The sequence below is a fragment of the Canis lupus genome, chromosome 6, assembly GCF_011100685.1.
Source record: "Canis lupus familiaris isolate Mischka breed German Shepherd chromosome 6, alternate assembly UU_Cfam_GSD_1.0, whole genome shotgun sequence".
Classification (NCBI taxonomy): Eukaryota; Metazoa; Chordata; class Mammalia; order Carnivora; family Canidae; genus Canis; species Canis lupus.
In genome coordinates, this window is record NC_049227.1 from 6146865 (window position 1) to 6207812 (window position 60948).

At 48.3% G+C, this 60948-nt stretch overlaps 2 protein-coding genes and 1 long non-coding RNA gene across 5 annotated transcripts; 1 reads left to right on the forward strand and 2 right to left on the reverse strand.

Annotated features, from left to right (window-relative positions):
• Window positions 1-31915: 31915 nt before the first annotated feature.
• Window positions 31916-55593, reverse strand: LIMK1 (LIM domain kinase 1). 2 transcript variants are annotated; one of them, XM_038539084.1, is made up of 16 exons: window positions 55488-55593; window positions 53752-53848; window positions 46657-46795; window positions 46279-46388; window positions 44889-45095; window positions 42721-42826; window positions 42438-42604; window positions 41241-41424; window positions 40314-40400; window positions 39861-39992; window positions 38480-38539; window positions 38152-38217; window positions 36577-36733; window positions 35052-35107; window positions 34643-34800; window positions 31916-34547 (listed from the first exon to the last, which is right to left on the reverse strand). In XM_038539084.1, the coding sequence occupies exons 1-16, from the start codon at window positions 55540-55542 to the stop codon at window positions 34385-34387; spliced, it is 1944 nt and encodes a 647-aa protein (XP_038395012.1). In that variant the 5' UTR covers window positions 55543-55593; the 3' UTR covers window positions 31916-34384. The 2 variants fall into 2 exon arrangements, with proteins under 2 accessions (XP_038395012.1, XP_038395013.1); XM_038539085.1 differs by lacking the exons at window positions 53752-53848; window positions 55488-55593 and adding an exon at window positions 50284-50449.
• On the forward strand, window positions 34865-37577 carry LOC111096192. Of its 2 annotated transcripts, none has more exons than XR_005360532.1 (2): window positions 34865-35846; window positions 36347-37577. It is a non-coding gene; the product is annotated as an uncharacterized LOC111096192 (long non-coding RNA). The 2 variants fall into 2 exon arrangements; XR_005360531.1 differs by having other exon boundaries at window positions 34871-35846; window positions 36354-37577.
• Window positions 55594-59586: 3993 nt separating the features above from the next.
• On the reverse strand, window positions 59587-59786 carry LOC100686364 (60S ribosomal protein L39-like). Its single transcript, XM_038538844.1, has one exon. It carries the CDS (start codon window positions 59750-59752, stop codon window positions 59597-59599), a length of 156 nt encoding a protein of 51 aa, XP_038394772.1. The 5' UTR covers window positions 59753-59786; the 3' UTR covers window positions 59587-59596.
• Window positions 59787-60948: the final 1162 nt, after the last annotated feature.

The window sequence follows — 60948 nt, forward strand, 5'->3', positions numbered from 1 at the left end:
AGTTGTGTAAAAGGGATGAGAAACCATTTCATGTGTGGGAATGACGTCATCTCTGAGATTATGAGATGGAAAGAAGCAAGGCACAGAGGAGTGTGTGTCCCTCAAAACTTATGTGCTGGGGACAGAATATGTCTCCATCTGCTGGGGATGGTTGTATAAGAAAGGGGAGGTCCCTTTTGAATTTTCTACCACATTTCTTTTTTTTGTTTTAATTAAATTAAATTAAATTAAATTAAATTAAATTAAATTAAATTAAATTATTTGACAGAGAGAGAGAGAGCAAGCATAAGCAGGAGGAGCAGCAGAGGGAGAGGGAGAAGCAGATTCCCCACCAAGCAGGGAGCTGTATGTGGGACCCCATCCCAGGACACTGGGATTATGACCTGAGCCAAAGATACTTAACTGACTGAGCTGCCCAGGCGCCCTTCTACCACATTTCTTTTTTTTTTTTTTTTTTTAATTTTTATTTATTTATGATAGTCACACAGAGAGAGAGAGAGAGGCAGAGACACAGGCAGAGGGAGAAGCAGGCTCCATGCACCGGGAGCCTGATGTGGGATTCGATCCTGGGTCTCCAGGATCGCGCCCTGGGCCAAAGGCAGGCGCCAAACCGCTGCGCCACCCAGGGATCCCTTTTTTTTTTTTTTTTTTTTTCCACATTTCTTATTCAAGAGAGTAAGTGCTATTCAGGTTTAGCCTCAGGACGCAGTATACGTCCAGACACTGGCTGGTCCCTGCTTCCTGGGATCCTTGTAAGAGCAGGTGGGCACTGCTGTCCTCTCACCTGAGCCAGAGAAGGCCAGCACTTGCCTGCAGGTCCCCAAAGCGGGGTGATGGTGGCCGGGGGTGGGGGGGCTTAGACTGGACTGTCCCTCTCCTGTGATAGAGATTTTCAGAAATGTCTGGATCCCAGACTCCTCAGCACAGTGGTTTTCACATGTGTCTCTTGGTGCCTTAGAATCCCAGGGAGGGGTCACAACGGCAGCCACACATTGGCTTTAAACATCATGATTCTCTTCTGCAAACTCAGTTCTGTAAAGCTATTGTCGGAAAAATAGTTCTAATTGCCTCTGTCCTTACCCAGAAGTTTTTAATAGCATCTTGAGTGATACAGTCCTTTTTACGACACTGTCTCAGGTGTCCCAAGACTGTCCGCATCCACTATCAACATTTGCAGTTGTTGTGACAACTAAAAACACTCGTTAAAGGATGCAGCTGGAGTGAGTGAAGGGTTGTGTGGTACTCTTAACCAAAGCAAGAGACTTTGCATCTGTATACCTGGTGATCCTCCAGCCCCTGCTGGAATGCTCCCAGTGATGAGGAGCTCACCACCTCACAAGGCAGCCCCTACCACACTCAGCAGCTCAGGCCTCTGTCCACAGCTTTTCCTGTTCCCCTGGAATGTCCACCTCTTGGTTCCACATAACAGTCTAAACATGAGGATACATCGGACCCCTTTTCCCTGTGTATACCACCCGTGAGATATTCCTGTCGGAAAGTTTAATGTAAGCCCACTCAACCCTGTGTATTGTACTTCTCTTCCTGTTTACACGAAATGCAGGGGATAGAGGAAGGAGTTAAAGAATGCCTCAGAGAAACAACAGATCCAGAAGGTGGGACTACATATAAGATAATTGGCCTGGTTGCTTTTAAAAAGTCAGAGAGAGGGATTCCTGGGTGGTGCAGCGGTTTGGCGCCTGCCTTTGGCCCAGGGCGCGATCCTGGAGACCCGGGATCGAATCCCATGTCGGGCTCCCGGTGCATGGAGCCTGCTTCTCCCTCTGCCTGTGTCTCTGCCTCTCTCTCTCTCACTGTGTGCCTATCATAAATAAATAAAAGTTTAAAAAAAATTAAAAAAAAAAGTCAGAGAGAGTGTGACTCAGTCGGTTAAGTGTGCCTTTGGGTCAAGTCATGATCCCAGGGTCCTGGGATCGAGTCCTGCATTGGGCTCCCTGCTCAGTGGGGAGTCTGCTTCTCCATCTGCCCCATGCCCTGCTCTTGTGCTCTACACTCTTTCTCTATCTCCATCTCAAATAGATAAATAAAATCTTAAAAAAAAAGTCATGGAGAAAAGGATTGGTGGGGGCTGTGTTTCAGAGTAACGGAGAATAAAAATACCTAACAGGCAAAGTAGCCCCAGATCTTTGACTGGTTTCTTTTGTGACCAATGAAACAAAAACAGCTATAAAATACTTTTCTGAGACAATTGGGGAAACTTAACTAGGCACTAGAAATTAGATAATGCTGGGAGTTAACTGTTAATTCTCGAGTCTGATAATGGGGTTGTGGGTTTTATTTTGTAAGATTTTATTTTGTAAAGTAATCTCTGCAACAACATAGGGCTCGAACTCACAACCCTGAGATCAAGCATCACGTGCTCTACTAACTGAGCCCTGGGATTGTGGTTTTGGAGAGGATGGAGTTTTAGGTGATACATGTTGAAGTATTCACTGTGGTCAGGAAGTGAAATGTTATGATCTTTGGAAATTTTGACTGGCTCAGCAAAACCAACCAATCAGCCCTATATACACCCAGGCAAATGTTAACAATCGTTGAATATAGATGGTGGGCATAAGGGGCTCATGAACGCATTATTTCAACTTTTCTTAATGTTTGCAATTTATCATAATACGAAGTTTGGGAAAAATCTCAACGACAGCCCATTGGGACAGTGTTTTATACTCAGTGTATTTACTTTTGTGTATAGCCACTTGTAAACTAAGGAGAACCAAAAACCCAGTTGATATGCAGAATGACCCTAGGAGAGCGGGGTCTGCTTGGGATTTCTGGGATCTGGGAGGGTTTCAGAAGCACTGGGGTGAGGCCTGAGAGGTGGCCTGGGTGGAATGAGGAAGGGCCTTGAGTGTTGAGGAGGCTGATTTTGTCTACAGGGGCTTGAGCAAGCCACCGAACGGTCCAGACAACCCTGGCATATCAGTGGGAGCAGAGAGGGCAGTGATGGGCTGGAGAAAAGAGCTTTAGTCTCAAGTGCCTTGAGGGGCAAGGAAGCCTGGTTGAGGTCTGTGATCTCCCCTGGTGAGAGGGAAGATCCACCACTTAGGGACAGCTGATATTCCCTCCAAGGGGGACAAAAATGCATGTGGGTCCAGGGAACTTCTCAAGAGCATCCAGAATTCTTTCTTTATATGAGAAATCTAGTTTATAGTGTTGGTGCATTTAAAAGCAGAAGCAAAGCAAAACACTGTTGGAAGCAGACAAATCAAGACAGAAGCTCTGATCAGGTTCAGGGGCCGCCATCCCTGGGTGAGTGAGGAGGTGTGACAGGCGGAGGGTGGTGCCGGGGCTGACCTCAGGGCAATGGAGAGGCCTGACTGCAGAAGCACCTAGAGGTAGACTCCATCTAGGAGACTTAATGAGTAACCAGATTCAGGAAAGGGAGGGTGGAGTCCAGGGCGACTCCCAAGTGTCCTGTGTGAGCCACTGATGGACACTCTGAAGGTGGAATCACAGAAGAAGAGCAGGATGCTGGGGGAAGGGAAGTCCGTGTCTGGCCTGGAGACCTGGAGGGTGAGCTTGAAGTCCTGAGGTAGGCAGCCCTGCCAGAGGAGGAACCCTCCAGGGAGAGTCTGAGGGTCAGGAAAGAGTCTGAGAGTCTGAGGACAGAGTGGGGGAGGTGGGAGGGAGTGGAGGAGAGCCAAGGCTTTAAGGGGCAAAAGAGGCCATAGGGGTCCTGATTGTCACTCAGGGTGTTCCTAATCCTCAATTCTGCGCCACACCCTCAACAGATAAACAGGTGGGGCCTGATACAGCTCCCTGGGCTTATTCATCATGCACTTGCAGGACCAAATCCACAAGATGGAATCTAGGCCAACCCACAGAGTTCCCACTTGACTTCCATCAAGATGGTCAGAGACATGGGCCAAGGCAGGAATGCAGGCTGTCCACACCCTGGGATGAGTGTGATCTGAGCCTGCCCAGCCTATGGGGCATAGAGAGCAACTCCTTCCTGTTTCAGGGGAAGGGAAAAATGGCCTTTTTATTGAGCAGTTACTGTGTGCTGGGGGCTGTCAGGTACTATCTAGTTTGATCACATATCAGACGCACACAATGGGCATTTTGCTGACCACAAAGAGTTGGCAAATAAATAGTCATGCATTTGAGCATTCATTCATTCAACATACATTATCCAATCTGTCCTAGTGGCCATAAAGCTGCATTCCTTGGGCATTGGGGATACAAAAATCTAAGACACTAGGAATTGAATCAAGAATTAAATTGTGTGTTGCTTTCAAATTACATAGGAACAATCCCCATCAACACCTCATTTCTGGCCCCAGCTCCACCCAGATCTTGGCATTCTCCCTAGCAGGCTGTATCAGAATTTTGGCAGGACAAGTGGGGCTATGAAGCTTATTCTTCTGAAGAACCTCCCCATATGTCTTTGAGTTGGCAGGCTAAGATACCCAGAAAACCCTGCTAGTGAAATTCTTTGAAATGTTTCATAAAATTTTAAAATTTTATTTTAAATACACAGCTGAGCTCCCATGACAGAAATCCCAGGAGTCTAGGAACAAAGAAGGGACTAAACAGGGTAGATGATAGCCAATGAGTTGATAATGTTGATAATCCCCTTAAGTGTCAATGAAGGTCAGTAGCCAGGAGTGATGGGAGATGAGACCCCACACTAGGGTTGCCAGAAAAAAGGGCAGGATAATACAGGATGCCCACTTGCGTATGTGTGTGTATGTGTGTGTAGACAGATATATGCATTACATACATAAACACACATACACATACATTTTGGGGGGCTAAATATGGCAGCCCTGACCCAACCTAAAATGGAAATTATAGGGGCTCCTGGGTGGTTCAGTTGGTTGAGCATCTGACTTGTGATCTCAGCTCAGGTCTTGATCTTAGGGGTTCCACACCTAGCAAGCCCCCTAAAATGGAAATTGTATCCAAGAACCCTATTAAATTGACTCTTGAAAGGCCACTGTCAGTGAAAGGACTAACTAGAGATAATGTGCTTACCAGGGGGTAATAAGCAAGTTTGTTCACCTCAGTGTGAGAATTCAAAGCTCTTGACCTGGTTTCACATGTGTGGGATTCTAGCTCATTCCACAGGAGTGGTTCAGTAGCTTGCAAGCCAAGAAATCAACAGAAATAAAGATACTCCTAAAAAAAAAAAAAAAAAAAAAAAAAAGATACTCCTGAAGAAGGAAAAAAAAAGTAAGGATTAGGGGTGAATGGGAGCCCAGAAGGTGTGCCCCTAGACTGTAAAGGATTCTCAAAATAAAATGAAAAAAAAAAACAAACCCCACAAATGATGAGTTTACACTTAAATGTCAAATAAAATAATACAAATCAGAGAGGGAGAAGAGCCTCTTTTTTTTTTTTTTTTCTTTATTTTATATAAGAGACTTAACTCTCGGAAACGTACTGAGGGTTGCTGGAGAGGAGGGAGGTGGGTGAATGGGGTAACTGGGTGATGGCCATTAAGGAGGACATGTGATGTAATGAACCCTGGGTATTATGTAAGACTGATGAATCACTGAACTCTACCTCTGAAACTAATAATATACTATATATTAATGAATTGATTTTTTAAAAAAGATTTTATTTATTTATGCATGAGAGAGAGAGAGAGAGAGAGAGAGGCAGAGACACAGGCAGAGGGAGAAGCAGGCTCCATGCAGGGAGCCGGACATGGGACTCGATCCCGGCCCCCAGGATCCCACCCTGGGCTGATGGCAGCGCTAAACTGCTGAGCCACCAGGGCTCCCAATGAATCGATTATAAATTTAAAAATTAAAGAACTGTCAAAGCCCTTGAAGAGATAAATTTCCACACGTGAGACTCAGAGGTACAACAATTAGGACAATCTGAAACCCCCCTCACCCCCTAAACTCAAGATTACACAACAGCATGAAAGGGAGACTAAAATTCAGTATGTTTATAATGATTAAAGACATAAAATTAGGGGTATGTGGGTGGTTCAGTTGTTTGAATGTCTAACTCTTGGTTTCAGCTTAGGTCATGATCTGAGGATTCTGAGATAGAGCCCCATGTCGGGCTCTGAGATGAGTGGGGAGTCTGGTTGAGGATTCTCTCTCCTTTTCTTTCCTTCTCCCTCTGCTGCTCCCCTTGCTCATGCACATGCTCTCTCTAACAAGTCATTAAAAAAAATGACATAAAATAAGAAACCCAAACCCTAAGAAAACAAACACCATAAAACTCCATGGATTTGATAAAGAACCAAACAGGGTATCTACAAACGACAAATGTGGTCATCAAAACAAATACCCCAGTGAAACCCTTGACACATGGATTGACCAGCAGACTGAACACTGTGGAAGAGAGGATTAGTGAGGTGCAATATGAGATTTCAGTGAGTGCAGAGAGCTGAAATGATGAAAGAAATATTAAAAAGAAGTTAGGAGACACAGAATATTCAGCATCTATCTAATAGTTTCCAGAGAGTGTAGTTCAGAGAACGAAGGTGGAGGTAGTATATCTGATAGAACGACTAACGTTTTCTGGAATTGTCGAGGCCTGATTTCTCAAGAAATGAGGAAACACTGTGACTCCTAAACATAATGAACGATAGGTCTGTGTCGATTTCTGCGGTAGCAATATGCAGAAAAAAGTATAAAAAAAGATTTTCCCTCTCACGGATCCTTTCTGCAAGAATTGTTAATGATATCTCCCTCTGCCTGTGTCTCTGCCTCTCTCTCTCTCATGAATAAATAAATAAAATCTTGTTTTAAAAGATTTATTTATTTATTTATTTATTTATTTATTTATTTATTTATTTATGATAGACATAGAGAGACAGAGAGAGGCAGAGACACAGGCAGAGGGAGAAGCAGGCTCCATGCTGGGAGCCCGATGTAGGACTTGATCCCAGGACTCCAGGATCACGGCCTGGGCCAAAGGCAGGCGCTAAACTGCTGAGGCACCCAGGGATCCCCAATAAATAAAATCTTAAAAAAAAAAAAAAAATAGGGCAGCCCAGGTGGCTCAGCGGTTTAGCGCCACCTTCAGCCCAGGGCGTGATCCTGGGGTCCCCGGATCGAGTCCCATGTCGGGCTCCCTGCGTGGAGCCTGCTTCTCCCTCTGCCTGGTCTCTGCTCCTCTCTCTCTCTCTCTCTCTGTGTTTCTCATGAATAAATAAATAAAATCTTCAAAAAAAAGAATTCTTAATGATGTACTCGAGGAAGATGAAACTTGTATTTAGAGTATTGTAAGGATTGAGGAACAAGAAGGGCTAGTGGCCCAGGCAAGGGTCACTTCTTGGCAAGGTCTTGGCTCAAAAGAGCAATGGTAAAAACTGGCAGAATTATAAAAAAATAATCATTTCAGTATCCTGAACGTTAACCAGAGGCAGACAGCAAATTGAAAAGCATTTACTTGACAAAAACTTGAGAATCTCAGTAATAATGGTGGTATTGGTGACATTTAATCTTCAGGTGACTCCTGTTTCCCTCCCCCCACCCCCGAAGGCCAGGACACGGTGGCCATGAAAACTGGCAGCCTCACTGCCGCTGGAGGGGCTGACCTGATTTGGAGCTCTGCAAAAACAAAATGAAACCAAACAAAACTCATGGTGAGAGGCAGTGTTGAAAATAATATCAATTAGTGGCAAACAATTGGGGGAAGGCCAATGTCATGGCCGCCTAAGGCTTCAATGCCGTTTGGGGCAAGAAAGTGACCAGCTGCAGTTTTGAGAAGGAGATCTAGGACACAAGATGGCCACAGGGGAACTTGAGAAGCTCCAGCATAAAATCAAGAGTTGGACGCTCAACCGACCGACTTCAGCCCAGGTACCTCAAGACAGATCTCATGTAATCCTTCCCACAGGGGAGTTTCTAGCTCACATTTGGGTAAAATGAGGCTCAGAGAGGTCAAGTAGCTTGCTCTTCATCACATAGCTAATACATGGTGGAGCTGACATGCCAACTCTGGTGTGTGTGACATGCAGAGAAACAGGAGAGTAGCCCAAACACAGGAGAAAAGCAGTAACTAGAAACTGCTGGAAGGGGCCCAGGTGCTGGACTTAGTAGATAAAGATTTTAAATCAGCTATCAAATGTTCAAAGAACTAGAGGAACACATATTTAAATAATTAAATGGAGTAAATAATTAAAGGAAGTATGACAGTCACTCATCAAGTAGAGAATATCAAAAAAGAGATGAATTTTGGTTTTTCAGAACTGTGGGAGAAAAAAAACTCTGTTGTTTTAATTTTTTTTAAAGATTTTATTTATTTATTCATAGAGATGCAGAGAGAGAGAGGCAGAGACACAGGCAGAGGGAGAAGCAGGCTCCATGCAGAGAGCCCGAGGCGGGACTCGATCCAGGGTCTCCAGATCACACCCTAGGCTACAGGTGGCACTAAACCGCTGTGCCACCGGGGCTGCCCAACTCTGTTGTTTTAAGCCACCAAGTGTGCAATCACTTGTTATAGCAGCCACTGGAAGCTAATACAGATACTAAACATAAAAACTGAAGCCTGGTAGCATCTGGATGGCTCAGTCGGTTAAGTGTCCAGCTCTTAATTTTGGCTCAGGTCATGATCTCAGGGTTGTGAGGCATAGGGCCTGCTTAAGATTCTCTCTCTTCCTCTCCCTTTACCCCTCCCCACTTTCTATCAAAACAACACAACACAAAAAACAACTGTAGGTTGTGGCTGTTAGGAATGCTTTAAAAATATACAGCCATAAATGTATTTGAAAATAGGATTTATTTAAAATAAGAAACTGGGAACTAATAATCTTAGAGACTTAGTAAAAGAGAATCAGAGTGAATGCAGAGAAAATAGATAGGAATAACCAAAATCAGAGCAGAAATTAAAGAACCTCCAAACATAAACAATAAGGCAGGAACAAGGGAACAAGAAGGGCAAGTGGCCTTGTTCCTGCCTTATTATCTATCAAAATAAACCTGTGGCAAAAAATAAGGAAAATAAGAGGCACAAATGAACACTTCTAGAAATGATAAAGAGGACAGAGACCCACCTGCCACCCAGGTGCCCCTGTCTTTCTCCCTCTCAAATGAATAAATAAAATTAAAAAGAAAAAACACACAAAAAACACATGAGGCACCTGACTGGCTCAGTCGGAAAAGCATGTGACTCTTGATCTTAGGATCCTGAGTTCAAGCCCCACGTTGAATGTAGATTACTAAAGAAAAAACAAAGTTAAAAAAAAAAAAAGCAATGAAATGCCACTTCATATCCACACAAGGATGGCTATAATTTAAAAGACAGACAATAACAAGCATTGGTGAGAAAAAATAGACTCCTCATACACTGCTGCTTGGAATGTGAAATGGTGCATCTGCCTTGGAAAAAGTTTGGTAGTTCCTCAGAATGAATTGTAAACATGTCTATGTAAACTCTTGTACACAAATGTTCATGGCAATATTATTCGTAATAGCCAAAAAATGGAAATAACCCAGCCATCAACCAGTGAAGGGATAAACAGGTGGTATATGGCGTCCCTAAAAAATGTTTTTTTAATCCGTTCATTCATTCATTCATTCATTCATTCATTCATTCGAGACATAGAGAGAGGGGCAGAGACACCGGCAGAGGGAGAAACAGGCTCAGTGCAGGGAGCCCGATGTGGGACTCGATCCCCAGACTCCAGTATTACACCCTGAGCCAAAGGCAGGCACTCAACTGCTAAGCCACCCAGGTGTCCCCTTAAAAATGTTTTTAATAAAATACTAATTCTTGGGGCACCTGGGTGGCTCAGAGGTTGGCTGTCTGTGGCTCAAGTTATGATCTTGGGATCCTGGGATCGAGCGCCACAACAGGCTCCCTGTGGGGTGCCTGCTTCTCCCTCTGCCTGTATCTGTGCCTCTCTCTATGTCTCTCATGAGTAAATAAATCTTAAAAAAAGAGAGAGAGAGAGACAAAGCACAAACAGGGGGGAGGGGCAGAGGGAGAGGGAGAAGCAGACTTCCCTTTAAGCAGAGAGCCCAACACAGGGTTCAATCCCAGGACCTGGAGATCATGATCCGACTGGAAGGCAGACACCCAACCATCTAAGCCACCCAGGCGCCCCTGTTTTTTTTTTTTAATTCAATGTCTACCTTAAACGATAAATGCCAAAAGATCTGTTATTATGTTTAATATGTGACTAGGTTAACACAGCAACAACAAATCAATAAAAGATATAATACATTTCTCTTTATCCCACTGCCTACTGCCGCCATCGTGGCTTATGCCACCATTGTGTTTCTCGTGGATCATCATAAATCTCCTAATTGATTTCCCTGCCTGAAGTTTCACTCTGCCAGTTTCCAACACGTTTTCCACTTAACAGTCAAGAGTGGTTTTTCTTTTTTTTTTTTTTTTTTTTAAGAGTGGTTTTTCTAACTGACACATTTGCTTATGTCATCGTCCTGCTTAAAACCCTTCAGCAGTTCACAAGGGCTCCTCATTCCTCTCAGGCACACTCAGTTCCTTATCAAGGCCCACCCAGTGTTTTAGGATGCAGACTTCTCTCTTGTCTCCTCTCTTACACTTTTTCTGCTGCCAGACGAAATGACCCATCTTCGAAGGACAAGTCCTCTTCTCTCTTGTATCTAGGTCTTTGCCCCTCTCCCTAAAGAACAACCTTCCTCTTTCGTTTCATCCACCTGACTCCTATGCATCTTTTAGGTATTTCCTCTGCTGAATCTGGGTTAGGGGTTCCTCTATCATTCATGGTCCTCTGGGCTTATCCCACCAGAGCGATTGCCTATTTACCCATTGGTCCTTTTCAAAAATATTTTATTTATTTAGTTTGAGAGAGAGAAAGTGAACAGGGAGAGGGGCAGAGAGGGAAAGAGAGAGAGGGAGAGAGAATCTGAAGCAAGCTCTGCTGAGCGTGAAGCCCACATGAGGCTTGATCTCAGGACCCAGAGATCATGACCTGAGCCTAAACCAAGAATCATATGGTTAATCGACTGAGCCACTCAGGTGCCGCCCCCCATCTGTCCTTTTCAATGGGAGATGGAAATACAGTTTAAAGAGAGGGTTTGTTTCTAGTTCACTGCCTTGTTCTTGAACAGCATTTTAAATCTTTCTAAAATGACAACACTCATGGGATGCCTGGGTGGCTCCACGGTTAAGCGTCTGCCTTTGGCTCAGGGAGTGATCCCGGGTTCCCAGGATCGAGTCCTGCATCAAGCTCTCTGCATGGAGCCTGCTTCTCCCTCTGCCTGTGTCTCTGCCTCTCTCTGTGTGTCTCTCATGAATAAATAAATAAAATCTTTTAAAGAATAATAAAATGACAACATTCACAACAGCTTTATAGATAAATTCTGTTAGACATTCAAGGAATTACACAAAAGCGTAATACATGCTCTTCCGAGAAATAGAGAAAGAGAAAAAGGAACAGTATGCACAGACTCTATAAGGTTAGTATAAGGTCAATGCAAAACAAAGCAAGGGCCATAGGATAAAGGCAGAGGGCCATCTTCTTCCAAATTATGGGTGTAGGTATAAAAAACATCTCTGTCAAAAGAATCCAATGATATGCATAAAAATGAATATGTTAGAGCAAGACATGGCTTGTTTCAAAACTACAAGTTTTTTATTTATTTATTTATTTATTTATTTATTTATTTATTTATTTATTATTTATTTATTTATTTATTTATTTATTTATTTATTTATTTATTTAGAATGCAAGGTTTTGGGACTGCCTGTGTGGCTCAGTCCATTATGCACCTGCCTTCAGTTCATGTCAAGATCCCAGGGTCCTGGGATTGAGCTCTGCATTGGGTTCCCTGCTCAGTGGGGAGCCTGCTTCTCCTTCTCCCTCTGCTGCTCCCCCTGCTTGTGCTCTCTGTCAAGTAAATAAATAGAATCTTAAAAAAAAAAGACTACTAGGTTTTTAACATTGAAAAAATATTAATCTAATTCATCACATCATCATTTTAAAGAAGAAACACCAGGGGTGTCTGGCTAGCTCAGTGGGTGGAGCAGGTGACTCTTGATCTTGGGGTTGTGAGCTCAAGCCCCACACTGGGTGTAGAGATTGCTTAAAAATACAATTAAAAAATAAACCTTTAACAAAGAAATACCACCTGAGCATCTCAATAGATGAAAAAAGAAATGTTCCATACTTTTCAAATCTATTCATGCTATGAATCCCTAGCAAATAATAAATAGAAGGGAACTTCTTTCACCTGATAGAGTATCTATGGAAAAACTGTAATATAATTTTCAAAAGAGAAATATTGAAAGCACCTATTTAAATTTAGGGACAAGAAAAGTATGCTCACTATTGCCACTTCAATTCAACCTTCCATAAGCAGTACTAGTCAGTAGAGAAAAGCAAGAAAAATAAGTCAATGATACTTGAATTGGAATAGGTTATGTTGGCTCAAAAAAAAAAAAAAAAAACCCTACATATGTGATCATCTACATTCAGGGTTCCCCTATTTATGGAAGACTTACCAATATTTGAAAAAATTAATTTGTTATTTGGCACGTTTGAGCTTCTCAAAGTAGAATTTTAAAGCTTTTCACGAGTGGTTTGGGGCCAACTGCAGCAGGAGATGGAGCACATTTTATATATACGTAATTGCTCTGCTGTGTTAACTCAGCAGCTTACAAGGTGGAATGCATTCTAAAAGAAGGCGTTATATAATTTAAAAAAACCATACTAATTTGTAGAAAACAACTGATGAAAAGATAGTAATTTGATTTCGTGCTTCAATGGTATTTTTTTGAAAAGTTTTATTTATTTATTCATGAGAGACACACAGAGAGAGGCAGGGACATAGGCAGAGGGAGAAGCAGGCTCCCGGTGGGGAACTCGATGCAGGACTCGATCCCAGGGCTCTGGAATCACGACCTGAACTGAAGGCAGATGCTCAACCACTGAGCCACTCAGGTGCCCCTTAAATGATATTTTTGTAGTCAAAATGATTATTGAGGTGATATATGATTCCAACAATTGCAACATAGTTTTATTGTATTACAGTGTACTGAAAAAAAAAGTATTGTATTGATTTACCAGAATTTTGTAATTTGGAGAAGGAATTGCCTTCTTTAGATTTGTATTTCCAAAAGTCTTTCTGATTTAGAATGCTGTGTAATAGGCTGATTATGTTCATCAAAAACCATTACTTACATTTTGCAGTGCTCTAAGCTTAACAAAAGAACGTTGTTCCCATCTTTTAGCGTTTTAAATTCGACTAACATAAAATTGCCATGTGTCAAAAATTACACTTTTGTAATTGCTATAGCATGATATGTCAGATTATTTGAATGTAGTTGCATTTTGAAGTAATTGTGGCCACAAAGCAATCTTCTTAAAAGGAAACTTGTGCATTCTTTGACATCCAAATCAATTCTAGCATAATCCCAGGTCCTTAATGCTTTTAATAATACCATGTCACAGCTGGAGAAGAATAATTAACCACTAAATACCCTGATGTGGTTTTTATTTATGGGAAATCCTTACTTCTGATTACCAAAGGCCAGGTGTCATCTGCAAAACAACACAGTATGTGAATTTTGTTTCATAGTTCAGTGCATGTAATTGACAACCACTAAGTAGTATTTCTGATATTGGCAGTTGGTGCATACACTGTATTTTGCTGAAAGGCAATTAGCTTTGCCTTTATTTTATAATGCTTCATGTAAGTGACCAACTTGTCAGGTTTCCTAAGAAAGAAAATGTTAATATATGTATGTGTATCACAAAAATAGTATACTAAACTATTTGAAAATTAGTGAGTTTTTTCGGTTTAAAATATTGTCTACAGGGGTGCCTGGGTGGCTCAGCCCAGTTAAGTGTCTGACTTCTGCTCAGGTCATGATCTCGGGGTCCTGAGCTCAGGCCCCATGTTGGGTTCTGTGTTCAGTGAGGGTCTGCTTCTCCCTCCCCTTCAGCCCCTACCCCGACTTGTGGGCATGCTCTCTTTCTCTCAAATAAATAAAATCTTAAAAAAAGAAGATTGTCTATAAAACCCATGTGATCAACTCAAGAGATGCAGAAGAAGCATTTGGCAAAACTCAGTACCCCTTTATATGATAAATGCTCAACAAACTTGGAATGGAGCAAAACTTTCTCAGCCTGATAAAGGGCATCTACAAAAACCCACGGCTTAACAATATACATGATGATAAAAGACTGAGAGGTTCCTAAGACCAGGGACAAGAAAAGGATGTCTGCCTTCACCATTCCATTCAATCCTCTATTGGAAGTTCTACACAGGGCAATTAGGGAAGAAATACAAATAAAGTCACCCAGACTGGAATGGAACCATTAAAACTATATTTGAGGATGACATGATCTTGTATATTGAAAACCCCAAGAAATCCATAAAAAATTAGTAAAGCTAATAAGAATTCCACAAGGATACAATGTTAATATACAAAAGTCAATTGTATTTGTTTCACTAGCCAGGAACAATCTAAAAAGAAATTAACAATTGCATTAAAAGAACAAAATACTTAGTAATAAATTTAACAAAAGAAATGAAAGATTCATTAAACTGAGAACTATTAAATGTCACTGCAAGAAATTTAAGAAGACCTAAATAAATGGAAAGACATTCATGGATTGGAAATTAATATTGTGAAGATGTCAATACTCCAACACTACTCAGTTGAACTTCAGATTCAAATCAGACCCTATAAAAAGTCCAGTTGGACTTTGCTCCCCGCCCCCTCCAATGGACAAACTTTCTAAAATTCACATGGAAATTAAGGGATACCAAATAGCCAAAACAATCCTGAAAAAGGAGAACAGGGCAGGGCACCTGGGTGGCTCAGCAGTTGAGCGTCTGCCTTCAGCTTGGATCATGATCCCGGGGTCCTGGGATCGAGTCCCACATCGGGTTCCCTGCAGGGAGCCTGCTTCTCTCTCTGCCTGTGTCTCTGCCTCTCTCTGTGTGTCTCTCATGAATAAGTAAATAAATTCTTTTTTTAAAAAGATTTTATTTATTTATTCATGAGAGACATACACACACAGAGAGAGAGAGAGAGAGAGAGAGAGGCAGAGACTCAGGCAGAGGGAGAAGCAGGCTCCACGCAGGGAGCCCCACGCGGGACCCGATTCCCGGTCTCCAGGATCAAACCCTGGGCTGAAGGCGGCGCTAAGCCGCTGAGCCTCCGGGGCTGCCCAGTAAATAAAATCTTTTTTAAAAAAAGGAGAACAAAGTTGGAGGGTTCATACCTCCCAACTTCAAAGGTTAATACAAAGCTGTAGTAATGAAGACAGTTTGTACTAACAAAAAGATAAACATATTAACCAATAGAATGGGAAAAGTTGAGAAATAAACCAGTACATTTATAGTCAATTGATTTTTGACAAGGGTGCCAAGATCATTCAGTAGGGAAAGAATAGTCTTTTCAACAAATAGTGCTGGGACAACTAGATATCCACCTGCAAAAGAATAAAATTAGACCCCTATCTCACACCATACACAAGATTAACTCAAAATGAATCATAGAGTACATAAGCTCTGAAATTATAAAACTCTTAGAGAAGAAAACTTAGGTGCAAATTTGTTTGACTTTGAATGTGACAATGGCTTTTTAGATGACACCTTAAAGCATAAACAGCAAAGAAAAAAATAGACAAATTTAATTCTGTCAAAATTAGAAACTGCTGGGCAGCCTGGGTGGCTCAGGGGTTTAGCATTGCCTTCAGCCCAAGGTGTGATCCTGGAGACCCAGGATTGAGTCCCACATCAGGCTCCTTGCAGGGAGCCTGCTTCTCCCTCTGCCTGTGTCTCTGCCTCTCTCTCTCTCTCTCTCTCTCTCTGTGTGTCTTCCATGAATAAATAAATAAAATCTTTAAAAAAAAATTAGAAACTGCTTTGGGGTACCTGGCTGGCTCGGTCGGGAGAGCATGTGACTCTTGCTCTAGGGTCTTAAGTCTGATAGCAAAAAAACTAACTTAAAAAGAAAGAAATCCTATTTACATTAAAAAATTAAAAACTATTTCAAAGGATACCATCAAGAAGGTAAAAAGACAACCCACAGCATGGAAGAAAATGTTTGGAAATCATATATCTGACAAAGATTTAATGAACAGAATATAAATAATAACTTACAACTCAACACTAAAAATACAAATAGCCCAATTAAAAAATGAGTAAGCGGTTTGAATAAGTGTTTCTCTAGAGAAGATACACAACTGACCAATACACACGTGAAAAGGTGCTTGATATCATTAGCCACTAAGGAAATGCAAATTAAAACCATAATAAGATTCCATGTCACACCTACTAGGATGCCTATAATAACAAGATGGGGAAAAAAGATGAACAATAACAAGTGTTCATGAAGACATGGAGGAATTGAATCCCTTCTACATTGCTGCTGGGAATGTAAAATGGCTTAGCCACTTTGGAAAACAGTTTGGTAGTTTCTCAAAAAGTCTAACATAGACTTACCACATGACTCAGCAATTGCACTCTTAGGCATATAGCTAAGAGAAATGGAAACACGTGTTCATAGGAGTTTTATTCATAATAAGCAAAAAGTAGAAACAACCCAAGTGTCCATCAATTCATGAATGGATAAACAAAATGCAGTAGGTACATACAATGAAACATTATTCAACCATAAAAAGGAATAAAGTACTACATGCTACAGGTGGATGAACCTTGAAAACATGCTAAGCGCAAGAAGCCAGACACAAAAGGCCATATATTTATGTTTCCATTTACATGGGGATGTCCAGAATAAGCAAACTCACACACACAAAGTAGATTAGTGGTTCTCAGAAGTTGTGGAGAAGGAGAATGGGGAGTGTCTGCTAGTGTGTAAGGGGTTTCTTTTTTTTGGGACTTGATCCCAGGACCCTGGGATCACACTCTGAGCCAAAGGCTCAACCACTGGGCCACCCAGGCGTCCCCATTGGATGATTTTTTTTTAAAGATTTTATTTATTTATTCATGAGAGAGAGAGAGAGAGAGAGAGAGGCAGAGACACAGGCAGAGGGAGAAGCAGGCTCCACACAGGGAGCCCTACATGGGACTTGATCCTGGGTCTCCAGGATCAGGCCCTGGACTGAAGGTGGCGCTAAACCGCTGAGCCACCCGGGCTGCCCCTATTGGATGAATTTAAAAGCAAATTGGACAGAGCATTGAACAGAATCACTCAACAGAGAGGAGATTCATTGAAATTGAATAGAAATTATTTTTTGAAAAGCACTGACAATGTTAGAGACTTGTGGGACAATGCTGAAGTCTCACATATATGTAAGATTTTTTGATATTGTCCCATAAATTTCTGAGGCTCTGCTCATGTTTTTATTTATTTTATTTTATTTTTTTCTGCTCATGTTTTTAAAATGTGTTGTCTTCATATTTTTCAAATTGGATAATTTCTATTGCTGTACCTTCAAGTTCACTGATTTTCTTCTATCAATTCCATTCTGCTAGTAAGCCCATCTGGTGAATCTTTTGTTTCAGACATTTTATTTTTGCTTTCTAGACTTTCCATTTGCTTCTTTTTCTTTTTTAAAGATTAATTATTTATTTATTCGTGGGAGACACACAGAGAGAGGCAAAGACATAGGCAGGGGGAGAAGCTGGCTCCGTGCGGGGAGCCTGATGTGAGACTCCATCCCAGGACCCTGGGATCATGATGTGAGCCAAAGGCAGGCGTCTGCTCAACCACTAAGCCACCGAGGTGTCCCCATTTGCTCCTTTTTCAAAGTATCTACTTCTCTGCTAAGATTTCTTATCTTTTAATTTATGTGAAAATCCTTTACTATGTTGGCATAAATAGCTACTTTGAAATAAAATACTATAAGGGCTAATGTCCACATTTGGGTCATCTGGTGATTGACCTTGGATGATTTTCTTTTCTCTTGAAATTGGTCATGTGTTCCTGTTTGTTGTCTGTTGAGGATTTTAGATTTTATCTGGACCTTGTGAATGATATTATATTGGAGAGATTTTCTGTGTTATTTTTTAACCAGGCAATTAGTTTGGTACACTCAGGTTGAAACTCTGTCGTTTGAACAGCAACTGAAATAATCAGTTCAGTTATTTTATCTGCTTTGAATCTGTCCTTGCATGCATGATGTAGTGATCAGCCAGAGATTTAGGCAGATTTATACCAGAATCTGGGACTCCTCTGGATCTCTTCTTTTCACAATTCTCCTTTACTTTCTGCCAGCTGTGTTTGTCCCAAATACTGTCTTCAGATTCTTCAAGCCAGAAAGATTAATTTTAGATTGGACAGAGCACTTACCATATGACACTGAAATATCTTGACCTCAGACTGTGAAAATGAAAGACATATTGTACCAGTCTCTTCTTACAATTCTTAACTCCTTGGGACGTCTGGTTGGCTCAGCGGTTGAGTGTCTGCCTTCAGCCTAGCGTGTGATCCTGGAGTCCCAGGATCGAGTCCTGCATCGGGCTCCCTGCATGGAGCCTGCTTCTCCCTCTGCCTGTGTCTCTGCCTCTCTCTCTCTGTGTCTCTCATGCATAAATAAACAAAATCTTTTAATGAAAAAAAATTTTTTTAACTCCTCTTCAGAATCTGCCTTTGTTCACCTTCGTGCTCTTTACAAATATTTGTCTAGAGTTCTTGTTATCTGTGGGAATGTCAGGTTCGTTAAGTGCTTACTTGGCTATACCCTGGAAGTGAACCAAATTTGCCAACTTCAATGAAAAACATTAATCCATCAATTAAAAAACTTCATGAAGCACAAGCTGGATACATACAAAGAAAATCACACCTAAGCAAACCAGAGTCAAGCTGCTGAAAACCAAAGGTAAAGAGAGAAGTTAAAAAGAGACAAGATAGAACATGCAAGAGAACAATAATAAAGGCCAATATTTGATTAGAAAAGGTAGAAGCCAGAAGACAATAGAAAGGTGTCTGTTAAAAAAAAAAAGAAAAAAGAAAGAAAGGTGTCTGTAAAGAAAGGCTGAAAATGCAACCTGTCAGCCTAGAATTCTATGCCCAGTGTAATCGCTTTCAAAAATGAAGGTAAGGGGCCCTTGGATGGTTCAATTGGTTAAGCATCTGACTCTAGGTTTTGGCTCAGGTCATGACCTCAGGGTCGTGGTTTGGCTCAGATCATGACTTCAGGGTCATGAGATCAAGCCTCGCGTTGGGGTCTATGCTGGGTGTGTTAAGCCTGCTTAAAATTCTCTGTCCCTCTCCCTTGCCGCTCACTCATGTGCATGCTTTCTCTCTCTAAAAAAGAAAAAAATGAAGGTAAAATAAAGACTCTTTTGATAAAAGTAGAGAAAATTTGTCTCTAGCAGACATGCACTATGCAATTGTAACAGACTGTTTATGGGAGGGGAAATGATACCAGATAGAAACTCAGAGCTAAAGGAAGAAATGAAGAGAACCACAAAGTGTAACTATGTAGCTAAATGAAAAGATTGTGTGTTTTTTTTTCTTTTCTTGATTTATTTAAGGAAATTAGTGGTTAAAGAAAAAAAACTAACAATATATGGTGAGGTTTATAGCATAGAAGTAGAAGTAAAACATAGTGTATTAACTGCATAAAGGATGGGAAAATGTAGGGGAGTTACATGTGTGGGAGGTCCTTATATCATGTGTGAAGAGATAAACAGTATTTCAAGCTAAAGTGAGTTAAGGGTTAGTTTTATAATTTCTAGAGCAATCACTAAAACATACAGAGACTGGGGATGCCTGGGTGGTGTCCAGTTGGTTGAGTGTCTGACTCTTGATTTTGACTCAGATCATAATCTTGGGGTCGTGGAATTGAGCCCTGCATCGACTCTGTTCTGAGTGTGGAGCCTGCTTGGGATTCACTCTTTCCCTCTCTCTCTGTCCCTCTCCCTGTTCACGCACACGTGCTCTCTCTCTCTCAAAATAAATGAATAAAATATTTTAAAAACAACAATAACATACAGAAAGGGATAACTAAAAAGCCAAAGAAGGAGATAAAATGGAATTTTTTTTTATATAAAATGGAATTCTAAAAAAATAATAATAAATAAAAAAGAACTAATCCAAAAGGCAGAAAAAGAACACAGGAACAAAGATTAGATAGACAATTAGAAATTAAAAGCTATAACTATCACATTAATAATGATTTTAAATGAAAATGGATAAAATGTTACTAAAGGCAGAGTTTGAAAAGTTGGGTAACAGAAAACCAAATCATATTCTGTTTGCAAGAGATGCAGTTTGAATGTAAAGACAGGGATCCTTGGGTGGCGCAGCGGTTTGGCGCCTGCCTTTGGCCCGGGGAGCAATCCTGGAGACCCGGGATCGAATCCCATGTCGGGCTCCCTGTATGGAGCCTGCTTCTCCCTCTGCCTGTGTCTCTGCCTCTCTGTCTCTCTCTGTGTGACTATCATGAATAAATAAATAAAATCTAAAAAAAAAATAAATGTAAAGACACAGGTTGAAAGTAAAGCACACAAAAAGATACACCATGTAACCACTAACCCTAAGAAAGGTGGAGATGGCTACATTAATATCAGAGATAAAGGATATTTCATGATGATTAAAGGGCTGATTCATTAAGAATTCTTGACACAGCTATCCTAAATCTGTAGGCACCTAATAACAGAGCTCCAAAATGTAAGAAGGAGGGAAAGAGTAATTTTCAACAACTGGATTAAGGACTTGAACCCAGAATATCTAAAGAACTCTTACAACTCAATATGAAGAACAAAACCAAAAGGAAATGGCAAACATTTTGAACAGGTACTTGACCAACTGAAATACATGGGTAGCAAATAGGCAAATAAGAAGATGCTCAAAATAATTGGTCACTGGAGTAATGCATATTAAATTCACAATGAGATGCCAATGGCTAAAATTAGAAAGACTGATGATACCTACTGCCATTGAAGTTGCAGAGAAATGAGAACTCTCAGACATTGCTGGTGGAAATGAACAAGGGTGCAGCCACTTTGGCAGTTTCTTATAAAGTGAAGCATACACTTAACCACAGGACCCAGCCATTCCACTCCTAGGTATTTATTCACTAGAAACAAAAATAAATGTTTTTATAATGATTCAAATATGAATATAGTAGCCAAAGCCCAGGAACAACCAACATGTATGTCCACAAAAAAGAATGCAGAAACAAATAGTAATATATTCATAAAATGAGAAACAAATAAGGAATACAAAAGAATAAACTACAACTGTACTCAATAGCATGGATACACCTGGAAAGAATTAGGTTGAATAAAAGAGGCCAGACATAAAAGAGTACATGCTGATTTCATTCATTTGAAGTTCAAGAACTGGCAAATGTGTTCTAGGGTGATAAAAATCATAACAATGGTTGCCTCTGGGATGGTAATGGTGGGGATTGATAGGAAAAGCCCCAAGGGAACTTTCTGGAGATATGGAAATGTTCTCTATCTTTTTTTTTGTTTTTTAAGAAATTCTTTTTTTTTAATGATTGTATTTATTTATTCATGAGAGGCACACACAGTGAGAGGCAGAGACACAGGCAGAGGGAGAAGCAGGCTCCATGCAGGGAGCCCAATGTGGGACTGGGATCCTGGGACTCCAGGATCACGCCCTGGGCTGAAGGCAGCGCCAAACCGCTAAGCCACCCGGGCTGCCCAATGTTCTCTATCTTGATTGGCATGGTGGCTACATGAGTGTGTACATTTGTTATACATGTATTCTTCAAATTGTGCACTTAAGATTTGTGCATTTCACTGTGTGTAAATTTTACCTAAGATTTATTTTGGCAATTTGTTTTCCATACTTTATATTTTAGGGTTATTAGGTCTCACTTTCTTTTTTCCCCCAATGCTTATTAATGGAATTCTAGGCAGTAGGCTTGAAAATGCAGCTAATCAAGAAAATCTGGGGCACTTGGGTGGCTTAGTCGGTTAAATGTCTGACTCTCAATTTCGGCTCAGGTCATGATCTCGGGGTCCTGGGATCAAGCCCTACCTTGGGGTCTGTGGTCAGCAGGGAGTCGGCTTGAGGATTTCTCTCACTCTCCCTCTACCCCTCCCTGCACTCTCTTTCTCTCAAAAAAATAAATAAATCTAAAAAAAAAAATCTTAGGTATAAAATATATGCTGTTGTCCTTCAACTGCACAAATGTTGACTTTGAGTGTTATAAAGCTGTTTCTGATAAAGTAGTAAATTGAGAACATTCACGAAAGTATCATTTCTACATTCCTGCCTGACATGAGAGCACACAAATGTATAATCCTCTTCTAGAAGTGCAATTTGTTCAAATGAATCTTTTAAGACATGCATACTTCAGGGTTTTTTTTTGCTATATTCTGTGAACTCTAATCAGTAATCCCCAAGTCTGCACTCTAGTTATTTAATTACTTGTTGCCCTTGTAATGTTTAATTTGATGTATATAAAAATATAAATAAGGTTCCTTTTGTTAAGTCAGAACAGGATCATTGGTATTTTTTTTTCCTTTCTCTACCTGAAAAATTTTAATAAAACTCCAAATCTAATGGATTTCTTATTCAAACAGAGAGTTGTGAAGTCTGAGTCTTACTTAAACTTTTAGTGAGAAGAAGTGGAAGTAGAAGGGGGTGATGGACTTGTTTGATGGAGTGGTCAAGAGGTTAACATAGACAGAGAGTAAATGTTGAATGATGTAATTATTGAATGAATAATATAGCTGTTCATTCTGAAGGTAAGATGGCAGCTGAAAGTCCTAGATTTTGTAAGCTCAATTACACATTTTTTAATTCATTCATTTATCCAGCAAATAATTCATCTCCACTCTTGGTACCAAGTACTATAGCAATCAAGGACCAGTCAGGATAAGAGAAACCAAAACTTACGATTTACCAGGGCTAAGAGCTCTTAAGTGGTGTTCAGAACCTCAAAAAAAAGGGTGCCCTTGGGTGGTGCCCAGACTCCTGAGGAGGTGGTGTACTGTCACTGGTGCTTGGACCATTAAAGAGAGGACTACAGGTAGCTTGAGCTACGCATCTTACAAGTGGTTGAGGGCAGAAGCCAAGTGTTTGCTGCTATTTGAGAAATACAACCCCTGGAAAACTGGAAGGAAGTCCTTTCTCCTCTTTGTCCATTTTCTGAGGTCCCTGAGTTCTTCCCATTGTCAAAAATTAGAAGGAAACCAGCTGGCAAGAAAAATACACTTTCAAAGGTAGGACTGTAAAATTGATTTGGTTAGATTTTTGACCTGGAGCTCAGAGCATCTTGCCAATTTAAATGGGATTCTGGTATCTGATGGCTTAACAAGACCATAAGGACACCAGATAATCTAATTACCCAATGAAATCGATAATTCAGTTAGATAACCCAATGTGGTGTGGAAACAAATGGCTAAGGAAAACTGTAAGGAAAGAAAAGGATTAGCTTGGGGCTTTAAATTCTCAGCTCAAGTCATGGTCAAAGAACCAGATAGGTTTTATGGTGGCTATGTCAGCTGTTACATTACTGTGTAACAAATTATTCTAGAATTTAGTGGCTTAAAATAATAATAAACATTTATCGCTCACAGTTTCTGAGGGCCTGGAATTCAGGAGTGGCTTATCTAGACTGTTCTGGATCTGGGTCTCTCCTAAGCTTGCAGTTACCAGCCTGGCCAGGGCCACAGTCAGCTGAAGCCTTGACTAGGCTGCTGGAGGATCCATCCAAAGGTACTCCTTCATCTGGCTGGAAGTGGGTGTGATTTCGAATTTTCCTTTCAGTTCTAGTTTTTGCTTTATGTATTTCAAAACAGTGTTTTTGGGTGTATACATTTTTAAAAAGATTTATTTAAGGGGAGGGGCAGAGGGACAGCGAGAGCTCAGCACAGAGCCTGATGTGGGGGTGCAGAGCCCGATGCCTGTCTTGGGGCACAGAGCCAGTTGCAGAGCTCAGTCTCATAACCCTAAGATCACAACTTGAGCCAAAACCAAGAGTTGATTGCTTAACTTATGCCACCCAGGTGCCCTTAGGTGCATACACATTTTAGATCGTTATGCCTTCTTGGTTAGTTGGCTTTTATATTATTACACAAATTAATCTTTATCCTTAGTCATTTTTACTTTTTTTTTTCATTTTCACAGTTCTGAAGACTACTTTGATATTAGTCGAAGTGAATCAAACCTAAATATAGCCAAGCCAGCTTAAAAAATTAGTGTTTATGTGGTATATGTTTTCCCTTTTATCTTTTTAAAATATTTTATGTATTTATTCATGAGAGACACACAGAGAGAGGCAGAGACACAGGCAGAGGGAGAAACAGGTCCCTGCAGGAAGGCCGATGTGGGACCCGATTCCAGGAACCCAGGGATCACGACCTGAGCCAAAGGCAGACACTTAACCACTGAGCCACTCAGGTACCCCTGTGGTATATCTTTTCAATCCTTTTACTTTGAACTACTCTATCATTATATTTCAAGTTTGTTTCTTGTAAACAGCATATAAATTCTTTAAAAAAAATCCAAACTGACAGTCTCTCTTAGTAGGAACACTTAATATATTATAGAATTCTTTGTCACTCTGTTTGCAAATATTTTCTATATGTGCAAATATTTTCTCCTGGCTTGCCATCTGCTTTGGTTAGTTTTTTAAAAAATATTATTTAAAAACATTACTTAGACTAAAATTGACTCCTTTTTCTGCTAATAGCTCAGGTTTTTTTTTTTTTTTTTTTTTTTTTTTTAAGTAAACTCTACCCCCAATGTGGGACTCGAATTTATGACCCTGAGTATCACTTGCTTTACCGACTGAGTCAGGCAGGCACCCCCAGCTATATGTATTTTTAACACATTCATATAACCACTATCACAATCAGTATACAAAACAGTTCAATCATCCTCAAAAAACTTCCTCATGCTGCCCCTGTAGTCAAATCCTTGCTTCCCCTATTGATCTCTATCTCTATGGTCCTTTCTAGAAAGTTGTATAAAGGGAAATCATACTGTTATGTGATCTTTTGAGACTGGTTTCTTTCTTTCCTTCTTTTTTCTTTCTTTTCTTTTCTTTTCTTCTTCCTTCCTTCCTTCCTTCCTTCCTTCCTTCCTTCCTTCCTTCCTTCCTTCCTTTCTCCTTCCTTCCTTTTTCTTTCTTCTTTCTCTGTTTCTTTCTAAATTCTATTTATTTGGTAGAGAGAGCAAAAGCAGAGAGAATGGCAGAGGGAGAGAGAGAAGCAGACTCCCCACTGAGCAGAGAGCCCCATGCGGGGCTTGATCCCAGGACCCTGGGATCATGACCTGAGCCAAAGACAGATGCTTTGACTCAGGTGCCCCAAGATTGGCTTCTTTCACTTAGCATAGTGCTTTTGAGATTTATCCATGTTACTGCATGTACCAATGGCAGTTTATTAGGTTTTTTTTTTTTTTTAAGATTTTATTTATTCGAGAGAGAGAGAGAGAGAGAGAGAGAGGAGAGACACAGGCAGAGGGAGAAGCAGGCTCCATGCAGGGAGCCCACATGGGACTCAATTCTGTGTCTCCAGGATCAGGCCCTGGGCTGAAGGCGGCGCTAAACCGCTGAGCCACCCAGGCTGCCCTATTCCGTTTTCTTGTTAAAGGGAACCAGATTTCAGCAATTATGAATAGAGCTTTTAGATACATCCATGTTACTTACAAGGTGTGTGTGTGTGAACATAACTTTTCATTTCTCTAGGGTAAACACCTAGGAGTGGGATTGCAGCATTACATGGGAAGTATATGGTAAGTGTATGTTTAACTTTGTGAGAATATAGAATGACTACATTATTTGGCATTCTTGCTACCAATATGCCCGAGTTCCAGTTGCTCTACCTAGTCACTGACACTTGGTATCGTCAGTTCCTTTTTTTTTTTTTTTTTTTTTTGGTATCGTCAGTTCTAAAAATGCTAACCATTCTAACAGGTATGAGTTGCATCTCATTATGGCCTTAATTTGCATATCCCTGTGACTAGTGATGTGAAGCATCTTTTCTTTTTAAGTTTTACTTTTTTTTTTTTTTTTTAACGATTTTAAGTAATCTCTACCACTGACATGGGGCTCGAACTTACAAATCCCTGAGATCAAAGTCACATGCTCTACCAAATGAGCCAGCCAGGCACCCCTAAAGTCTTATTTACCTATTTATTTTTTTAAAAGATTTAAAAAAATTTTTTTTTCTTTATTTATTCACGAGAGAGACACACAGAGAAGAGAGAGAGGCACAGACACAGGCAGAGGGAGAAGCAGGCTCCATGCAGGGAGCCCAATGTGGGACTCGATCCTGGGTTTCCAGGATCACACCCTGGGCCGAAGGCAGGTGCCAAACTGCTGAGCCACCCAGGCTGCCCTTAAAAAAGATTTTATTTATTTATTCATGAAAGACACAGAGAGGCAGAGACATAGAGGGAGAAGCAGGTTCCTCGCAGGAAGCCAGATGCAGGACCTGATCCCTGGTCCAGGATCACGTCCTGAACTGAACGCAGATGCTCAACTGGTGAGCCACCCAGGCATCCCTGGTTTTGTTTATTTAACCAATCTCTACACCCAACGTGGGGCTCAAACTCACACCCTCAAGATCAAGAGTCACCTGGAGATTAAGAGTCACAGGCTCTTCCAACTGAGCCAGCCAGGCACCCTGTGAAGCATCTTTTCATGTGCTTATTTGGTATCTGTATATCTTTCTACATAAAGTGGTTATTAAAATTAAAATCTTAAAAAAAAAAATTAAAATCTTTTGCCTATTTAAAAATTGGGTTGTTTCTTATTTTTGAGTTTTGAGTTATTTATATGTTTTCTATATAAAAGCCATGTGTTGAATATATAATTTTCTTTCTTTTATTTTTGGAGGGGGCAAAGGAGGGGCAGGAGAGGGAAAAATTCCGAAGCATGCTCCATGCACAATGTGGAACCCGCCAATGTGGGGCTTGATCTCACAACCCTGAGATCACGACCTGAGCCAAAATTAAGAGTCCGACGCTTCACCAGATTGAGCCACCCAGGCACCCCATCTATGATCCATTTAAGTTAGTTTTTCTATAAGGTTTGCAATTTAGGTTGGAATTTTATTGATTTACTTATTCATAATCTATGCATGTCCAACTGTTACAACACTTTTGTTCTAAAGACAATCCTTTTTTTAGTGAATTGCCTCTAAACTTCTGAAAAAGCAATTGGTCAAATAAATGAGGGTATTTTTTGGAACTCCATTCTCTTCCATTGGTGTATGTGTCTCTTTCACCACTACCTTACTGTCATGATTACTCAAGTTCCATAGTAAGTCTTGAAATTGAATCATGTGGATCTTCCAACTGTTTCTGTTTTTTAAAAAGATTTTAGGGATCCTTGGGTGGCGCAGCGGTTTAGCGCCTGCCTTTGGCCCAGGGCGTGATCCTGGAGACCCGGGATCGAATCCCACGTCGGGCTCCCGGTGCATGGAGCCTGCTTCTCCCTCTGCCTGTGTCTCTGCCTCTCTCTCTCTCTCTCTGTGACTATCATAAATAAATAAAAATTAAAAAAAATAAAATATTTTATTTATCTGTGAGACAGAGACAGAGACAGAGACAGAGAGAGAGAGAGAGCGTGAACAAGCAGGGGGAGGGGCAAAGGGAGAAGCGGAGTCCTCGCTGAATGGGGAAGCTGATGTGGGGCTCCAGCCTAGGACCCTGAGATCATGACTTGAGCTGAAGGCAGACTTAGCTGACTGAGCCATCCATGTGCCACTCAACAGTTTCTTTTTTCAAAATTATTTTAGCTTTTCTAGTCCCTTTGCCTTTCCATATAAATTTCAGGATCAGCTTGTCTATTTCTACAAAAGAATGATTTTAGGGGGATGCCTGAGTGACTCAGTGTTTGAGGTTCTGCCTTTGGCTCTGCCTTCGGCTCAGATTGTGATTCTGGGGTCCTGGGATTGAATCCTGAGCAGCCTCCCCACGGGGAGCCTGATTCTCCCTCTACCTTTCTCTCTGTGTCTCTCATGCATAAATAAATAAAATCTTTAAAAAAAAAAAAGCTCAGGATTTTTATAGAATTGTGTGAAATCAAGAGATCAATTTGGGGAGAATTAATAACTGTGTTGAGTCATCCAATTCATGAACATGATGTCTCCATTTATTTAGAACTTCAATTTATTTCTTCAGTATTTTATAGCTTTTAGAATACAAATCTTATCCATATTTTGTTAGGTTTATAACTTTTAGATTAGACTTTGTTGGATTTACTTTATTTGGGGAACTATTGTGAATCATACTTTTAAAATATTTTGGTTTCCACTTGTTCATTGGTAGCATGTAGAAATACAATTTTTAAAAAAGATTTTTATTTGAGAGCAAGAGCGAGAGCAAGAGCGAGAGAGCACATAAGTAGGGGAGGGGCAGAGGGAGAGGGAGAAGCAGACTCCCCCCCCCCCCCCGAGTAGGGACCCGGATATGGGGCTTGATCCCAGGACCATGGGACTAAGACTCAAGCAAAAGGCAGATGCCCAACCGATTGACCCACCCAAGTGCCCCAGAAATGTGTTTTTTCTCTTTAAGATTTACTAGAATTGTCCACATAGACAATCTGAAATAGTTTTATTTCTCCCTTTCCAATCTGTATGCATTTACTTCTTGTCCATTCCCTTGTCTTCCTACAGTGACGAGGACTTCCAGAATAATAGTGAATAGGAGTAGTGAGGCTGGATGGACCTCCTTGCTTTTTTCCCGATCTCAGGAAGAAAGCATGCATTCTTTTGCCATTAAGTGTAATTTTAGCTGTTTTTTTTTTTTTTTGTAGCTGCCTTTAATCAATGTAAGGATGTTACCTTATGTTTTTGATTTGCTGAGATGTTTTTCTTTTTTTTTTTTAGGATTTTATTTATTTATTCATAGAGTCCCAGAGAGAAAGAGAGAAGCAGAGACACAGGCAGAGGGAGAAGCAGGCTCCATGCAGGGAGCCCGATGTGGGACTTGATCCCAGGTCCCCGGGATCATGCCCTGGACTGAAGGCGGTGCTAAACCACTGAGCCACCCGGGCTGCCCTGCATAGTGATTTCATCCTTGTAGTGTGCATTAGTACTTCATTCCTTAAGGCAGAGTAATATTCCACTGTATGGACATTCCAGATTTGTTTAAGCATTCATCCACTGATGGACATTTGGGTTACTGCCACTTTTTGACTCCTAGGAACATCCATGTGCGAGTTTCCATGTGTATGTATGTTTTCTTTTTTTTGTATGTATGTTTTCATTTCTCCTGTTCATATACCTGAGAGAAGAATTGCAGAATCAAATGTTAACTCTGTGTTTAACACTTTGAGGAACTGCCAAGCTGTTTTGCATGGTAGCTGCATTATTTTATATTCCTATCAGCATGGTTTCCAATTTCTCCACATCCTCTCCAACACTCATTTTTCTTTCTTTTAAAGGATTACGGTCATCCTGGTGGGTGTGAAGTGGTGTCTGGCATTGGTTTTTCCATGGATTAATTAAAATACTGGACTGCTATGATATTCCTGGCATAAAGTCTATGTGGTCATAGTATATTGTTTTTAGACATTCTTACATTCTATTTGCTAATACTTTGCCAAAGATTTTTGCTTTTATATTCTTGAATGACATTGGTGTGAAACTGTTCTCTTCTTATACTCTCTCTGATTTTGGTGTCAGGGTAATTCCGAGCTCATAAGATTAATTAAGGAGTGTTCTCTTCTATTTTCTGGGAAGAACTTGTGTAGAATTGGTGCCTTTCCTCCTTTAAATTTGCCAGTTTTTTCGTCTGGGTTTGAATTTTTTTTTTCTGAGGGTTTTAAACTATAAATTTAGTTCATTTGGCAAATGATCAGTCACATTTTCTATTTCTTCTTTGGTGAGTTTTAGCTGTTTGTGTCTTTTAAGCCATCCATCCATTTCATCAACATTTAAAACTTCCATACGTCATAGGACACTATCAAGACAGTGAGAAGACAACCACAGACTGGGAGAAAATATTTGCAAATCATGTGTCTGATAAGGGATTTGTACCCGAAATATTTAAAGAACACTTACAACTCAATAATAAAAAGAGAGATAATCCAATTAAAAATAGGCAAAGGAGGGTTGCCAGGGTGGTTCGGTTAAGCATCTACCTTTGGCTCAGCTCATGAACCTGGGGTCCTGGGATTGAGCCCTGCGTTGAGCTCCCTGCTCTGTGGGGAGCCTGCTTCTCCCTCTCCCTCTGCCTGCTGCTCCCCCTGCTTGTGCTCTTTGTCAAATAAATAAAATCTTAAAAAAATAAAAATGGGCAAAGGACTTGAACAGACATTCCTCTAGAGAAGATACACTAATGGCCAGTGAGCACATGAAAAGGTGATCAACATCATTGGTCATTAAGGGAATGCGGTTCAGAACCACAAGGTACCACCTCACACTTCCAAGGAAGGCTGTAATAAAAATGACAGACAATAATAAGTGTTAGCAAGGACAGAAGAAGTTGAAACCCTCACACATTGCTGGTAGGAATGTAAAATGGCACAGCTGATGTCGAGAACAATTTGGAAGTTCCCTCAAAATTCTGGAACATATAGCCAAGTAAAATGGAAACGTATTTGCACAAAAACTCATGCACCAAGTTTCTTAGTGGCATTGTTCATAAGAACCAATAAATGGAAACAGATCACATGCCCAACTGATGAACAGATAAGTAGTGGTATATCCATACAATGGAACATTATTCTGTACAAGAAGGGATTAAGCACTGATACATGCTAGGACATGGATGAACCCTGAAAATATACTGAAAGATCAGGCACAGAAGACTAGATATTGAATGACCAAAGCATATCTATCTCCCGAGACAGAAAGCGGATTAGGGGTTGCCTAGGGCTGGGGGACGGATGAACTATGTGTGTGGGGTATTAGAGATGACTTAATAGGCATAGGCTCTCCTTCCGGGCAATGAAAATGTTCTAAAATTAAACTGGTGATGGTCACACAGCTCTGAAGACATAGAAACTACTTTAGAAGTAGGTGACTTGCATGTGAATTGTGTCTCATTTTAAGTGTTAAAAACCAATTAAGACATCAGAACCAGTTCTGGAAGTACGGGCTGCAGCAACTCTGGATATTTTCTTCTTTGCTTGTGTGTCCATCAGCTACCTACCCTCCCTTCCCTTATTTGATGTAAACGTTTTGATGATATTGGTGGTGAACTTCACTATTTTAGTTATGGAACAAGCAAGTGGAATCTGAGTGATGGATATGACTCTAGCATGCTGCTATCCCTCCCTTTTAGGAAGAGAAGGGTGTGTCTAGGCACAAGGATCCTTGCTCCTAGTTGGGGGTAGCCTGAAGTTGTTAAGAGTACCATAATTATTATGGTAGAAAGATGTGTATGGGTGACAGGTAGCTAATGGGGTGGACTGTGCTAGTTACCCTGTCTCAGCCCTAAACCCACTCCCCTCCCACTTTCTGTGATGCTGTTGTTGGACCGCTGAAAACTACATTTCCCAGGCTTCCCTGGCAGCCGGTTTCCTGTTAAGGTTGGCCTGCTAATAGGGGCCACCTGGGGGAGACCTGGAAGTGCAAAAAGGGAAGGGACTTTCTTGTGCCCTCCTGCACAGTCAGCAGGGGCAGATTTTTGGCTCCAGCACTACCATTTCTGCACCCACCTTCTTAGAAATTCCAGCATCAACTGCTTAGGATCCAACCCTCCTGCCAACACACATCAAAGATCCAAGCACTGCAGAGGCATCTGGGTGGCTCAGTCGGTTAAGCGTTAGGCTTGATTTTGGCTTAGGTCATGATCGCAGGATGGTGAAATCGAGCCCTGAGTCATGCTCTGCACTGGGTGTGAACATGCTTAAGATTCTCTCTCCTTCTGCCCCTCCTCTGCTTGTGTGCTCTCCAATCCCTCCCCCCAAAAACACCTTTATTTCTTAAAAGTTCATTTATTTTTAAATATTTATATTTATTTTTGAGAGAGAAAGAGAGAGAGAGAACAAGCAGGGGAGTGGCAGAGGGAGAAGCAGACTCCCCACTGAGCAGGGAGCCCAACATGGGACTCGATCCCAGGAATCATGACCTGAGCTGAAGGCAGATGCCCAACCGACTGAGCCACTCACTCACCCTAAAACTTTATTTTTTTTAAAGATTATTTATTTGAGAGAAAGCATGAGTGGGGTGGGCGAGAGAGAGAAGCAGACTCTCTGCTAAGTAGGGAGATTGACACATGGGCTCGATCCCAGACTCTGGGATCGTGACCCGAGCCAAAGGCAGATGCTTAACTGACTGAGCCACCCAGGTGCCCCTCAAAAACAAACAACCCCACTTTAAAAATCCAAGCTTTGGTCTCATAGGGCTCCTTCCTCCAAGGTCCTAGCCAGCTTCCAAGATGACCTCGTGATCCCTTCTGGTACAGGTATGCTTGGCCTTGGGTAGCCTGCTCTTACACTGAATCTAGGTTGGCCTGTGTGACCACTGGAATATGGTGGAAGTAATGCTGTGACTTCTGAGACCAGGTCATAAAAGGCTCGGGAGCTTCTGCTTGGCTCTTTTGGGATGCTCACTCTAGAGGATGCAGCAGGGATGCTCAAAGAGCCTGGTGGAGAGGCCCTGACAGGGACTGAGGCCTCTGGTCAGCAGCCAGCCATGTGAGGGAGACACATACAAAAGTCCTTGGAAATGGACTCTCCAGCTGGTCATATCCTCAAAGGACTGCAGCCCAGACAGTATGTGACCAAAACCTCAGGAGGGACCCCGGACCAAAGTCACCCACCCTACCTCAGGAGAGACGCTGGACCAAAGTCACCCACCGTACCTCAGGAGAGCACCGGACCAAAGTCCCCCACCCTACCTCAGGAGAGACCTGGACCAAAGTCATGCACCCTACCTCAGGAGAGACCCTGAACCAGGGTCACCCACCCTACCTCAGGAGAGCCCTTGACCAAAACCACTCACCCAAGCTGCTCCCAAATTGACAGACTTAAGCCATAAGCAACCACTATTTTTTTAAGCCACCAAACTTAAGGGGTGATTTGATATGCCAACACCAGATAGCTAAAGTCACCCTCACTTTCCCTAAATGCCCCTGCTGGGGGGCAGTAACTCCTTCCTGAAATTCCCCATCTTTGGGTTGTCCCAGCGTCACTTTTTACCCCTCTGCTGTCCTTCAGCTACTATGTCAACAACTCCCTTGCATTTAATGCCCTCTATTTGAAATAACCAGTGCGATTTGTTTTCCTGACTGGACCTTACGGGAGAGGACATTATTATCACATGAGAGCAGTGCCTACCCTAGCATCTCCTCCTCCCCGCTCCCAAAGCTGCTCCCACCCGTATGGTCCCCACCTGCCCTCCACTCTCGTCTTCCCACCAGGCTTCTAGTCACAAAGGGCCACTCTCGTTCCGGGCTCCTTGCGCCCCAGACATATATGGCAACCGGGATCCTGGTTGGGGAGTATGAAATTTATTTTATTGTTCTGTGTCTAGGTTTTCTTCCTTAGACATCATGATTCCTGGATGGAGGCGGACATGTCCCACGCTCCCTGACCCGCAGTCCCACGGGCCTGTTTAGATTGTTTTCCAGGCTCAAAGTGCACTGAGGAGGCTTCACAGTTTTAATACTTCCTAGATGCTCAACTGAGGCAAAGTGACAAAATGGCCCCCCCACCCCCGCCCGCCAGAAAAATAAAGCCCCAAGCCCTCTGACAGCAGCTGCTGCAGCCGTATGAAAAAATAATACAAATTCTTCTCAAAAAATAGATTACACAGAAAGAACCCAGAGGACAGAGGGCCACGGGGAGGGGCGGCCTGGGGAGAAGCCCGGGAGGGGCACTGAGATGGACTTTGGGGATTGGGATGCTGGTGGACACCTGCCTCGTCCGCTCTGCCCAGCGTCCCTCTGTGGCTCCTCCCGGCAGCTCTGATCCAGGGATCCGGATCCCCTCTCCCCCAGCAGACCCTCCCTTCACCCTGAGGCCTGGTACCTGCTTCTCACTAAAGTGGCTTCGAGAAAGAAATGAAGAGACCCAAAGCAAGAGAGGCCTGCGGCTTAGCTACTGGAACTCCCACCCTCCAGAGGCAGACCTCTCTGTTTGGGGGTTTGGGTAACTATCAATACCTGCTACTACAGAGACACCACCCCCCGGGGGGGGGGGTGACGCACCCCAGAATGCAGCCTCTCCCTCATTTGGTGCCCTCCTACGAACTCAGCCCTGACCGGTCCACTCTGAGGCTGTCTACTGGCCTGGCCTCAGAGAAGCCACAGACGGGGAGTGTGCGCAGGACAGCTGGGGGCAGCGGGGTGGAGGATGGGGCAGGACTCACACGGGCCCTCCAGCTCATGCAAGGAGAAGCGAGAGGGGGTGGCCCCACCAAGACAGGTAAGGCAGGGTGAGGTGACGGTGTGTGTGCAGCCAGGCCAGCTCTGGGGCCAGGGGCAGAGATGGGGCAGGGGCCACGGCCCACAGGCTAAGAGAAGGCAAGTCAGGGCCCGGTGCTAGGGAGGAGTCTGGGTGCCTGCTGCCCAGCTGGGGGCTCCACGCCCGGGCCACGACCTGTAGGAGTGTGGTACAGGGTGGGTCCTCCAGAGGTGGGCACGGGGGCAGCCGAGTGGGCTGGGCTCAGTCGGGGACCTCGGGGTGAGCGGGCAGTCCGCTCTCGCCTCGCCGGTAGGTCTCCCAGAAGCTCCTGTCCAGTTCTTCCAGCTGCAGGCCCAGTGGCAGGTGGCTGGCCAAGTGCATGCGGAGGGTCTCCAGCCACTGCTCCAGCTTCATAAAGGAGGGCCTGGGGTGACAGGCGGATGGGATGGTGGGTTCTGCTCCGCTGGAGACTGGCCCCACCCCTAGGGCTGCTGCAGGTGGAGCGCCGACTGCACTTACCTCTTCTCGGGGTCCAGATCACAGCAGCGCACAGTTATGGGGAAAAAGCTCGGAGGGCAGTTTGGAGGGCAGTAACGGTCCAGGAAGCCCCGCACATTGAGGCCAAAGTCCATGGTGCGGGGCAGGTAGTCGGGGTCCGCATTCACCCGCCCAATGATCTGTCCAGCACAAGGCCCAGAAGTGACCCAGGGTGGCGGGGGCTGGGGGTGGGTCTCAGGGGCTGGGCGCTACCCAGGCAGGTTTAAGAGCAAGTCACACTTGGTCTGGTACCGCCTGAGCACCACACCCCCTGGGGGTACAGGTTGCTGTGGGCAGCCCCATTCCAAGGAGCTCCCCTCTCCACCCCTCGGGGCTGGGGCCCCTGCAGACTTCCAGCCTGCAGCCAACTGCCACCCATCCCTGGACCTACCTCGCACAGGACGATTCCAAAGGAAAACACATCCACCTTCTCATCGTAGCTGCGGCCTGGATGAAGAGATCAGCTGTCAGCAGGTGAGGCTGGATCAGGAGGCAGAGGCCACCGACCTCCGTGGGACCGAGGCTTAGGCTCTGCCCACCACCCCCACCAGGTCTGAGCAAACCTTTGAGAGGTAAGGATGAGAGCTCTGGGCAGGGGGCGGTTCCAGGCCCAGCTTGGCCACTGACCAGCTGTGTGACTCTAGGCAAGTCATGGACCACATGGTGGCCCTGGAAAGCATCCGTGTCAAACCCCTGGGATGTGTGAAAATTACTTTATTGGAAAAAAGGTCTTTGCAGATATCATTAAGGATCTCGAGATGAGATAATCCTGGATTATCTAGACGGGCTCTAAGCACCACTGCAAGTGTCCTAAGAGAGAGTGAGGAGGAAGAGACACAGGATTGGCAGTGGCCCCATGCCTGGGAATGCCAGGACAGCCACTAGGAGCTAGAAGCAGCAAGGGTTCTCCCCTACAATTCCTGGAAGAAGCATGGCTCTCCTGGACTTCAGACTTCTGGATTCCAGAACTATGAGAGAATACGTTTCTATGGTTTTAAAGCACCTGGTTTGTGGCAATCTGTTGACAGCAGCGCCATGGACTGACACAGACTCCCTGAGCCTCATGCTCTTCAGCTGTGAAATGGGGAGACTGCAGGACGTTAAACACGACCAGGACATCTAGTCTCACGTAGCAGATTCCAACTGGTTTACACACTGTAGCTGATCCTCACGGCCCCCCTGAGAGGTAGGGAGTTAGCGCCATTTTGCAGGTTAAGTCATTGGGGTGAGAGGCGGGTGGCTATGTTAAAACTCCGGTTGGGGCTGGCGCCGAGATGCCCCTGGCTCCACCTGCCCTGACCCTGTGTGTGCTCAGCCCCTACCCAGGCAGGGGCCCTACAGTCCACGGTGTGGGCATCTGGGGGTCACCGTGTGATGGGCCTAATGAAAAAGAAATGGAGTGGGAGAGAGGACCCTGGGTGGTCCAGGCTGTCCACCACCTGCTCCCTGGGCCCCGTGAAGGCACTGCCTGGCATGGGACGTGATGGTGTGATTACGTTCAGGATCTGAACATGGGCAGAGGATGATACAACCACAGAGGTCCTAATGAGAGGGGGGCAGGCATGGAAGGAGACCTGATGATAGACACAGATGTCAGAGAGGGTGCCAGGGTCCTCGCCTTTGTTGAAGGAAGGGGCCTTGGGCCAAGGACTGTAGGCTACAAACGAAATGGGTTCTCCCTTTGAGCTTCCAGAAGGAACTTGGCCCAGCCAACACCTGACTTCAGGCCGGTGAGACGGACGCTGTACTCCCCACTCCTACTAGAACTAGATGGTAATTTGTTTTTTTAAGCCAAGTGGGTGGTGATATGTTACAGCTGATGGGAGACGGACGAGTCACAGGACCCAAGGAGGGTGCGGAGCGGAGGAGGTGGAGGCCAGGGATGGGGGCCCCTGCAGCCCTGCCGGCCCACTCACCATTGATCATCTCAGGCGCCATCCAGTATGGGTTGCCCACTACCGTGTATCGCTTCTTGCGATCTGACTTCTTGATGCTTCGAAGGCCTCCGGGCTGTGTCTTCTCTTCCACCATGAGCCGTGCCAGCCCAAAGTCAGCCACCACCACGTTCTTGTTCTGTGGAGACAAGAAAGCAGGGGCCACATTGAGACAGGCTCCTGGTGCCACCTGCCCACTCCACTCCTCATCAGATGCTCAACGGATGCCCTCTGTTGTGGGGTGGAAACTGGGATAGGCCACCCTCTCCTCACCCCTGGCACACCACCCTGGCTCAGCCCTGCAGTGACACCCATCGCCAGCAGGAGCAGCCTGACAGGCTCCTCGGAGGAGGGAGACAGGGGATCCAGCCTCGCCCACCTCTCTGTGCTCACAGCCCACTGCTCTCTGAAGCCTACGTGCCCCCACAGCCTCCTGGAAGTTCCCATCAACCCTGCCAACTCTACAGTGACCAACTCATTGCTTCCTGAATGTCATACTGATTGGCCTTTGCATGTGCTTTTCCTATCACCTCAAACACTTCTTGTACTGATTTCATTTGGCAAACGCCTGCCTGGAGAACTTCTTCATCCAGGACTGGATCTCAACCTGCCTGTAGTGTGATGAATAGTCTCCTCCTCCAAATTCACGTCCGAGAATCTCGAAGTGACTGTATTTGGAGACAGGATTTTGCAGATGCTACCAGTTAAGATGAGGTTATACGAGATCAGGGTGGGTCCTAAATCCAGTGCCTGATGTCTTTATAAGAAGAGGATGCACAGACACACGGAGTGAAGACTCAGGCACAGGCTGGAATCATGTGGCTGCTGGCCAAGGAACGCCAAGGAGCGCTGGCGCCTCCAGAAGCTGAGAGAGAAGCACGGGACAGATTCTCCCTCTGAGCCTCTAAGAGCCAACCTTATCAACACCTTGGTTTGGGACTTTCTGTTTCCTAAACCCTCCGAATACATTTCAATTGTTCCAAGCCATCCAGCCCATGGTTCTTTGTGATGGCAGCCCCCAAGAAACTAGTGCACCCCCTCTCCAGCTGGGCACCGTCAGCCACCCCCTCCCTTCGCTGCCTCCTGCAGACAGCCTATGGTCCCCTCCATCCCCACCCTTCAAACCCTGGGCTCCCTGCCCCCCCTTAGTTCTCCACTTCAGTATGCCCCCCTCCAGGGCCTCTTTCAGAAGCCGGCCTTGTCCATGCCAGCCCATGTGCTCAGGCCCTCCTCCAGGCCTGCGGTTGTTGTTGCCTGTTGTCGTGTGGCGTAGGCCTGGCCACTCTGCCCCCGGGTCTGGCAAGGCAGGGCACATGAGCCTGAGCCATTACAGATGACCCATCACTTTCTCCTTCATCCGTTTATCAGAGTCTCCTAACAACCTGGGGTGCTGACGGCTCAGAGGGCTGGAGCCACGATCCAAGCCTGCCTCCCGGAGCTGCTTCCGCTCGGGCCAGAAGAGGCCTGGAAGCGGCCAGCCAGATCCCTGTCCCAGAAAGGCCAGGGGTGTAGGGCGGGGCTCCCGCGCTCTCTCCCTCTTGGTCCCAGGCTGCTCACCTCTCGGACCAGGCAGTTGTGTGAGTTCAGGTCCCGGTGGATAATGTTCATGGAGTGGAGGTAAGCCTGGGGGCAGGGAGCATGAGGTCAGGGGGCAGCTGTGCTGAGGCACCCCCCCACCCCACCCCAGGGCTTCCACCTCCCCTCCTGCCCCAAGCTGGTGAGTGAGGCGTACTCTTCCCACCCCCACCTGATCCCCTCTGCTCTTTACCAGAGCTTCCCCATGGCTTCTGTCTCTAACTTCCTTGTAAAGTTTTAGGTTAGTGGGACAGAATCTTTTTATAAGTGGGGTCAGATCGCCCAGCCCACGGTCCCGAAGCCCACTTACCATCCCTGAAGCGATATCCTTGGCAAAGCTCACCCTCTGAGTCCACGGGTACTGGCTGTCCTGGGGGAGTGGGGAGAGAAGGGCCAACGGAGGCCGTGATGGCAGAATGGTTGGGGGGAGAGAGACGCCAAGGGAGCAAGTGTCCCAGAGAATCCAATGACCCCCCCATTCTCTTTTGTACCTCCACCTGTCCGCAACTAAGGGGTGGGGGTGAAGAGCTCAAAGATATCATTTTCCGGGATGCCTGGGTGGCTCAGTCGTTGAGCGTCTGCCTTTGGCTCAGAGTCCCGGATCGGGCTCCCCCCAGGGAGCCCTCTACCTCTCTCTACCTCTCTACCTGTGTCTCTACCTCTCTCTCTCTCTCTTTCATGAATAAATAAATTAAATCTTTTTAAAAAGGTATCATTTTCCACTATGTGATTTCAGACACAAGGTGGGGGATACTGCTGTGCAACTCCCGATCCAGCTCTTTGGAGGAAAAAAACCTCTATCTTCAACACAATCCCAATCTTTCAGATTTTTAGAAAATCTGAACCTACTTTTGTGTATCTCTGTAGGCAGAGATAGATGGGCCCAATGAGATCACCTGTAGGGAGGGCACCAGCGAGTAGGGCTCTGGCCTCAACTCATCTGGGGAGACACCTGGTTCTCTCACCCCACCCACGCAGAGACCTCCACTGGGCAGGTGGGGACAGCAGAGTGCTGCTACAGATCCAGAGCGTGGTGAGGAAGCCCAGGTGGGTGTAGCCCGCCATTCCCAAACTGCACTCAACCACAGAATCCTTTCTGAGAAATTGCACCTGTTAGGAGCCTGCTGGGGCTGCAGCCTGGGGGTGGTGGTGAGGAATCTGGGGTGCACAAGGGGAACGCTGAGATGCGGCACCATCCGAGAGCACCAGAGTGCTATAAGCTCCTCCTCAAATACTTCCTCGGTTTGGATTTGCAATTTTTATCTGAACCCTTAAAGAGAGTTCGGAATTGTACAGAACACAGTAAATAGTAAGAAGGCCCACTTACTAGTAAAAAGAGGTAATAAAGGTGCCTTTCCTGAGCTCTTGTGCCCTGTGGCAGGCAAGTCTGAGTCTGGCAGCTCTGGGCCAGGGCAGGGCCAGGCAGTAGGTTCCCAGGACGGCCACCCTGAAATAACCTGTGTGTCTCCAACCTCGGCGAAGTGGGGACCCTCTCTGGACCTGAGCTTTAGCTGGGAGTTGATGGCTCCCTGTTGGGCTCAGAATCAGGGTTTGGAGAGCCTTGGAGACCAGAGGCAAACCCCACTGAGGGGCTGAGGAAGCCTGGAGGGCAGCTGCCTGTCCTGGGCCCCTGGTGCTAGAGGCGGGCATGGGAGGGGAGGGGAGAGGTGGGGGACTGGGTTGGCACTCACCATACTCTTGATGATGTCCCGGAGGGTACCCCCCTTGATGTACTCTGTGATGAAGTTGAGCCTCTTGTCCTTGTAGAGCACTCCGATGAACTTGAGCACGTTAGGGTGCTCCAGGCATCTCATGACCTTTACCTGGTGGGGGTGCACACAGGCCAGGCCTGGGGCTGTGCCCGAGCCTCCTCCTCCCTGTGCTGCCCTGTGCCCTCCTCCCGGGGCACCAGGGGCCCAGCCACCTCACAGGTGGGAGTCCCTGCCCGTCAGATCACGGTGCCTGTCTGCTTGGGTTGTGCCCCCCACTCCAGCTTCCCCTCCCCCAGCCGGGGGACACCCTCCAGCGAGTTACTTTCTCTCCCTCCAGCATGTGGCTGGAGCGACCCATCCTCCCGGAAGCCTGGCCACCCCCTCAGCGGAGAGGTCTGGTGAGGTGGCGGCGTGGCAGTTCTGCTCACTGACCTCCTTGAGGAACGTCCTCTGGGTCTCTTCATCAAACCGGATCAGTTCCTTCATCACCATCACTTCGCCTGTCTCCCGGTGTGTCACCTGTGTGGGGACACCGAGGCACGGAGACTTGGTACTGACAGAGTTGCTCTTTGCCCGCCTGGCAGGCGGCCCCAGCCCTACCCCAGAACTGCCGGGGGACAAGGAGGCACATGGCTTGTAGGTCTCCACAGGCCTTTCAGGTGATGTCCCCAGCCCCCATGGGGCAGGACTTATCAGCTCCCTCATACGTGAGGAAATGGGGCCTCGGGAGGCTTCCTGACAGCACCCAAGGTCACCCAGCAGGAGGAGGGATGGCTGGGGCTCAGGTGACCACCTGACCCAGAGGCCAGCTCTTTCCTCTGCTCCGCTGAGTGGTCTCCTGGAAACCCAAAGGCGGTTCCACCAGGGACTCCCCTGCCCTGGGAAGGGGACCAGGAACAGGGCCTGATGGGTGCCTTCTGTATAATCCTGAGCCTTCCAGCCTGGACACAGCCAGGTAACATTAGAGCCAAGGAAGGGCTCAATGTTAGTGTAGGGAGTCTGTGAAGGGGGTGCGCAGTGTAAGGGCCATGGAGGGTTGGCTTCAGGCTCAGGGCACGGCCCCGGGGAAGGAGCCTTCTGGGCCATCCTGGGCTGCCTTCCCACCCACCTTCCAACTACATCCTCCACATAAAGTTCTGGGTCTCTCTGTAGTAGGTTCCCTCCCCCTAACCAGCTTAGGGAAGCCCAGGTGGAGGAGAGTAGGGGCCAGGGAGTCTGGAAGCCCAGTGCTCCTTCCACTGTGGGTTCGGGTTCCTGGAAGCAGGCAGGACTGATGGGTCTCCCCTAGACTGTCCCCTCCCCCGTACTCCCACCCCGCTCCCACTTCTCCCCCCACCCCTGCCCAGGCCCATCCTGTACCTTGATGGCCTGGCCGAAGCAGCCTTTGCCCAACACCTCCCCATGGATGAGATCCGATGGCCGGAAGATGCGGTGCGGCCGGCAGACCACACGGAGGGATTCAGAGCGACCCAGGTCCTTGCGCTGGGAGGCTGGGGAGCTTAGTGAGCCAGCACCCGGAGACCTGTCAATGCTGTAGCTCCTCCTGGGGAGACACACACGGTGCTCAGTGTCATAGGTGGCAGGTGGGCACCAGGCTTCAGCTCTGACCCCTTCCTCCTGCCTGCCACGCTCCCATCCACAGTTCATGTACAAGCAGCACCCCTACCCCAGTCCAGGAGAGGGTGGCACAGGGCAGCTCTCCTGGGAAGCCATAAGCCCCATCCTGATGCCAATGACCGTAGCCCCGTCCTAGGCCTGCTATCCTGCGGGTGCCCTCTGTAGGACCGTCTATCCTCGGTCTTCTCTGCCTGGTGACCCTAGGTCAGAAGCTTTATCTCCCAGGACTTGGGTGCCTTGGCCCCAGGGTGTGGTCCTGTCCAGGATGCCTGTAACCCTGCTATGTAGGTGGCTCCACAGGACAGCTCGAGCTCCAGACAAATGCACAGGAGGGGGAAATATAGGCCTTTGGCACCACTGTTTCTTAGACTAAAAGTGGTTTCTCCAGAGGGTATCCCCGCAAAATTCTTCACCAGGAGTCCTGAGCAGGCCTGTGGTTAAGTGGAGTGAGGACCAGGCTGGCTCTGGGTCTCTTCCATGTGCTCCCCCCACTTCAGAGGGTCTGGGGCCCCTGGCACCTCCTTCTGGACCCCTGCCATGGCCTGTGAGCCATCTCTGGCCTTGAGCACCCTTGTGCACAGGGGACCAGAGTGCTCTCTGAAACACATCTCTTTGCCACAACAGCCTTTAGGGGACCCGCCACTCCCCAAAGACATTCCATGCTCCCATGTCCTGAGCTACCTGCTGGCTGCTCCTTGGAGCCAGGGCGCTGGTCCATTCTAGAAGTGCCATATAAACCCCAGCGAGGGGAGCTCAGTCCCCTACTTTCCCCCGTCTCGTGACCCTTCCCCTTTCTTAGCCCTCTGCAACCTTTGCTGCCTGCTTCTTTGCAGGGCTGACTCCCCCACCAGACTGAGACCTCCTTGAGGGCAGCGAGCAGGTCCCAAAGCCCTGAAGCCCAATGCCAATGAAAGTAAATACGACAAGGGGCTGACTTACAGGACAGGCTTCTGCCGGGAAGAGGTGCCCACCTCCCCACTGGGAGTGGGGGTTGGGGAGCCCAGGGGGCTGAGCTCAGGCCCTGGCCCATGACCCGGGGTGTCATGGGGGTCATGCTCAAGAGTTAGCTGGAGCAGGCGGCTGGTTTCCTGGATCAGCAGATCAATCTGGGGAGAGCAGGAGTGTGGACAGGTGAGTCCAAGGTGGCGGAGAGGGAGGTGGGGGAGGAGTCAGGCATGAAAGCACCACCTCTAATCCCCGCTTGCCAGGCTGGGACCCGTACCTCATCCAGGGGCACGTTCCGGATGGGTGTGCCATTGATTTCGAGGATCCGGTCTCCCACGTGGATGGAATTCTTCACATCTGGGCTCATGCAGCCTGGGTCCACTCTGTGGGGACAGAGTAGTGATCAAACCCCTGCCTGCCTGTCCACTGGAGCCCTGACAGGAACCAAGGCCACGGGAATCAAATCGGGGTGAGGCAGCAAATTAATCCTATTTTGCATGATTGACAGACAACAACTGTATAGAGTCTGGAGTTCTGGATTGGTGAGGAGGAATTCTGTAATCGATTACTGATGTATGCTGTGGGTGGCAAACCAGAGGGAAAGAAGTACTTGCTACTCTATACAGGATGCTCAGGGGCTCCCCTTCAACAGAGTGCTGTGTCTGCCATGAGGACAGACAGACAGCTTTCCAACTGTCTATGTTCCAGGCAGACAAGCGTCACGAGATGGGCCCTAAGAGGGTCTGAATCCACTGAATTCCTGGTTCCCAAACTTGCCCTGATAAGGCCAAGGCTTCCACTCCTCCAGAGTGAGCAGGATGGGGCTGGCTGCCCACTCCGAGCCACATGATGACACCCACAATCTAACTCATGGAGTGGCCAATTTGTCAAATTTACTTGCTTCTTTTAACTCTTTGGTTACTGTGTTTTCATTTTGTCTTCATGAAAGCTTTTTAAGGAATGTTTACTTTGCCTTTGCCCTGAGATGGGGAAGGGGTGAGAGGTGGAAGAGAAAAGAGACTGGGGCCTTTAAGAAAAAGGTTCATGAGGGGCTGCCTGGGGAGGCTCAGGTCATGATCCCAGGTCCTGGGGTCGAGTCCCACATTGGGCTCCCTGCTCAGCAGGAAACCTGCTTTTCCCTCTCCCTCTGCCCCCATCCTGGCTCGTGCTTTCTCTCTGTGTCAAATAAATAAATATTAAAACAACAACAACAACAAACAAACCAGTAAATCTGGTCAGCAGTCTTTGGGCAGGCTGGGCTGCTTCTCTAAGGGGCACAGTCTATGCCGAAATTGCTGGGAAAGTAGATGCTGGCTGGTGAGAACCCTCATCCGGTGAGGGACGCAGGAGAGGAGGTGCCATCGGCTTTTCCGTTTCTAAAAGTCTGCCTGGTTTTGAGACCAGCTGGTCTGGGAGTTCCCCATCTCTCTCACCAGTCTGTGTGCCTGCTTGTGTATATGAGGCACCTGCTGCCCTGGCTGATGCTCAAGTTGGGGGAGCAGAGGCAGGGTCAAGGCCAGACGCATCCTTCCCCAGCATCACTCCCCTCCCGACCAGAGGGCCCCACCACAGTGCCGGGACCTGACAGCCATGTGAGAAGTGTTCACTGGATCCAATGGAAGCTGGCACTTGACTCCCAGGCCCGCTCAGGAGGACATTTAAAACTACTTTACTCAAGGAATAGATCAAGGCCTAAGAGAACTCTTAGAAGGCTCCAAGGTGCCCAACTCCCTCAATGTAGAGACAAAGACCCTAAAGCCCAGAAAGGACAAGGGGCTGCTCAGCATCACATAGCATGCTGGCGACAGGAGCTGGCTCCTTAATCTGCATTTCTTCTCATATTTAAAACCTTTTCTACATCCTTTAGAATCTTCATTAGGCATGACCTACTCATACTAAATGTTGGTTTTGTATGCCTTAACATGTTTTTATTTCTCTGCATTTCTTGAAGGGTATTTTCATCAAGGATAGAATCCTAGGTTGATGGTGTTTTGCTCAGTGCATCAAATATATTATTCTGCTGCTTTCTAGCTTCCATGGTTTCTGTTGAGAAACCAGCTGCATGCCCCCCTGAAAGTAACTGATCTCTTTTCTATGGCCACTTTTTTTTTTTTTTTTTTGAGAGAGAGAGAGGAAAAAAGAGAAAGAGAGCAAGAGAGCACGTAAGCATGCTCCAGGCAGACAAGTGGGAAAGTGGAAAGTGGCAGAGGGAGAGGGAGAAGCAAGCTCCCCGCTGAGCAGGCAGCCTGACGTGGGGCTCGATCCCAGGACCCCGGGATCATGACCTGAGCTGAAGGCAGATGCTCAACCAGTTGGGCCATCCAGGTGTCCCAGAGCTGGGTTCTCTATCTGCGCCCAAAGGCTCACCCAGCCCTAGTGTCAGCCGCCCACCCAGAGCACCCACGGCCACAGCCAGACAGGCTGCCGCCTTGGCCAGCCACTCACCCCTGGACGCGGACGGTGTGGGAGTGCTCTGTGCTGCAGCCTGGCGGGCCGTGGGCGGGGTCAATGGAGACCGACAGGCCACGTTTGCCATGAGGTGAGGCGGGGATGGATACTAGGGTAACTGTGTGGGGCAGGCGGGAGCCGGGGGAGTCAGGCAGGACCTGCTCGATGGCGGGGGTCACCACAGTCTGGTAGTAGCAGTGCCCGCTGCAAGGGCCGCGGGTGGCAGAGACCCAAAGAGGGGGAAGAAAAGAGTGTCAGGGCAGTTGCCAGCATCACTACTACCCCCATCTCCCGGCCCCAGGCTCCTCTCTCCCCCCCACTTCCCCTTACAGCACTCCCACCCCTCCACCCAAATCCCACCCCACCCCCTGCAAAACCCACCCCTTCCATGGCAGGAGGATCGCAGCTGCCTGATGGTCCTGGAGCAGCAACTGAGTGTGCCCGGCCCAGGCCTTGCCCCTCGCCAAAGCTCAGTCATTCTGGGCTTGTCCACTCCCATTATGCTATAAACTGGCCAGGACAAGGCCAGTGACTAAATCCAGTTCAGGAGGAAGTCATTAAAAGCCCATTTGGGACTGTGCCATGCCGCCTGGGAATCCAGCTTTATCAGCACTGTATAATAAAGAATTTGCCTGGTCTTTGTTCTGGGAAAGTAGCTCTAAATCCTTGGAATCCGAGTGTCCCTCAGACCATACCTGAGCTTGTGTGAACCGAGGACTCAGGATGGGGGCTGGCTGCGGGCAAGGCCAACTATGTGACTGGGGGGGTGCCTGTGACCCAGTCCGACCTTGGAGGCGGTGGGGGTGGGGCCAGGAGTGGCTAGAAAATAAGTTCAATCGTGCACCCAATGAATCAATCAATGATGCCTATATGATGAAACCCCAATAAAAACTCTGGTGATGCCAGGATGGCTGGGGGTGTCACATGCTCCGATTGTGTGGGGGAAAATGTGTGGAAGCTCTACACTGGGGATCCTCCCAGACTTGACCACTCTCAGTGTCACTACAGTTGGCTGGCCCTCGTACGAAGGGATATGTAGGCTTTATAAAACCCCCGTAATCCTAAGTATAGGGCTTTCCTGAGTTCTTGGAGTCATTTAGTGAATTATCAAGCTTGAGGTGTTGTGGGAACCCCCGAACTTGGGGTTGCTGTCCGACGTGAGGGCAGTCCTGTTGGGGACTCGGCCTAAGTTTGCAGGGTCTGTGCCAGAACCGCACCTCAGTGACATGGAAGAGCAGGCATCTGACGCATTCTCACTGTGATTCCTGGGTCTCTTCTCAGTGACCACTTCACTGTCCTTCTATTAACAACTGCCCCACCCAGGAAGGGGAAGAACCCTGGTGTGGAAGGTGGGACCCCAGGCTTGGAGGGGACCAGGGGCGCTCACCAGTACAGCTTGGAGTGCTCCACCAGCGTGTAGGTGTCTCCGTCACCGATGAAGGTTCCGCACGTGAGGCAGATGAAGCACTCGGGGTGGTATTTCAGCTCCCCAGCCACCTGGCAGGAGGGTGGCAGGGATGATCCTTCAGCCCCCACAGCTCCTCCCCATGGCCTTCTCTCAGAAGGGCAGCCCCAAACCAACTCTGGGGGCCTGGCTGGCCAGCTCTAGAAGGCTGGTTCTATGCATAGACAGACCAACGGGCTCAGAAGGCAGGGGGACTCAGAGACAGAAAAAAGGAACAGAAGAGAACCAGAGGAGGGAAACCCATGAGGATGCACGAGTGCCAGCAGCGGCTGTGGGGTGTGAGTGGGGTGGGGCGCTCACCATGACCAGCCCCTTGGTGATGTGCTCCGAGCACCCGTGGCAGGCCTCTCCATAGCGGGCCCAGTAGTCCCTCTTGCAGAAGAGCTGTCCATCCTTCTCGTAGTATTGGTGTGAGAGGGAGGCACTGCATTCACAACACCTGGGTGGGAAAGGCCCAGGGACTCAATCTGGCCCAGCCCCCCACAGCTGGGGGGGGGGGGCTCTGGAAGAATCAGAAAAAGGTTTGCCTCCCCCCCCCCCTTGGGCAGAAGAAGCCTTTGCTGGGGCTCAGGATTTAGCTGCAGTCTACAGGGGCCTCTACAGGGGCCTCGCTGCAGTCTACAGGGGCCTCTGGAAGAATCAGAAAATGTTTGCCCCCCCCCCACACCCCTTGGTCAGAAGAAGCCTTTGCTGGGGCCCAGGGTTTAGCAGGTGGAGTCAGGGATGGCTTCCACCTCCCTCAGCCCCTCAGCTGGAAGCCTTTGTGCAGTGCACAGCCTGTACAACCACCCACCACAGTTCTGCACCCAGAGCACCAGATCATCTGGCCAATTCCATCAGTCCCAGGGTGAGAGATGCTCTTCATATCTTGTCATACAAGGAAGATGGGCCAGAGAAGGGAAATGACCTATTCTTGCTCACAAGTCTGGTGTAAGGTGGAGATGGGAACCTGGGCACCCAGGACTCAGGTGGGGCTGGTGCCGATGGCAGTGATCCTGCAGAGCTATGAAGAGACCTACCAAATGCTGGTCCCTACTTAACTCACACAGGCCGCCCTGAGGCAGATGAACTCTGGAGGCTCCGATGTGCCCAAGGTCATGTGATGGGCATCACAGAGTACAGCAAAACTACTCCCTGTTCCACTATGATATAAGGCAGGAATCTGGCTCAGCAGACATCAACCAGGATCAATGAAGACAGATCTCCTTGTTTCCTAGACCTCATCCAGCCCTTGGGGGCCACAGCCCCAAGAAGGGGGCTTGGCCAGCCTTGCTAACTCCAGCTCAATCAGGGCCCCAGTGCCTGCACCTTCCCTCAGAAGAGCCGTCAGTCACACCATACACAGAACACTCAGATGTGCAGTGATCAAGGCCAGGGCCCCCGCCCCATCAGGAGGGGCTACAGTAGAGGCCTGGCTGGGGGGAAATGATGCACCCGCTCCCACAGGCCAGGAGCTAGACCTACATGCTTGGCTCCCTTCCACCCACGAGTGAGTTGGATGGGGACCAGGAGCTCAGCTAAGTCAGATGAGCAAATGCAGAAATGCATGATGGCCAGAGAGCCGGCAGGGCTTTGAAGAGCCTGACTGAGGGTCCTGGGTGCATAGGTTCATCTGAGCTAGAGTAGTGAGCAGAGGATGTGCTCAGCTCTGCTGTTGTTTGAGCACAAGGTCATGTGGGGACAGACCAGGGTACCAGGCTCAGAGCTCACGCCCAGTAGGGAAATGATCCAACAGAGAGGAGGGTAGGAAAGACTGAGGCCTGAGTAAGACTGCCTGGGGCCCAGGCAGCCAGGGAACCCTCAACCTCTGCAGCCAGCACATGGTCTCACACTAACTGTACTCACTGATGCTCTTTAGGAACTGGGGATAGGGATGCCTGGGTGGCTCAGCAGTTGAGCATCTGCCTTTGGCCTAAGGCATGATCCTGGAGTCCCAGGACGGAGTCCCACATCAGGCTCCCTGCATGGAGCCTGCTTCTCCCTCTGCCTGCGTCTCTGCCTTTGTGTCTCTCATGAATAAATGAAATCTTAAAAAAAAAAAAAGAAAAAGAAAAAAAAGGAACTGGGGATGAAGGGGAAGGAGAGGATGGCAGCCAGGAGTGTTGGTGGGACACTGTCCCTTTAAGAGGATCCAGACAGTTCCCCCATTGTCTGGGAGCCTGAGGGGAGGGGCCGCTGGGGGCTGGGGGGAGAAGGCACCGAATGCTAGGGCTCCGAAGCACGAGGTGGGGTGCATCGTGGAAGGGGGGTCTGATAAGCTCCCCAGAGGAGAGGTGGGAGTGGGGGAGGGAGGGCCTCGGGAGACCGCGGTGGGACGCAGGGGCAGGCAGCGGAAGCAACACTGGCCTGGAGCCATGACGTCATGCGCAGCCCTTCCTCGCCCGCCCCCGCCCTGCCCCGCCCGGGGCGCCCTTAGGGGGCGTGCACCTCACTGCTGCGTGTGTGCGGCGGGCCAGGACGTGGGGGATCCCGAAACGGACGCCCCGGGCGGGGGCGGGGGCGGGGGCGGGGGCGGGGGCTCTAACCTTTCCGGAAGGTGCTCAGCAGAGGAGCCGGCTCCGCACAGAGGCGGTCGCGGTGCCCTGACCTTGCGGAGGCTCCTCCGCCTGCGCCCCCGGGCACCAGTGAGTGATTCACTCTGCCCTTCCACGACTAGACAGACGCTCATCGCTCATCGCTCATCGGGTCACAGCAATGTCCCCGCAGAAGTCTCCCCCGGCTCCTGGCTGCAGGGCTGCAGGGCTGCAGGAAGCGGCCCCGCCTGGCTCTGGGTGGGTGGGCTGGTGGGGGCTCCAGAGCAGCTGCCTTCCTCTCGGGAGAGAATGCTCGACTCCAGCCTGCAAACTCCTATCCCTTCACTCCCGCACAAACATTCCTCACCGCAGCAGCCCCGGAGAACCCCGCGCTGACTCACCCCAGGGCTGGGTAAGCGTAGTCGGCTCCCTGGTCACCACTTCCTTGAAGCCTACTCAGTCACCTGGCGGGGGTGCTCCCACACACCGTCTGCAACACCCCCGCGCGGTCGGCACCGCCAGCCTTTTGTTGGCTGCACCAGTCTCTGCCACCAACCCTCAGGCTCTCTGAGGTCCCATGCCAGGCATCCGCAAATGCTAGACCCCAGGGAGAATGTAAGTGTTCCCGCTAAACCTGGAACAGGTCCCACCCCTAGCATCCCAGGATGGCCCCAGGGCACTCCCGCTGGGCCTGCCTCTCACACTGGGGATCTAGCCCAGGCCCACAGAGCAGCTTGGTTCTGGCACTCAGGGCTTCGGTGTACCTGTGTGTGTGGAAGGCACTCAGGAGCCCTGGCGCTGTCCATCCCTTCACCCCAAGCTCATATCCAGTCTCAGGCCAGGGGAGGAAGGTGAGGCAGGCAGGCCTGACTCTTAGGGGTGCCCCACGCATGCTGCTGCCCCCCAGCAGGAGCACCAGGCACTGAGGGTGCTGGGAGATGGCCCAGGGCCAGACCAAGGAACCGCTGGAGGACGGTCTGTCTGCCCCAATCTGGGCACCCGTCCTGTCCTGGAGAGCAGGCAACCACAGAGCCAGGCTCCGGCAGCAGAGGAGGATCCTGGGGAGGGCAGGGAGATGCTGCACTGGAGGGCAGTGACAAGCTCTGCAGTGACCGGTCCGTGCTCCCAGGGATGCCCTGTGTGCTCCCAGGGATGCCCTCACCCAGGGCCACATCCCTGGATACCAGGAGTGAAGAAAGAGCAACTAGAAGACCAGAGGGTCAAAAGTCTCAGCAGCAGTCAGCCTGCTGCTTCCCCCAATGGTGACCAAGGAGTTTCAGTTCTCCTGCCCAGCAGTCTAGTCCCAGGTAGGTCTGCCTCCCATCCAGTCCCCTCCAGCCCCCTGGGGAGCCCTCACACCAGGGGTCCTGCCTGAGATCTGGGACAGGTGGGGAGGGAGGGGCTCTGCACTCACTTGGCTTCTCTGAGGAAGCGGCTTCTCCTCAGGGCCAGCATCTTTTGCAGCATGGGGCAGCGCAGGAGTGCAATCAGCCAGACCAGCCAGTGGCTTCCCCATCCTACTCCAGGCCCTCAGGATTGGAGGCTGCAGAGGGTGGGGCTAGCGTGGCCACAGAGCAGGGGAGGAGGCTGCAGCCATGGGTGAGGAGGACTTAGTGTAGGGCCACAACAGGAAGCAGTTGGGGGGCCTCCTCCCTGGGCGCACTCTGGGGCGGGCAGGGAAGCAGGAAGGTGGTGGCCTGCACTCTCCCCCAGCCGTCAGCCCTGCACACCTGAGAAAGCGCCCTCCAGGCCCCTGGGCCTCTGATTGGACAAAGGCATCAGAGGCTGGGGACTCTCTGGGGACAGAACAAGCTCCGAAGCAGCTGCTTCTTCCGGTGCCGCTCCCACAGGAACAGAGGTTGACTTCCAGGACAGTCTGTCGTCCTCGCCTGAGAGGTCCCCCAGATGGGGGAAGGGGGGGCTGCTTCCCAGGGCCCAGGCTCTGAGCCCTGTGCCAGCTCCACGCTCACCCCTCCTCGCCCGGGGCCAGCCCACCTGGCCTCTGGGGAGATGTCACCAGAGCTACAGTGGCCCTCGGGTTTGTGCGCGGCTGGCTTAAGGGAAGGAACCTCCCACACACAGCTTTGCTGGAACAGAGCAAAGCTTGGACCACTGGGCCTGGCCATGACCGGGAAGGATAGCTAGAACCGGGGAAGGATCCCTGCAGTGATGGTGACCCCCAGTGCTGGTGCCAGAGGCACGCCCTTGTGCTTTTACAAGGCTCTTACTGCAAGGACTTTGGGGCCTGGGGGCTGGTGCCAGCCCCGTGTCACGTCAGGGCACTTGAGAGGCTCCTAGGGACAAAGAAAGTAAAGAGTCCAGAGCCTGGTGGCCATGGGGGTTGGGCAGGCAGGGATTCCTCTGACTTGGGGGTAAGGGCACTGTTGGCCTTGCTCACATTTAGGGGCTCCTGGGAGAACCACACACCACTGGGTCAGGAGCACTTGTGGAAGCTAGAATGTGGATGCCTGGAAGCCCTCTCTCATTGAAGGAGCCTTCCCTGAACCCCCATCACACTCAGGATGGCAGCACATCCTCCTCCCTACTGCCTTGACCTGGGGCCCTCCTCCTCTCTGGGCTGTGGGCTGCGGGGCAGGGACCCCTTCAAAGCTAGGTTAGTATATCCTGCCTACCCCCTGCTTCCCTGCTGTGGCTTCTGTGGCTGCATTCCTGGCCCTCCCCCATGTCTCCCCAGATTTTACCTCCCTCTGCATCCTCAGCACAGGGGTCCCCAAAGTTCTTCCCAATTCCTCTCAGGCCCCATCCTGAATCCCGCCCACCATCTCAGCACACTGCCCCAGTGTCCCCAAGTGAGCTGCCTCTCCCGCCTCCCCATGTCTGAGGGGTCTCAGACCACCTCACCAGCTCTGGGCCGGGCACAGCTACCCGGGATGGCTCGCTGCACTGCAAGTCAATGTGGTTGGGCACAGCTCATCATCAACCCGATCCCCAACTCCAAGAGAGCCGAAGGACGACCATCCTCCCCAGCACCCAGGGCAAAAGCCCAGACGGCTGCAAGATGCTGCTCGGCTGCAGATGCTGCTCGAGCTATCCTGCACCCCTCACCTCTTGACCTCTGCGAGGACTTGGAGCGAGGCCAACACAGGCTCCAGCCCTAGCTCTAGCCTGTGCAAATGGCACAACTAGTGGTACCTCACAGGGTTATGGAGAGGACTTAATGAAATACAGTTGGCCCTTGAACAACGCAGGAGTTGGGGCACCGACCTCCGCACAATCCCAAATCCACGTGTAACTTTCAGTTCCCCAAACTTAACTTCTCACGGCCTCCTGTTGACTGGAAACCTTCCCCGTAACATGAACAGTCAACTAACACACGGTGTACATGATACTTCGTACCCACTGTATTCTTATGGTAAACTGAGCTACAGAAAACGTTATTAAGAAAATCGTAAAGAAGAGAAAAGACGTTTACAGTATCGTGCTGTAGAAAACCTGCAGTAGACTGGTGCAGTTCAAACCTGTGTTATTCAGGGTCAAGGGTAATGTTCAGAGCGCCCAGTAAACAGTGGCTAATGTGACTACTAGCCAGTATTGTCCCCTCTTCTCCATTTGTAGTCACTGTCCTAGGTCAGGCCTTATGAGCTCAGATCCCTGACTACTGTGACAATCCCTTCCCTGCCAAGTCACCACCATCTGCCCACTGGGTTGGTGTTTTTCAATAGCACTTCCACCCACGTTCCTCCCCTGCTTGCTGCGAACCCTCAGCTGACTCCCTGCTGCCCTTGGAAGGTCCTTATCTTGGCCTTAGCGCCTTTTCACAAATTAATCCCAACCTTGCCTCCTCTGTTTGCTCTTTTCCAACCAAATGAGCTACTCCCATTTCTGTCTCTGTGCGGATGGTTTTCTCTGCCTACCCAGAGCACTCTTCCTCCCTGAAGGCCTTGGAAACTCCTGATTGGGAGCCCCGGGGCCTGGCACCTGCCTCTCTTCTGGCCTCACCAACCAGGGTGGACGCTGTGTGCTCACTTCACTCGCTGGCTATGTGACTCTGCTCAAGAGCATTAACCTCGTCCCCATGAATGACGACAACGCGATATCAAACCAGACAGAGTCCTAGGAGGGTGCCTGGCTCTTACTAAATTGCAGAAAATGTTGGACGTTGTTCCGAAAGACAAAAAAACCAACCTGTCAGAGGTTCCCACTGCCTAAAGTAAACCCCTTTAGCTGGTAATCAATGCCTTCCCACCTCAACTCTGCTGTTTGCTGACTGGCCCCGGCCTGGTCACCACCCCTTAGCACCTGCCAGGCCCACTGCCTGCAATTTCTTCCCGCCACACTTTTCCATGTGGAAAAATCTCACGTCTCTGAGACCCCGGTTCTGGTTATTGCTAACTTGAAGGCTGTGCCCTGCACCTGCCTCTCAGGATGGTCCTGCTGGGTTGCTGGGCCACCTTTGGGTCCGATGTGCATGACCACACCCCTGACCCCACTCTCTTATGCTTGGAGTTGGTTTCTGGAAGAAGGGGCTGGTCTGACTGGGCTGTGCATGTTCACAACCAGCCTGGCGCCTGGGCTGTATCCCCCTTCCTTCTCTGGAGCATGAGGACCCAGAAGGCAGAGGCACATGGCCTTCCAGTGCCTCCCCCTGCCTAGGAGCCGGTAAACTCAGTGATACTGGTGCAAATGCAGGTCTCTCCCTTCCTCTCCTTAGAGCTCTAGAATGACAAAACCAAAGGCCTTTGGGGACCTTCTTATCCAAATGCATCATTTTAGAGATGGGGAAACGGGGGCCAAGGACTTGCTGGAAGTCACAAGCAGAGATGGCAGAAGGAAGAGCCAGGTCTCCCAGACTGCTGACCCAGCCTCTTGTCTCTGGCAGGCCTTGCTTGGGGGCACCCCGACCCCGGCCAGCCTGCCCTACCTGAAGCAGTCTGCGTGCCAGTCAGCATTCAGGGCCTGGAGGTACTGGCCATCATAGATCCTCTGGCCGCAGCTCGCACACATGGGCAACTCACTTCCTGCAAGGAAGACAGGGAGTCAGGAATCATTCTTCGGAGGCGCCGTCTGTTGCAGGCCCAGCCTGCCCTGCCCACCCCATGTAGACCTGTACATCCTCGTGCATATACAGGCAGCACCCAGGCACTGCGCCTAGCAAAAGAAGAAAGCACACAGGTCTGAGAGCCTTGCTGAGATCTTGCCTAAGGCACTAAGCCTCTGTGGGCCTTGGTTTCCCTGTCTGTAAACGGAAGAGGAGGATCAGAAGATGTCCACTCTCCAACAACAGCATTCTTCTGCTTCAACTCCTGTCTGGCAAGGTCAATAGGGAGAAAGAAAGTGGCAGAACTTAGAGATAAGGAAGCAGGTGACACTCTTGTAACAGCCCCTTTCTTCCCCTGCCTGTCCAGGAAGAGGAGCTTTGAAAGGGCAAGGACTGGACAGGGCTGGGCTGGTGTATCTAGGGCTGAAGACCCCAAAGGAGCAGAAAGGCAGGAAGCCCAGAGGTGCTGGCCTCATCTCAATCTCGGCTCTGCCTTGGCCTAGGAGGGCCTGGGGAATGCAGAGCTGGGCACTTCCAGACACCTGCTCTGGGGATGCCTGGCACCTCCTCAAGCCAGCCACTAGGCATGCTTAGTCATTCTAGGGGCCTGGTATCCTCAGAGCTGGGTGGGCCCTGGAGGATCCCCCAAACCTGTTCCTTCCCGTTGTATAGATGGGGAGACTGAGTCCTGGAGAGGGTAAGGCTTGCCTGGTCACACAGTTAGGCTCCCAGGTCACAGCCTGGCCCTCCACGACGACGCAAGGACCTAAGGTAGGGGTGACAGTGAGATGGGCACTTGCCCCAAGCAGGCCTTCAGGGGCCTGGGGGAGGGCTGGCAGGAGCCCTAGGGAAGAGCAGGCCTGGAGGGGCTGGCGGAAACCGGACCTGCACTGGACCAGGTGAGCCTCTGTCACGGCTGCCAGGGAACCTAGGGAAGGCAACCCCATGGAGGGAGTCCTGGGGGTCTTCATACCCTTAACTGTCCTGCAACCCAATCCTTAGGCCCCAGGAAGGGGAAAGGAGGGGAAGAGGAGACTAAGCTGAGAGTCAGCCTCCCAGCCAAGACTGATGGCAGGCACTAGGTTTGGTGCAGGGAGAGGGGGTAGGGGCCCCAGCATACTGCCGACGGTTCCCTGGAGGAGGCTTCTCTCTGCTCTGCCCATCAGGGCCTCCAACCATCAGTACCGAGGGGCAACCACCCAGTCCCCGATCGTAAAGTGGGTAAACTGAGGCCTGGCACGTAGCACCTGACTCAAGGTCACGGAGCTGGGCAGAGAGCTCGGAACCAGGGCTGCGGCTTCCCCAGCACCTCTTTCTTCCCGGCCGGCTTAGAGACAGGATAAGGGGGCCCCAGTGCGAGCCCCGGGTGGGCCGAGCACGCGGAGGGGGGCCGGGGCCGGCCGGGGCGGGCGGGGACGAAAGGGAGGAGGGGCCACGGCCCGGGAGGGGGAAACCGAGGGGGAGCGCGTCAGGGAGGGGCCTGCGGGCTCGGGAAGGGCGAGCTCATCCCCAGGGAGGCAGGGGCGCGGCCTCGCGGCAGACCCGGCCCCCTCGCGTGCACCCGCTCCCCCGCGGCCCCGGCGCGACGCCCCCGCCCGCCCGGCCCGCGCCCCGCGCACCTTCTTCTCCCATACGTTCTTCCCTCCAGGTGCAACAAAGTAGCGTCAACCTCATGCACTCGGCGGGGGGCGGGGCCGGCGGGCTGGGGCTGGGGCTGGGGCTGGGGCTGGGGGCGGCCCGGGCCCCGCGAGCTCGCCCGCCGCCGCCGCCGCTGGCCCGGGAGGCGGAGGGCGCGGGCCGGGCCGGGTGCGCTCGGGGCTCGCGGCGCGGCCGCCGCCTCTCGGACACCGGGTCCGGCACCGGCTCCGAGCCGCGGCCGCCCAGGGAGCGAGCGGAGGGGCGGGCCGGGGCGGGGCCTGGAGCTGCGGCACGAGGGCGGGGCGGGGCGCGGGCGAGCGGCCCAGCTGCCCTGCGCGGCCCCGCCCCGCGCCCTCGGCGGCGCCCGCCCCGCCCTTTCATTCATCCTCGCCCGAGCGCCGGTCCCTGCAGGGCGCCGCGACGCGGGGCCTCGTAAGCCGAGGTCCGCGGCCTGGCAGGGGAAGCGTGCTCCGAGGCGGCACCGAGGGAGATGCACAGGCCCGGAGAGGGGGCCTCGACTTCCCCGCGGGGAGCCCCCGTGACCCAGCCCCGAGCTGGAGGAGGCGCTGTGGACCCGAGGGGCCGAGGTGGGCGCCTCGGAGAGGGCGCCTGTCAGGTCCTCGCCCTCTCTGAGGCCTGCAGTGACGTCTCGTCTCGGGCCCTCGCGGCTAGGCAGGGAGCTGCAAGAGGAGGATCTGGAGAGGGGCGAATCTGCCCACGGGTCTGCCCTTTCGCGTGCCCGAGATCTGGAGCTGGCGCTGCCCTGAACAGGGTTTGGGCTGGGCGAAATGGCCGGAGCAAGCCGGCTGTCCCCAAAGCACAGGTCCCCAGCCTAGCACTGAAGAAGAGGACGACCCTGCCTACAGGGGGAGAATCCCAGTATGCTGGACCTGGGGAGGGGGTGACCCTTCCTCCCTTTAGACACTCCCACTTGATCCCAGGGCAGAAAGGTGGTGAGTGGAGAGCTTGAACCACGTGCCTTGGTACACCCAGTAAACAAGGGTGTCTGGGCACAGCTGCCCAGACTTGGGCTCTACATAACATGTTTGTGTAGACTCGTCTAGCCAGGGCCCACAGCCCATGGCCTGCAAGGCAAGGGCACTCACTCCTGGGTGCAAAAACAGTTACCTGGGGATGCGAGAAAATATTAGAATTTTAATTTTTGATAAGGAAGAAGCTGGGCTTTTAAAATGCGTAATATTTAGATCGGTGTTGGTGCCCTTCCTCTATCTGTTGGTCAGATGGCTTTGGGAGAGGGCCATAGTGCAGGGTGGAGGACGGCACCACAGAATGAACCTGGAAGGGCCGTGGTGATGTTGTCAAGTTTTAACAAAACAAAAGCTGGTAGAATGGACTCGAGGCTGCCACAGATTCCTGAAAAGAAAGCAGAGGTTGAAGACAATGCTAATACAAGACTAACAAAAAAGATGGAGCTGGCACTTCTATCCTGATAGAACCAATGAGTGGCTCTTCAGATCCGATGCATTCAGTCGCATTGCTCATATAAGGTATTAAATTTTTTTAACAAAAGAGGAATTTTTTAGTTTTATTAATTTTTAATAAGATTTTATTTATTTATTTGACAGAGAGAGCACAAGTAAGGGGAGTGGCAGGCAGAGGGAGAGGGAGAGGGAGAAGCAGGCTCCCCTTGTAGTAGGGAGCCTGAAGTGGGACTGGATCCCGGGACTTGTGACCTGAGCCGAAGGCAGATGCTTAACCACTGAGCCACCCAGGAATTTTGTACTTTGAAATAATATAACCTTTCAAATACTGTTTTTTTTTTTTTAAATCTTTTGAGGACTCTTAAACTCTGCTTTTGCATGGTTATGTGATGAACATATTTTATTTGTGTAGTCCCGTATGTCTATAATTTACAAGTGAATATGAGTACTTGTGTGGTGGGGAGCAAATTCAGAGCCTGACTTGGATGTGTTAAGTTTTGGGTGCCTGTTTGCCATTCAAGTGGCAAATATATATATATATATATATATATATATATATATATATATATATATATGATGGTTGCTCAAAAATATTTTAATGATGGGGGTTCACGATAAAAATTTTCTAGATGAGGGGTCAAGAGCTCTGTTGCAAAGGCTCCTTTACCCCAGGTCAGTGATCGGGATTTATCCAAACTTGCTACACTGGTGCCTGGCTAAACACAAGCTGGTGACAAGCAAAAAGCTCCATGGAGACACTGTCACAGTATGAGCCCAAGACTGTCATCCAGGGCAGGGGCCTGAGCCTGGGCTGTCCTAGCCTAGGGACAAAAAGAGCTGGTATCACGAGCTCCCTGCGGTCAGGCACAGTCTGTCCCCTTCTTGCCCACTCTGGTTGACCATACCCAGACATGCAGGTCAGTGACTCCCCTGCCCTGTCTTTGACCCAACTGTCACTGGCACCTCACACTCAGTGCGTCTAGGCCGGAACTGTGTACCTGGAGCTCTTCCTCCACAGATGTTCATCTCTGTAACACCACCTCATCTAGTGGTGCAGGCCAAAACTAGCAGGTGGCCTTGGCTTCTCTCAATCTCTCCCACTGCCCCTTGCATCTGATCCATCGGCAAATCTATTGACTTTCTGTACAAAATATATCTGGAATTTTACCCCTCCTCCTCCCTGGTCTAGCTGGGTGCACAGTGTGATAGTCCCCAGCTCATGTCCAGCTCATGTCCACCTATTTATTACCCCTTGGAGCCTCTGAACACATGGGTCAAAGTGTGGCCTTTTCTTGCCTTTTTTTTTTTTTTTAAGATTTTTATTTATTTATTAAATGAGAGACACAGAGAGAGACAGAGACACAGGCAGAGGGAGAAGCAGGTTCCATGTAGGGAGCCTGACATGGGACTTGATCCCAGGTCTCCAGGATCACACCCTAGGCTGAAGGCAGGCACCAAACTGCTGAGGCACCTGGGCTGCCGCTTTTCTTGCTTTTAAACCCAAAGCCCTTGGGGCACCTGGGTGGCTCAGTGGTCCTGGGATCTAGTCCCACATCAGGCTCCCCACTGCCTATGTCTCTGCCTCTCTCTGTGGGTCTCTCATGAATAAATAAATAAAATCTTTAAAAGAAAAATGAGGGATCCCTGGGTGGCACAGCGGTTTAGCGCCTGCTTTTGGCCCGGGGCGTGATCCTGGATGACCCAGGATCGAATCCCACGTCGGGCTCCCGGTGCATGGAGCCTGCTTCTGTCTCTGCCTCTCTCTCTCTCTCTCTGTGTGACTATCATAAAAAAAAAAAAAAAAAAAAAAAAAAAAAATTTAAAAAATAAAAGAAAAATGAACCCAAAGCCCTTCCTTTCATCTTTACAGGACTTAGCCCCTGGCTACTTTGGTTTTATTCTCTCCTTGCTCACTTTTGGTAACCAGGTGTATCTCTTTGTTGTTTTGACTTCCCAAGCATATGCTCATCATCTCAGGGTCTTTAACTGGAGGTCAGATGTCCCTACCTATCCTGATAACTTAACATTCTTTCTCACTCTTTATCTTCTTTCCTGGCTTTCATTTCTTTTTAATTTTTAAAAATGTATTTTTTAAAGCTTATTTATTTATTTATTTATTTATTTATTTTTAGTAATCTCCACACCCAACATGGAGTTTGAACTCATAACTCTTTTTTTTTTTTTTTAAAGATTTTATTTGAGAGAAAGCACATGAGCAGGGGGAGGAGCAGAGAGAGGGAGACATGCTGACTCCCCGTCAAGACCTGAGCCAGAGGCAGACACTTAGCAGACAGAGCCACACAGGCGTCCCCTAGCCACACTTTAAATACTTCATTGTCAAGGGCCATTTCTATCACTGCAGAAAGTTCTATCAGACACTGCTATGTGAGATCTGACAGGAGGGGGAATTCAGTACTTCACAAATCAGGACACAACAACAGCTCAGCTGAAAGATCTCACATTTATTACTGAACCAACCTACTGGTATAGAGGCATAGTAACAGTGAAAATCATTCCCCTGATAAGACATGTCTATTGGCCAGGTAGGAAGGATGTTTCCAAATTGATAGGATAGGAACATGAGATCTCCATGCGGCTTAAATATGTGTGCCAATTATGTTTGCTATTTCATGATGTGCGATGCTTCCTCATAGACCCAGCTTGGTTCTTCTCCAGTGCCTCCTCTTAGAGTTGTACCTGATTTTATTACCAGTTTTCACCCGAATCCACTGGGGAATAGGACGATTCTGCTTTTGTTTCTTGGCCAGGAATCGCTTGATTCTGAAAGTCTTGTGAGAAGACATGGCGATCACAGTCAGCCACACGCAACCAGGATGACGGCAGAAAGGAGAGAGCTGAACTCATAACTCTTCCAGCGAAGCCAGCCAGGTGCCCCTTCCTGATACTCTGACATTAGAGAGAATCCTTTATTGACCTGGGGCTGCTGTAGCAAATTGCCACAACCTTGGCTTAAGTGAACATGAGTATGTGTGTGGGGGAGCAGATTAAGAAACGACAGAGGGATCCCTGGGTGGTGCAGCGGTTTAGTGCCTGCCTTTGGCCCAGGGCACGATCCTAGAGACCTGGGATCGAATCCCGCGTCAGGCTCCTGGTGCATGGAGCCTGCTTCTCCCTCTGCCTGTGTCTCTGCCTCTCCCTCTCTCTGTGTGACTATCATAAATAAATTAAAAAAAAAGAAACGACAGAGATTAATTTTCTCCTAGTTCAGACACCAGGAGTCTGAAATCAAATCAAAGGCTGCACTCCTTTAGGAGGCTCTAGAGGAGAATCTAGTGCCTTTCCTCTTCTACCTTCTTTTTTTAAAAATTGCAGTAAATAGCACACAATATAAATTTACCATCTTAACCTTTTTTTTTTTTTTCTTTTAAGGAAGCTCCACGATTAGCATGGAGCCCAATGCAGGGCCCAAACTCATGAACCTGAGATCAAGACCTGAGCTAGAATCAGAATAGGATGCTTAAGTGACTGAGCCACCTAGGTGCCCTCCCTTTGCCCATTTTTGAATCAGGTTATTTTGGTTTCTTTTCTGTTGGTGAGTTGTACAAGTTCTTTATATATTTGGTATATTATACCTTTATCTTATATAGAATTTGCATTCATTTTCTGTAGGTTGCCTTTCACTCTGTTGATTGTGTCCTTTGATGCATAAAAGTTTTAAGTTTGATGTAGTCCCATTTGTCTTTTTTTTTTTTAATTGCCTGTGCTTTTGGTATCATATGTAAGAAATTGCTGCCAAGTCCAACATCATGGAGGTTTTCCTTATATATCTTCTAGGGGAAACATAGAGGTTTCCTAGAAGAAACGCATAGTTTCTGGTCTTACATTTTAAGTTAATTATCGTATATAGTGTAAGACACGATTTCTTTTTCTTTTTTTTTTTATTTTTTAAATTTATTTATGATAGTCACACAGAGAGAGAGAGGGGCAGAGACACAGGCAGAGGGAGAAGCAGGCTCCATGCACCGGGAGCCCGACGTGG

Coding starts and splice junctions, on each gene's coding strand:
- LIMK1 (XM_038539084.1), bottom strand. CDS start 55,542: ATGAGGTTGACGCTACTTTGTTGCACCTGGAGGGAAGAACGTATGGGA. Junction 46,389..46,656: donor TCACCAAGGGGCTGGTCATG/GTGAGCGCCCCA, acceptor CCCTCCTGCCAG/GTGGCTGGGGAGCTGAAATA. Junction 35,108..36,576: donor GGCGCCTGAGATGATCAATG/GTGAGTGGGCCG, acceptor CTCTTCATCCAG/GCCGCAGCTACGATGAGAAG.
- LOC100686364 (XM_038538844.1), bottom strand. CDS start 59,752: ATGTCTTCTCACAAGACTTTCAGAATCAAGCGATTCCTGGCCAAGAAA.